This window comes from Pinus tabuliformis, chromosome 7 (genome assembly GCF_031772625.1).
Source record: "Pinus tabuliformis cultivar Carrire ecotype Pingquan chromosome 7, CPIR1, whole genome shotgun sequence".
Classification (NCBI taxonomy): domain Eukaryota; kingdom Viridiplantae; phylum Streptophyta; class Pinopsida; order Pinales; family Pinaceae; genus Pinus; species Pinus tabuliformis.
This window is the reverse complement of record NC_142293.1, coordinates 1,576,112,344-1,576,184,432: the sequence shown is the minus strand read 5'-3', so window position 1 is coordinate 1,576,184,432 and position 72,089 is coordinate 1,576,112,344.

Sequence of the window (72,089 nt, the reverse complement as noted above, 5' to 3'; positions counted from 1 at the left end):
TGCGTCATAATAGGCATTTTTGTGTTGTGTAAAAAACTCTTACCCTCCTGTGGTTAGCATTCATCGAAGTGAAAAGTAGAATTAGCATATAGCTTCATCAAGGTTACTAACAAGGGTCATTCAAACCATATAAGTTTCATTTTGTATCCCAACTATGTAATCAACAACCATTTAAAATCAATGTGATAATAAAATCAACTAGACTCATCCTTTTCATTTTACTGGTAGTACACCAACACTAGCTTAGGTTAGGGTCTTGGAGGTAGGTGTGAGAGTCAACTACTCTAAAACTACAAAACCAACTTAGGAGCTTGTGACAGGGAGAAAAATGCACTTGTAGAGGTGCACTCTATGAATCCCTTCTAATAAGAGGATCAAGCACGAGGTCACACTTAGGTTGGGCGAGGTGACATACCCCATTTTGCTAAGTTTCGGGTGGCGTGATATTGCAGAATTTTCATGTATTACAAATGATGTTATTAGCATTTTGTTGTAGCACTTCGGGGGAACTTGGGGGGTACTTGGGAGGAAAATCTCAAGGGGGTTTCAGTCTTATCTCTCTGGGTTAAGTGTCTTTCCCTTGCATGTGAATTTGGCCTGCGACTGTCCCCTGAGGACATGTTATTGTCAGTGGTAACAATAGTGGCCTATATTTTAGGGCTCATATGATAGGTACAGGGTTGGGATTGTACTCTTTGTACCTAGGACAGATATTATTTATACTCTCGCGGTCCTCTCAGGGGGTGCCCCACAGCTAATAAGGGTACTTGGACCGAGTTCATGGCTAAAAGGGCTAGGAAGCAAGTCGCTAGTATAACTATCCTACTTCCAGCTTATTTTTATTTTGGTTTGTGTATGACTATTTTTTAGGACATTTCTAGTGTGTTTTTTTTGTCTAAGTCAATAGTCTTGGCCTTAGGGTGTTTGCACTAACATAATTGTGTCAATTTATAATTTTTCACCCGAGCTGAATTTATTTGTCATCAGTCACGTTGTATACATGGTTTTCCTCTAGAACGAGGTGGACTTTCTACTCCTGCATGGAGAGTGCCTATCAATACTCAACACCCTAACTAACTCATAGTTGTGGAATCTATAACTGGTCCTTCTGGTAGTGATCTGATTTCCATTCAAACATTGGCAGACAATTATGTTAGTCTTGATAATCCACCTTTGATTGATCCTTTATGACCTGAAGTTTTGCTACTGAACCTTGATGGTTCTACACCTACCTATACTCACATTCATTTGTCCATTGTCTATCGTATGGAAGAGTTTGAGACCTCTTTACCTTCTCCATCAGCAGTGTTAGCTGCCATGTCATCATTATCAGCTCTTAGTGGGGCCATACCTACTCCTCTATCTACACCTCTCACATCTTCTTGGGGCATCCCACCAATTTCATCTATAGATCCCAAAAATTTCCTGAATTTTTCCGTGCCTACTCCGTCCTGAATGCCTACCATGGTTATTCATCCTAGTTAGCTGGTAGATTTAGGAGTCTTTTCACCTAGCTTTTCTCATCCAATGATTCTTGTTCATCATTTAGGTGTGGTTACTTCTAGAAATGTTTGGGGGGTCATCATTTTCCTCGTCATCATAGGGGCAACATCTCTTCTAGTAGGTCAAAATCCTAGTACATTTTTTATTTGGAGGGTGTCACCTTCCAACACTTTTTCTGGAGTGGCTATTTTACCAGGGGGCAACCTTACTGCTAGTACCATCACATCTATGAGTCATACTCCTTATGACAATGCTACCACTCAGGCCAGTCCATCCTTTCCTCTTGGCTACAACCTTATTAGCATCCATACTCTTAGGAGACCATCTCTCTCCGGTGGAACATACCTTGGGGGGGGGGATCCTTTTACCAATTATGTTGGCCCACATTCTTTATATGTTGGGATGAATCCTTACCAAGGCCAACAACCTCGACATCTGAATCCTTATATGGTGGTACCTCAAGTTTGGTCAGGTAGTTCTCCTACCTATGACATGTTTAGCCAACTTCATAATACATTTCTATCTTCTATTGATTTATCATATTTTTCTAAGCATGTGAACCATGTTTATCGCCCTCCCAAGGGTATCGTTCATAAAACAACACACAGTCCTTCTTCTTGGGCCGTTCAAAACTATAGTATTGTTGAATATCTTACCTAGGCTCCTTGTGCGATGTCTGCTCTTAAGATTTTGCAGAGTTGTCCTCAACGGCACAAGGCCTTATTGTCTGTAATTAGTGGAGTTGATCCTTATGACTCAAACCTCATCACCTTCAAAATTGAAAAGGATGTCTTTCGACTTTCCCATCATATCCTTTTCAGATTATGATGTGTATTTTCCATAAGAATATTCATCGCACTTCGGTAGATGAAGGATCTTCCACTTATTTCATGTCAGCGTCCTGCTAGAAGGATCTTAGATTTCCATTGCTCACCATTTCCAATACTACTCTTCAAGCATTTGATGGACACAACTTTGTCCCTAAGGGGGTTCTTCCTAAGTTTTTCATTGAGTTGGGGTGGGGGGGGGGGATTTTACATGTCGATGTTGATGTTGTCGATACCACTTTGGATTAAAACCTACTCCTTGGCCATAGTTAGTTTTATGTTATGAATATGTCTGTTGTATTTTAAGTTCTTTGATTTCCTCACGAAGGAAAAATTGTTGCTATCAACCATTTTGACTATTGTGTGCCATCAACCCAAATTTCCATTATGGGGAATTCAATCCCACTTGTTGTAGAATTTCCTATAGATTTACAATATCATGCAATTTACTAAAGCACAAGACAAGAATCTACTTCTACTTTTAACCAGCGGAAGCCAATAGATCAAAGAGAAAAATAGGAACAAAAAGAAGATAAATCAATGGCACATAACACAAGATGTATCTGGGAAAATCCTATGCTCAAAAACCTGCTATATGTATTGCATATATCAGAAATATGAGTGAAAATACAAAGCTTGTTCCCACTAGAATAATTCCACACAAGTATGCTCAAGTCTCTCAGCTCACAAGTTGTCTCTTGGCCAACACTTAGCCAATTTTGCAACTCTCCAAGACCCTAATCTCTTGCATAATTCTTAGGATGAATAGCTTCTATTTAAAGGGAATTCAAGCTTCGAAAACATCGCAATCCAAACATATGATCAATCTTTGATGCATGCATGATATTTACACTCCAATAAATAATACAACTGATAATACATTGTCCATGCACTCTAGTCTCAACTGGGTCTTTCTTAGAATCGACATGCATGAGTTTCTGATGAGGGAATCTTCAATTAACTAGAGTGGAACTTGTGGACGCACTACTGCATCAACTGACTATTAAATCTCTATTAGTTCCTAAAACAATTTGAAGCTAATTTAACTTAACTTAACTCAGTAAACTGAGTGATCTAATTTCCAACTCAATTTAAACTCATACTAGACCCCTAAAACTTATGGAGAGCATATACATGACTACAGAAAGACTTCCAACTCAAAATTCCTAAGCTAATTAAGTTAATTAAACTTAATTAACTATTTACAAGTTTCTATGAGAATAGAATTTGATTTTAATTCTCAGTTTAATTCAAGGACAAATTAAATTGGAATTTCTTGTTTCCATTTCTCAACACTCCCTCTCAACAAGAAAGGGATTATCAACTACCCCGATCCTGTCTCTATGAAACTTGAATTTACATCCTGACAATTCCTTTGTCAAAATGTCAGCATCTTGGGTACTCTAACAACATAATCCACCTCAATACACAATATTTGAGATGATGATATCAAATATTAATATGCTTGGACCGACCATGAAAAACTGCATTTTCAGAGAGTTTGATACAACTCTGATTATCACAGTAAATCATAGTTAGATCCATCTATTGACCAAACAAACCAACTAGGACCTTCCTCATCTAGATGGCCTCACATGTTGCCTAATGCGCAGCCATGTACTCTTCCTCTGTCGAACTAACTGCAACCGATATTTGTTTCTTGTTGTACCAAGAAACTATTGTTGACCCAATACTGAAGATCCCTCCTGATGTGATCTTCCTGTCAGATGGACTCCCTGCCTAATCTGCATCAGTGAAGCCTTGAATATTCACTCCCTCTGTCTGTTTGTACCATAATCCATACTTGGAAGTGTCCTTGAGGTATCTCAACACATGCTTTTCCACCTTCCAATACAGCTTGGTAGGCCTAACCATCGCTTCACTAAGCTGGTTAATTAAATAGCACATGTCCAGTCATGTGTTCACCAAGTACTTGAGTGAACCCACAAGCTTATTGTCTATAGTAGCTTCCACTACTTCCCCTGAAGTAGCATCCTCCTTCCTCTAGTTACCTGCTAGAGGAGTCTTTATGAGTTTGTTTCTCTCCATGCAGAATCTCTTAAGTATGTTGTTGGCATATTTTCCTTGAGATACAAACAACTCCCCATCTCCCTGCCATACCTCCATGCCAAGAAAGTAATGCATGAGCCCCATGTTGGGTTGTGTTATATTCTTTCGACGTAGTTAACAAGGGGTTTGAGGGGCACCCGTAACCCCACTTTATGGGGTCTGGGGCAACGCCCTGGAAAATTTTGGTTTTAGACCCTATGTTAGGTTAAGCGGACCGATCTATGGCTTTTCCCATGATTTTCGCACATGTTTTTTGGATGCGATGGTTTTCAGTCCATGGTATTGGATGCTTCAGCATGTATAAATATGTATTATAACATTGAAAGGAACATAATGAAAAATCAAGATAGTAGTCCCGATTTTGGGATCTAGGGGAAAATCTCTGTGTATATGTGTTTTATGTGTTTTGCTCTCGCATTATTTATTTTCTGCTTTTTTGAATTCATATGCAGGTAATTTATGTACGGGGTTAAAACCTACATTTTGTATCAGAGTAGTTTTGGCTTCAAGGGGACACCTTTGTTGATGAGGGGTTTCGCTCGAGCCTGTGGTAGACCCTGTTCAGTGGGAGATCTACGAGATCGATTCTGGTGGTGAAAGAAGATGATGAGCAGTGGAAAGATAGAGATCGAGAAATTTAATGGTCAAAGTTTTGAGTTGTGGAAACTCAAGATGGAGGATTTGTTAGTGGATAAAGATCAGTGGATCGCTGTAGATCTGGGTACTAAACCAATGGGAGTGTTCGATGAAGAATGGAAGAAGTTGGATCAGAAGGAAAAGAGCACAATACGATTATGTGTCTCAGATTTAGCATTACTGAATGTATCAGGGGAAGCCACAACAAAGGCTCTGTGGGACAAGTTAGGGACTTTGTACCAATCTAAGTCTCTGGTGAATAAACTGTTCCTACAGAAAAAGTTGTATAACCTGAGCATGAAAGATGGAGACTCGGTGACAGAGCATCTGAACGCATTTAATACTGTGGTAAGTCAGTTAGAATCTGTTGATATTAAAATTTCAGATGAAGATAAGTGCATCAGTTTGTTGTGTTCTCTACCAAATTCGTGGGATAGCTTGGTTATTGCAATAGGTAGCAATGCAACTGCCTTGCAGTTTGATGAAATAGTCTCAGCCTTGCTGACAAAGGAGACGAGAAAGAAAAATATGGAGAGCCAAAATGTTGATGCCTTGTCTGTATGAGGACGGTCCCAGAACAGAAAAAAAAAAAAATTATCGAGTGGGAGATCTAAATCTAGAGGGAGATCTAAATATCTAGGAAAACCTGTAAAGGTGGTGTGCTGGAAATGCGGAAAGGAAGGCCACTTCAAAAGGGATTGTAAATCTAAAGCTCCTGACAAAGGAAATGGATCTGATGAGGCTCCTTCTACAGAGGCAAAACCACCTCAGATGAAGGTGGGGATGTGTACTTGGATTCTTCAAGTACACATGTAGATCATGAGGCATGGTTGATTGACTCAAGTGCATCCTTTCACTTCACTCCCATAGAGAGTGGTTTTGTGAGTATGAGAGATATGATGGTGGTGATGTCTTCTTGGGGGATGACAGGAAGGCTAGAATCATTGGTCGTGGAAAAGTAAAGTTGAAGCTGCAAGGTGGAAGGGTTAGAACACTTTCGGGTGTTCTACATATTCCTGCATTAGCCAAAATCTGATTTCTGTTAGTAAGATGGATGATGCAGGTGTAAAAACAATGTTCGAGAAGGATACCTGCAAGATGGTTCAGGGAGCACTGCTATTGATGCGGGGAGTTCGGATTGGAACTTTGTACAAGCTGCAAGGTAGCATTGTTGTTGATCAGTGTAATAGTTCCATGGTTCTTGAAAGTGGAGCAGAAAATATAGTGGTCTCTGGAGAAAAGACCATGCTGTGGCATCAAATCCTTGGAAATATTGGAGAGAAAGGCCTTTGAATACTTCATGGTAAAGGTATGGTATAAGGTATGAGTAATAGCTCTCTGCATTTTGAATTCTATGAAAATTGTGTATACGGGAAGAAGAATCAGGTGAGTTTCCCCTCTAGTGGTAAGAGGGTGAAACATATATTAGATCTTGTGCAGAGTGATGTGTTTGGACCTGTGAAGGTTCCATCACTGGGTAAGTATGTGTACTATGTATCATTTATAGATGACTTCTCAAGGAATACATGGATATATTTCCTTAAGAAGAAATCTAAAGTCTTTGATAGGTTTAAAGAATTTAAGGCTCTAGATGAAAACCAAACAGAGAAGAAGATACAGGTGCTGAGGACAGATAATGGTGGAGAGTTTTGCAGTAAGGAATTTGAAGAATTCTGCAAGAAGTGTGGTATAGCACGGCAGAAGACTACTCCATATACACCTCAGAAAAATGGAGTTGAAGAAAGAATGAACAAGACGCTGATGGAAAGGGCAAGAAGCATGCTCAGTGGTGTCAGGTTAGGACACGAATTCTGGGCAGAGGTGGTGGATACTGCATGTTACCTGGTCAATAGGTCACCTTCATCAGTGTTGGAGGATAAGACTCCACAAGAGGTATGGACTAGTAAGAAACCCTCTCTTTCACATCTGAGGGTATTTGGATGTGATGCATATGTACACGTTCCAAAGGAGAAAAGAACAAAGTTGGATAGTAAATCTAAAAAGTGCATCTTTATTGGGTATAAGGATGGTTTAAAGGGTTATAAGCTTTGGAACCCAGTAACAAGGAAGGTTATGTACAACCGAGATGTGGTGTTCAGAGAGGTGAAAGATGTTATTAAACATGAATTCCAACTAAAGGAACTTGAGAAGATAGAGTTTGAGCTAAAGGAGGAAGAATTAGACTCTACAGCAGAGGAGGAATAAGAAGATGAAGAGCCACAAACTCCAGCTGTGAGAAGATCAATTCGAGAAAGAAGGCAGCTAGAAAGGTATAGTCCATCTACTTTCTGTTCAAATTTTTCTTTGTCTATTACTGATGATGATCCCATAACTGTGAAGGAAGCAATGGATTCAGAGGATGGAAAACTCTAGAAAGAGGCCATGGTTGATGAAGTGGCATCTTTTCACAAAAATGAGGCTTGGGATCTGGTGGAGTTCCCGGCTGGAAGGAAACCCATTGGTAGCAAATGGGTGTTCAAAAAGAAGACAAATGCAGAAGGAAAAGTGGAGAAATACAAAGCTCGGTTGGTAGAAAAAGGTTATTCCCAAGTGCCGGGAATTGATTTTGGTGATATTTTTTCTCCTATTGCGAAGGTAACTTCTATTAGATTACTTTTATCTGTTGCTGCTATTTTTGATTTTGAGGTAGAACAGATGGATGTGAAGACAACATTTCTTCACAGGGATCTAGAAGAGGAATTCTACATGAAGCAACCTGAAGGCTTTGCGGTGAAGGGTAAGAAAGAACTGGTATGTAAGTTAAAGAAGCCTCTATATGGGTTAAAACAGTCACCAAGGATGTGGTATTAGAAATTTGATACATTTATACGAGGACTTGGCTTCACCAGAAGAAAAGCAGATCACTGTGTGTATTTTAAACTAATTGGTGATCGTGATATTTATCTAGTCTTGTATGTCGATGATATGTTGTTGGTTGGAAATGACAAAGAAGTTATCCAGGATTTGAAGACCCAATTGTCCTCCAAATTTGACATGAAAGATCTTGGTGCTGCAAACTATATTTTGGGCATGGAAATTAAAAGAGATCAGGAAAAGAGGAAGCTCTAGTTAAACGAGAGGAAGTATGTCGAGACAATTGCAGAGGTTTAATATGCAGGATAGTAAACCGGTGAAGGTTCCTATTCCTATAAGTGTGAGGTTATCTGTTGAACAGTGTCCCAAGAGATAAGAATAGGAAGAGGACATGTCCCGTGTTCCATATGCAAGTGCAGTTGGTAGCCTAATGTATGCAATGGTCTATGCTAGACTAGACATTGCACATGCAGTGGGAGTATTGAGCAGGTTTATGTCAAAACCAGGGAAGGAGCACTGGGCAGTAGTGAAGTGGGTTTTCAGGTATTTGCGTGGCACTAGTGATTATGGTTTGTGCTACCAAGGAAGACCAGGAATGGACAGAGTGTTGGATATGCATGGCTTTATTGATGCAGACTAGGCTGGAGATTTGGATCAAAGAAGATCTACAAGTGGGTATGTGTTTAACCTATTTGGAGGTGTAGTCAATTGGATGAGTAAGAAACAATCTGTAGTGGCACTATCAACTACAGAGGCAGAATACATGGCAACCGCTCATGCAAGCAAGGAAGAAATTTGGTTATAGAGATTGTGTTCAAGTATGGGGTTAGTACATGAGGCTATAAGGATAGACTGTGACAACCAAAGTGCAATTTTCTTGGCAAAGAACCCCGCATATCATTCAAAGACAAAGCACTTTGATGTACAGTATCACTTTGTGACGGATATGATAGAAGACAAAAAGTTGTTGTTGGTAAAGGTGGACACTTTGAAGAATAATGCAGATGCATTGACAAATTCTGTGAGGTCTGATAAGTTCTCTTGGTGTAGAGAGATAATGGGAATTATAGGGTTGGAAAAATGACTAAGCTCTCATGTGGCCCCCTGTGGAAAGAAAACAACAAGTGGGAGAATGTTGGGTTTTGTTACATTCTTTCCATGTAGTTAACATGGGGTTTAAGGGGCACCCGTAACCCCACTTTATCGGGTTCGAGGTAGCGCCCCCGAAACTTTTGGTTTTGGACCCTATGTTAGGTTGGGTGGACCCACCTATGGTTTTGTGCATGATTTTCGCACATGTTTTTTGGATGCGATGGTTTTCAGTCTATGGTATTGATGGTTTTCGGTCCATGGTGTTGGATGCTTTGGCATGTATAAATATGTAATATAACAATGAAAGGAACATAATGAAAAATCAAGCTGGTAGTCTCGGTTTTGGGATCTAGGGGAAAATATTTGTGTATATGTGTTTTATGTGTTCTGCTCTCGCATTATTTATTTTCTGTGTTTTAGAATTTGTACGCAGGTAATTTCTGTACGGAGTTAAAACCTACACCCCATGTCCTTCATCTCAAACTCTCTTGCAAGGTCCTCCTTGCAAGACTTGATTAGTTGATCATCACCTGTCAGTATGAGATCTTCAACATAAATTACAATTATCAATAATTTACCTTCCACCACTACGTGGTATAGGTTCACATCCGCTTCACTCTTCGTGAATCCCAACCATGTGAAGTAGCTATCTATACTAGTGTACCAAGCACAAGGTGCTTGCTTGCCCATATAATGCTCTCTTGAGCTGACACAAATGCGACTCACGGTCAAATGTCTCAAAACCTTCAGGATGCTCTATTTACACCTCTACCTCAATCATGCCATTAAGGAAGGTTGTATTCACATCCACCTGATGTGTCTTCCAACCCATATGTGCTGATAGTGCCAATATAGATCTGATTAACAAGTACCTTGTAACAGTAGCAAAGGTTTCATCATAGTTAATCCCCTCTACCTATGAAAATCCATGGGCCACAAATCTAGCCTTATGCTTCTCCACACTACCATCTACAACTTTCTTTACCTTGTAAATCCAACGGGAGCTCACCACTGACTTGTCCTCTGGTCTTGAGACCACATCCCAAACACTATTACGAACTATGGATTCATATTCCTCCACCATGGCATCAACCCAAACTAATTTATGTGTTGCTTTCTTAAAGGAAGATGGATCTTTTACAACACATTCACCCATAAGAGAAATGTATCTAGTGTACCTCTCAGGTGACCTCCTCTACTTGAAATGAGAAGTGGGTGATCCCACATTCTCGTTTGCATCATCCAACAAGCTATCAGCCTCTTTGGTTCACTTTCTTCCCTCTCTGGAAGACTCTGTTTGAGTGGATGTCTCCACTCCTGGATCCTCTACATGTGGCTACTCCACATCAATCTTAGGCTCCTCAACCTTAGGAGCTAAAATCTCCCCATCATCATGTATCTCAATCTCCCTCTCAAGGGAAACTTGCATGGCCTTCTCCTCATCGAATCTGACACCCCTGTGAACCACTGTCATCCTACTAGTCAGCAAGTACACCCAATAGTTGTGAGGTGTATCAGTGTACCCCACAAATATTCCCAACTCTGATGTCAACTCAATCTACTTTCGTGCATCTTTGGTCACATGGAAATATACCAATGACCCAAAAATCCTGAAGTGAGCAACATCTGGCCTCTTACCGAAATAAGCCTCCTCTGGTCTCTTCATATCAAGTATCCGATGTGGGCTATGATTCTGAACATAAAACGATGTGTTGCATGCCTCAGCCCACAAGTGTAGTGGTAGGTCCTAATCATGCAACATCACCTCGCTGCCCCTACTATGCTTCTGTTCTTCCTCTCGTCAACCCCATTCTACTGAGGGTTATGGGGTGTCGTCAACTCTCGTTTAATCCCTTCCTCTACATAGAAGTTCTTAAATTCATTTGATACATACTCACCACTATTATCACTCCATAGAGCATTAACCTTCCTTCCCAACTCTTTCTCCACCAATGCTTTAAACTCACAAAACTTTGTGAAAGTTTGATCCTTTTCTACATGAAAAATATCCATCATTTACGAGAATAATCATCAACAAATATAACATAATACCTATGTTTGGTTCTGGATGCTGTCGAGAATGGTCCACACGCATTTGAATGGGATCACTCTAGAATAGCCTCTGCTCGACTGCATCTGTCATGAAAGGAAGACATGGTGTATTTTCCCAAAGTATACCCCTTGCATCTATCAACTTGCTCAAGCGTACCTTTGGCAAGATCGGTAGAGATCTGCTACAATATCTTCAAATCCCCATGATGCAAGTCACCCAATTGCATGTGCCACAACTTGCCAACATCTCAGCTCTGTGCCCTTTTTTCTTTAGTGCTCAAAGCTACACACTCCTCTACTTCCATCTTATATATATTATTCACATGAATCCATATCTTCTTTACTTGACCTATTGTTATGTGTCGAAGGAACGCCTTTCCTTCTGAGAATATCACAACATAGCCTCTATCCTCAAGCATGGAAATGGATGCCAAGTTCTTCTTCAACCCATGCACATACATAAAATTCTTCAAGGTGAGTGGATCCCCATTCTCCCTCTGAAAAGTAATCATACCCAATCCAGTAACACTATACTTCCCATCGTCACCCATGTCGATATGCATCTCGAGATATTTCTCCTCTAGGTCACTAAATAACTCTTTGTCACCATTCATGTGGAATGAATCTCCATTGTCTAAGTACCATACACTTCCCATCATTGATGATACCATGCATGCAATGAGGGAAAAGTCCAATTTGAATTTACAGGCCAAAGCGTCACCCGCCGCTCCTCCTAAGGACTTCTTCTTTGACTTTTTGAGTGAAAAATGTGTAGAAAAATGGCCCAACTCATGAAAATGAAAGCACTTAACTTTCGTCATGCTTCTTCTTACCTCCATGATAAGATTCTGATTTGGAATGTGAAGCTTTATATTTCCCCTTCTTCACCTTAATCGCTAAGGCACAATTATCCTTATCATCAGCCTTTGATGAAGAGTCATCCCTAGTGTTCCTCCTTATCTCCTCTTGCATCAAATCCATCCATAGTCGTTCCCAATCCAATAGCTTCTCCCAGCCATTGACAAAGTCCTGATAACTATGCCAACTCTTTGGGAGTCCTAGAAGAGAAAGGCACCATATCATCCTCAGCAACCGTGATTCCAACACTTCCAAGTTCATCACGACACTGAGTGAACTTGGTCAAGTATTTTGGAATCGTCTCGCCTTTCTCCATTTTAATTTTTCGAAGTTCGTCCTTCAGTGCCAATTTCCTTTAGTCACTATTGTTTTGATATAATTTCGTCGATGTATTCCACATAGCATACTAAGTTTCCTTTCCATGGAGACTCAAGACAATGTGATCTCAAACTCCCTCAAGGATTATTTGCCTTGCCTTTGCCACACACTTCTTTCATTCGGACAAATTTTGTGCATCTGATGTTGTTGTCTTAGGCATTTCTTGATCAACAAATTCCTTCAAGCCATTATCCTCTAACACAACCTCCATTTTCTCCCTCCAGGATATAAAATTCAAGCTTCCTTCCAAGGCATACTCAAGCTGCAAATTGTATAACACCATCTGCCAATCCTGAAGTATGTATTGGAAATTCAAATTTCACTTGTAACCCAAAAATCAAAACTTTGAAATCTCCTCTAGTATACTATTCTCAGCTCTAATACCATGTAAAATTTCCTATAGATTCACAAGCTCATGCAATTTACTTAAGCACATGACAAGAATCTATTTCTACTTTCAACCAGCAGAAGCCAAAATATCGATGAAAACAATACGAACAAGAAGAAGATAAATCAATGGCACATAACACATGTAGCTGGGGAAACTCACTTCTCAAAACCCTGCTATATCTATTGCATATAACAGAAATATGAGTGAAGATACAAAGCTTGTTCTCACTAGAAAAGTTTCACACAAGTATGCTCAACTCTCTCATCTCACAAGCTAGCATTTGGCCAACATTGTCCCTGCACTCTAGTCTCAACTAGGTCATTCTCATAATCGACATGCACAATTTTCTGATGAGGGGATCTTCTATTAACTAGAGTGACACTTGTGGATGCACTAGTGCACCAACCAACTGTTAACTCTCTATTAGTTCCTCAAACAATTTGGAACTAATTTAACTGAACTTGACTCAAAAAACTGAGTGATCTAATTTCCAACTCAATTTAAACTCATACTATACCCCTAAAACTTAGGGAGAACATATACATAACTACCGAAAGACTTTCAACTCAAAATTCCTAAGCTAGTTAAGTTAATTAAACTTAATTAATTATTTACAAGTTGCTATGAGAATAGAATTCAATTTTAATTCTCAGTTTAATTCAAGGAAAAATTAAACTAGAACTTCTTGTTTCCATTTCTCAACACTTTTGGGAGATCACCCTGGTTAGTATCAGAGTTTTGGCATTGGCTTGTTCAAAATTTCATCCCTTATGGGTGTTTTTTCTCAATTACCATCACTCGACATTCCTTCAGCATTTTCTAAAACTCCTCTGCATATGATCTCTTCTAACACAAGTGGGCCCCATAGCCCTTTTGATCCTTGGGTGGTGTCTCTTGATTCTATGGAAGTTGATCAAGCTAGTGAGCACCCTCTACCACCTATTATGGAAGAGATTGCCTCTCTATTATTCCTGTCAGTACCTCCCAGTGCTAGTCAGAAACTCCATCCCAATATGGAAAATGATCAGGTAAATTTTCCCACATGAGTCGTCACTCTGCCTGTTCCACATGACTCCCTCAATGAGAAACCTCCCTAGCTATTCAACTTGGAGGTCATGGATCTACCCACTTATAATCCTAGGGAGGCTATGCCTCAATTATTCCTCTTTCTACCTCTGGTCTCCTTGAAACAAATCTTGGAACGATTTATGGGGCACCTCCTCAACCCTCCTTGGAAGTGTAACCCCTGGACTGATTCAAGTCTTGACATTCTACTATTGAACTTGCCAATGAATTGTTCAACTCCTTACCACCTGTTGAAAAGTGCCTTGTACCCCCATTATGTCTTGATCCTCTCATATGTCCTCAATTTAATTTCGAGGGTGTGATAATGTTATATTGTACCTGGCATGGTCAACCTTTCCACATTAGGTAGTTTGATTTCCTTTAGCATGGCCCCACATTGGTGATCCATATGGTTCCCTTACCCTCCATGAGTTAGTGTAGAGAAACCCTTCATATGTTCCTCAGTGTGGGTTCACCTTAGCGTGACCTACCAGACTGTGTTTCTCTTGTACCTATTTTACATAGTAGTGTGATTTTTATCTCTTTTTTGGCTTGATGTGTGATGCAAGTATTGGTCATGGATTATTTATGCAAAAATCCCAAAAAAATATAAAACTCAAAAAACCAAAAATATATAGTGTTGTGTTTACCTCATCCATGTTTTATTTCTTTAACATTATGTGATTTAAACATGGATTTAGTCTTTTTGGATGGTTTTACATCATAGGGTGTCACTTTTATTGCGACATCCATTGGGCCTCAGGTATGCTTCCTCTTACTGACATATAGGGGTAGGTCATATATCACCTTCACTTATGCATTATTTACCATCAGTGTCATCATTGTGCCTTAGGTTAGACCCTGTCAAATTATGGCATTAGCCACTCTTTTCTATGCATGTCAAAGATTAGAAGTATATCTTACCTATACATAGATTCCCTAGTATAGAACCTCTTTCTCATCCTGGTGTCCATGTAATCATGTTTGATTATTACTTTCCATAATCCCTCCTTCTGACCCACCATGACCTAGAATCTAAGGCTCTTGTCCTCTTCTTCATCATATTTATGGATATACCGTAGGAGGATTCCACCATTTTATCCCTTTTGATTGCTACTTTTTATTAGTCTACTTTTGCATGAGGAGCCTTGGTTTCTTCATTCCATCGTCATCATTCGCTTGGCCTATTATCCACTTTCATGTGTTGTTTTTTCCCTTTCTTGGAGGAAAAATTGCAATGAGAGGTCCTATTAGCCAACCTCTTGTCCTCTTTATGTCATGAGAAATTCCATCATTACCAAAACCAATTGATATTCTCTATACCACTCATTCCTCTAGGAGGATTTTCCTTTATTCTCTTTTCAGACTCCTTAATTTGGAAAATATTATCGAGTGAGCTTGTCTCCTTCACGCTTATAAAAGTACTTGAAGGGGAATCTACCTAGTATCATTTTAACCCTTTTCTAGACTCGAATGGACTAGTTATGAAAAAGGAATACTCTAGTCTACTATGGCTATAAGGTTCTCCATTATATGCTTTTATCTTTGTTTCAGGCTTAGGGGACTAAACTTACAAAAAATGAACTTTTAAAAAAGATAAAGGGAAGGGAACATTCATCTTCATTATTCATCCAAATGGAAGCATTAGTTGTGTCACCCTTGAACATGACACTTGTCTTCATATTTATCTTACAGTTGGGTTTTAGCTTGCCTAGGAGTCATATCATACATATGATTTTGTGTACTCCTCAGGCTGGTTACTCTTCCAGTCATATGGAGCATGTTTCAGTGACTCTTGAATCCTCATGTGATATCAGTTGGTGCTCAATAGTCATGTTGGCAAGTCACTTTTGTGTTGTGCTGCTATGTTTTCAATGGAAGTATCAGCCTGTGTCAGCCATTTGCAGTAGCCTATTAACCTTTTTGAGTCGGCCATCTCTGCGTCAGTTGCATTTCATCTCTTTATGACTTCATCCATACATCACATCATCTTGGTTTGTTCTGTGTCAATTGACGGGGGATACATCAAGGCCCTCCTTCGACGGATCTTCTCCTATCAACTCCAACTCATTATCCAAGAGCTTGATCTAGGAACCAGTAGTACTTGGAGCTTGCAGTCCTCAGTGGCAGACTTCCTCATGATCAACAATGGGTTTGCATCATTGGCTCTCGATTGGTCAAGTTCACTGGAGTTTGATGTTAGCTCATTTATTCACACTTGGTTGAATGTACTAGGTACCTTGGGGTCCATTTTCCTCATTGGTGGATTCCCTCGCATTTGTTATTGGTTTACCTCATTGGTTGGTAATCTGGTAGTTTCTACCATGTGCGACGTCATCTCATCTATTCACATGGTGTATATTTGTACCATCGAGGTTATGTCGAAGACCTTGGGTTAGGGACATCTCACTCTTACATGGAATCCTTCTGAGGCTACGTTGGAGTTATGTATCATTTATGTACCTTGAGGGATATCAAAGACACTTCTATGTCTTTCATGTGTCCATACTCCTATTGATGTATATTGTGACATAGATCCGCATTATATTTTATGGTTGATATGCTCTATCTATTGAGTCACATGGATCCATTGTGTATGTCTTCATGGCCATGTTATAGCATTTCATGCCATGGATCCATAGTGTATTTTATGGTGGCCATGTTCATTATCTTCTTATGACCGAGCATGGGTATGCCCACCTCAGGGATGTTATCAAAAAAGTTGACACTTAAACATTTGAGCTCCTCTAATCAAGCTTTGCAGTATTGGCTCCTTCCTCCCATTCTGATCTTTGGATATTATTGTAATGCATTTAGGCCATCATTTTCTCTTTCGAACTCATGCATTAGGGGGAATTTGTTATAACCCTATTTTCCACTCCATCATAGCAAGAGAAATCCATTATCAACTTACCTAAGTTGTTTGGCTAAAATTCATCCCTTTTCACCTTTTATTTTACTTATGTGAGATTTATCCCATGATAAAAGGGTGGAATTACATGATTGAGTTATTTCTCATAATTAATTTTCCAAAATACTATAATTATGAGATAATAATTATTTCATAATTTAGATAATTGAGAAAAAAACTCATAATTGTGGTAAAGGTTTCTAGAATTTTCCATTCCCAAGTAGATCAACTTGACCCACTTGTGTATGAGTTGGCTAAGGGACCATTATTGTAGAACTTTCCTCACTTCTCAAGCTCTTAGGTGTCTAGATACATTCTCCCAAAGGATAGAATGAGCCTTTATAATCTCACCAAGAGGAAAAGGGGTTAGATGAAGTATCCACACTATAGTGCGAGAGCTTTGCTGTATTGGGAGAGGAGACTACAAGCTTGAGGAGAGGATCTCATTTGTTGAAGGTATAATTGTACCATTTGATTCATGATATATATAAGTGCATGTTCCTTCCATGAATTTACATGTTTGCAGCAGTTACATATATTGATTCTATGATGTTTTGAGTTGACGATCTTTAGACAAAGATCACTTGTCATCCTTGAGTGTTTGTGGTTGCATGCATGTGTTGAGATCGAGTGTGGATGAAAAAAATCATTCGAGTGGAGTGTTGGAATTCTGCAATGAACTCAAAACCCCTCATCGACCTGCGAGGAGGTCAGGTGCATGCTTCTTATTTATAGCATCTAGAATTATTTGTATGTTGCATGTGTGAACATTGGGTTGGGATTTGTTTATCTATCCATTAGTAATTTTTCCTTTTGTTGTCTGGTGATATTATTCGGGCACAAGATCATGGAGATATCTCCTTGCATGTAAATTCATTGCAACAAGCATGTAGAGTGCGTTGGGGCTAAAAACATGGTTTTTGAGTTGATTGAACCAGAAACTCAAACGTTTTCAAGAGGATGCTTAGGGATTTTCAAAGGGATAATGACAAAGTTTTAAAGGATGTTGATTGATCCATTTTTCATGCCTTTTGAGCATATGTGAAAAAATTTCCTGTAACACAGAGATCAATAATTCTTACGGTTGATGTGTAGATCGTACTCGGGCTTGTGGGCTACTATCAAACTATGTTGCAATAGAAGGAATAATTTTAAATGCATGAAACATAAACGTACAATCATATACACATTTTGATGGGAAATCTTGTTATCAGCATGAAGACTTATAGTGTTACCCAATTTTTGAATCCATAGGTTGCATATAGGCATGTATTAGATGTTTGAGTTATGTCGTGAGGTTGGAATTTTGTGCTCGGGATGGGGCGGCGAGGTGACATGAGTATGTCGTCTGGAGTTGTTAGTGGTATTGACAATAAATATTTGCAGGACACCGAGCAGTGAAAGTACCCCTATCCCCCTTCCTATGCATTCAAATTCTAATTAGGGTGATGAATATTAATGTTTTCATGTTCATCCTCCAAGAAAATCTATGCATATATGTGCAGGTTGTATGTTATGGCATTGAGAATGACACAATATGCATTTATTTTCTATTCAGGGTGTAACTATGGCTATGTAGGTACCAATTGTATTCAACTTAGATTGATAGACATGAATCTCTACAAGTGTATGTTACAACAATTGAGAATGTAACGATTTTCATCCAAAACATTAGTACGATGATGTAGCTAACTAATGCATTCAACTTGGTTCAATAGCCATGAATGCAACTCTATCTTTAAAGGTTGAACTATTTTTTAGGAAGGGTTCCCTGATCGTGGCATTTAGAGAAAACTAAATATCCATTGTGCTAGAGCTCATAATTGAAGGGCGAAATAACTAGATAATTACTTCTTGGAAACAGAGTGCACATGGGTAAAAATAGAGTATCGAATAAAAAAAAGAAAGAAAATTTCGATTTGCTCTTAATCAAGACTATGGTCCTCTATAAATCTAATATTATAAAATATAAAATAAAATAAAATCAATACCAATTTTGATTGTTGGTAGTGGTGACCATAGTAATGTTGTTTGGATATCTGTTTAATGAGGTCTTTTGGGCTAAATAAATATTATAATAATAATAATAAATACAAATAAATAAACCACATACTTACAACTTTGTAATGGTTATATGTAGTCCATGTATATTATTTATGTAGCCTTTTGGAAACCTTTACACAAGGTTCAAATTTAGTGTGTCATTCGACAATTTCATTTCTTTGGTGGTTGTTTTGTGCTTACTTTTAGTGCAATCATTGTCACCCTACGAGTCCAGTAGAAGTATCACTAGGGTTTGATTTGGTGCCTGACATGGATTGATGGAGTAGCAGTGACATTCCTATGTTTTTTTTCTTCTTGTGAAGATTTGGATCTTGTGCCACTGAATTAGCTTGATAGAGCCAAGGGAAATGTGAAGGATCTTTATCACCTTCTTTTCTGTATATGTACATATAGAAACCAAATGAGTGAAAGTCAAATTTAGAACAAATGTCATTAATTAGGTGTCGAATTTCAGTGATACCTTGAATTTCGTACCTTTGAATTTATTTGTGTTGTAAGAGCTTCCTCCTATGAGTTTTATAACCCCATTTTAAACAATCCCATATGCTAAGAAAATCTAGGGAATTGTAGATTGATAGAAAATATGACTTATAAGTTTCCCAACTCAAGCACGGAGGGAAGACTGCTACAAGTTTATGCTAATATCTAAATGAAGAGTGTGATCATTTTCTAAATAACAGTTAGGTCGTATTAACATGTTTAGATATCAGAGCCATTCATTATTTTACCCAATAAAATCTCGAGAACTTGGGATTGTGACAAATGTGTGAGAATGAATGTTCTAAAACCATATATCATGTGAATAGATAAAAATGGGGTTCCTATATCATAGTCATTCAATATCTTATCCAGTAAATTGTTGTGAACTAGGGGTTGTATCAAATGCCTGAGAATTGAATGCTCTAGAATGTCAGATCATGTAACAGACAGAAATGGGTTTTTAGATATGGAAAACTTACAAGGTCATGTGTGGAATTAATGAAATGTGATACATGCAATGGGAGGTTTAATATTTAATCATATTATAATGAGAAAATGTCATACTTGTATATGAGACTCTTGAAGTTCTGCAAAGACAATTATATTTTTTAATAAAATTCCAGAATTGTAAAGATGTTCATGCACTGAGTTTTAATTTTTTTATGGAGCATAAAACACCTTATGTTTGCCTAATAAAATAATGCATTAATTATTCAAATAATGGTTGATTTATATATACTATCATTAGATGGTTTGTATTTTCTATCGCTTAAATGTTATGCATGTTTTTTAAAAACCTAATTTTATAGGATTTTTAAAAACATGTTATTTTGACAAAAAGGTTGGCATGGCTCCACTAAAAAAATAGAATTATTAACCAATTATGACACACATTCATTGGCCTCTATTCTAAATTAACTTCAATATTTAACATCGAGATGTGAGGATAAGAATAATTAAACATGCATAGGTAACATTTCTTTTCTTCTAATTCTATTCCTTTCTTTCAAACAACTATGTGTTGGTTGCATCATTATGCAAAGCCTTTGCCTCCACAATTTGTATCGAGAAAGTTAATGTGTGTGTGGGGAATCATTATTCAACACTTTTTTGTGTAAAATAATTATTATTATGATAGAAGCCAAGACAAGGAAAGTTTGTTGGTAATCTTTGCTTAAAATTTTGGTTATTTATGTGTGCCTATATAACTAATTAATTATTTTTTAATTTTATTGTAAAGACATTTGGTTATATATAGTTATAAAATCAAACAATTGTTTCTAAATTTTATTGTGGAATCAATTAAGTGAATGTACTTATAAAATCATTTTTTTGTTACTTTATTATAACATCAATTAATTGGATTTAAGTATTAATTTTAACTATAATTCTAGTTATTTTTTCAAACACGTTAGGAATAGTATTTATAATTAAAATTCATGTTTCACTGAATTAGATTGTTTATGATTAATGCATCAGAATTAATACATTATGCTCATATATTATTGCTTATAATTTAATTGCATTGTTAATTAAGTAATTTCCTTTGATAATATTACGAAAGGTTATTAAAAAAGTAGAAGAAACATTTTTCCTAGTACAAAATAGATTTAGAATTAGGATTTTTGACATTGTTATTATTTATTTTTCATGTGTTAGAGGTTTTTGTTTATAGCCTAATGTTTCATTAATATTGATTAGATAGTTGGCTTAAGAAATCGAGGTTATGCATGGATGGGAAAAACATTTGTTTTCAACAAATATCCCTTTAACACAATTGCAATTTTATAGATGGTTTAAATGTTGTATATACAATTTGAGTCACTGTTTTTTTCTTCCACTTGATTTTTTTTTTTTATGTTTTGTGTTTTATACAAATAATAATCATGTGCAAAATGCCCACGGGTGAATGGGTGCGATGTTAAGGCACTCCTTGTGATAGGTCACCGGTTCAAATCCCCATGGGTACGTAGGTTAGTCTTAACAAGCAAAAAAAAAATCATGTGCAAAATTTCTAGTGGCATCTTATTGTTTTTCTCCCAACACAGATACAACTACTTTTTCCTTCTCTCTGAGGAAGGGGAGGAGCATTATCACATTCCAAATAGTCAATTGTATTGGTGTTTAAATCCTGTTTCTATTGTGTTCGCCTCTTTTCAAAAGACATAATTCATAACCTTATTTTAATAGAACAAAATTTGCAAGAAAATAACTTACTGTTGTAATATAATAGAATCTAGGATATGGAAACAAAAAATACATTTACATATTAAGAGAGCCAAATATGCAACAAGTTGATTTGGTTCTTTCTACTTTCAATCTATTTCGGTTGAAACATTTCCACTACTATCCAGGAGATTGTCTATTTGATTCATTTGTTGTTATTTTACATTTTTTATATAGCCTGGCAAAAATACAAGAAGGCATAGTCAATCACTGACTATATTGCTTGAGCTATGAAGATGATTCGACTATTCTTCAATCCAAAGTGAAGTAGTTCCCAACTATTTGCCAAGCCTTCACAATGTTGATAATTTTGAAGCATATTTGCAAGGATTGCCTACTCCTTCCATTGCACAACATTCATCTATAATTAGCTTATGGGAAGATGTGGTTTCCTTAAAATGGCTCTCCGGTTGTTGTCAGTCCCTTTGAATGTTTGGTTATACACAACTATAAAATAAAACCTTTGTTTTAATGATGGCATTCCTGGTCATGTATATAATATTATTTTCTACAAAAATCCCGCATGTGGTCACTTTGAATAATTTTTATCATATCAATCATTAAGGATTGCACCAATGATTCCTAGGTCAATTGATATCTACCATTGTCCATATCATTGTTTACTAGGGACTTTGACATGTTTTATATTCAACGGTCATTGTTTGAACAAGGACTTTTAGTTAATAGCACGATTATCAATGATTTCCATCATTCATTGTTTGAATCCATTTGCAAATTTGAAACATGGTTTGACATGTGTTTTATGAGAAAGACAATTTCATAGACTTTTTACAATTTCCATGTTGCCAATCACAATAGAGAAAAAATATATTTGAAAATGTATATAAATATTGAATTCATTCAATAATAAATGGCATTGTCAATTGGAAATTTTACATTATTAATTTAGCAATGCCTTACAAAATTGGGCACATACAAGGAAAAGATTTTTCAATCCAATGTTTGTCTGAAATGCTCAAAATCAATATATTCATTTGGCCTATTGAAACAAAGAACGTATCTATAATATTCCATCCATTAAGTTCTATAAACAATGTGTTATACCTGATGTGTTTTCCCATATCTTCATCACATGGGAATTACCAATTGCTTTCACAAATTGGCAATATGAACAACAACAGATGTTTCCATTCTATTCTTGCAATTGTTTCATGTATACAAGACACAAAAAACTTCAATAAAGGTCATGTTTCTTACAATCACAAGATAATTGAGAATGATCCTGATCTTGTTACAAATTACTTTGTTCCGTGTATCTAGCTATGAAAAAGCAAAAAAAGTGAAAAAAGAATATTTGAAATATAGAAAATATATCCATTGTTGAACCAAAATGTAGAAACTTATTCCTTGACAAAATTGAAAGAAAAACCATTATCAACTACTTCTTGCAACAATGATATCAAATCTTACATTCACTTGCGGTGATTAAAAAAAATACACATGCATGGCTCTTTGTTGTATCAATAGAAAACAAGACATGTAAACTTGATCAAAGCAACTAAATCATATTTGCAATCAATTCATGACACTCCTATATTTTCATGTTCTATTTGTGAGATATTTCTCTTTGAAAAAGATATATGAGTCATATGCAATAGCGCATTTCCCACTTTTCAATCCCATGTACCTTACGCAAGCTCAAAGGAAGTCAACATTAATGATCCAATTTTTCTATCATATAACAATGTTATTACTCATGAAAAAATACATGTTTTTGCGTCACCTTTGCAAATTCGTCAAAACCAAAGAATTGAATATGTGGCATTACTCACACCTCTAGAAGAAAGGCTAGTTACACCAAGAATGGATTTTGCACAAATACGATAGCTTGGTTATAAAATATCCAAATAGGACCAATTGGAACAATTATAAATGTGCCTATTAACTTAGAAAAAATTCAAGAAGCATTACCTAGAGATATAAATGATACACTGACTATTGCAATCATGACAAAAAGGAAAATGGTATAAAATAATACTTAGCTTTCAGGTAACATAAAACCAAATCATGTCATGTTTTCTTTAAGTGACTTGTGCAATATATCACTCTACCAAAGTGAAGGCGTAGTCATTGATAAAAAATAGGAAGATCATTTCAACCAACAAGAAAAAGAGTGCATGGAAACCAACTAACAAATATATAGTCAATTAATTCAATTGATGATGGCAATGATGTTGAACCAATACTTGAGACTCTTATGCATGGATACTCAGAACCACAATTGATCAATGACCTTCAAACTAAAGTATTGTAAATTGCACCTGCTGAAGTATTTCATCCGCTTGGCATTTTCCAGGAAATTGTTTTTGAAGAACTAAACTTCCCCACATTGTTTTATGCATTTTCTAAACCAAATGACATTATCAAAAACTTTTCTTATCAAAATATAGCACAATGTGAACTTTTTCATAGTTATAAATACTTCTTTACACATATTACGAACATTTTTTTTCAAAGCAATACATGTACTAATAAACCAAGTTTTGAATTCTGTGTGGATTTCTATTTGCAAAGGTGAACTAAAGGGGAGAAACCACTTTCTAGAGACGTGAAGAATAGACATAATCTTAAAAATATCTTCCAATCATAAATTGCATATCGCTATCTAAATTTAGTGTGTACATTGTGAAAATTCCAAAACTAAAATCCTATTGCAGCAACTAGAAAATATTCTTCTAATTTTTAATTAATTTTAACAATTTATTTGCTACATCAAATACTAAATAAATCACACAACAACCCTTGCAAATAAAACATTGCAGAAATAGTAATGCTGGAAACTAAGAAAATTATAACACACACACACACATAAAAATTACATCATTCTTTTTGGACAAATGTCCTCGGAAAAACCTAACTTGGGAAAACTAGTGCAGCATTGAGGGTTTATATTATTATGCAATAGTGAGAAATTTTGAGTACAATAATCTAGATGTCGAAAACTAGCCATCCTACAGAGAAAATACTAGCAAAAATATGCGAGGTAAATTTACCCTCACTCTGGGCAATTCCAGCTCTCAACTGCCGCTAAAAAGCAATTCATCCAACTGGGCCTATGCAGGCTCTGTGTGGCTTTGTGTCACTCTGAATCTACCTACTCTATGTGCTACCCAAAGTGACAGTTATTCAAGTTTTCCTACCTATTGCTGGCTAGGAAAATTCTTCTTCGACACTCTCGGACCCCTTCCCGACCTTTGAAACTGAAGATGTCTTCCCCTCTCAGCAAATCGAATTTTCTTTTGAGGCTTGTACATTAGGACTGCACAACCTCTTGGAGAAACTTCAACCTCTCTGCAAATGCACTCGCTAGATCTAGAAAACTTCCTCCAGCCCCACTGTCCCTACCCCTCACTATCTTTTAATCCTTACTAAAGCTCAAACTCTTCAGCAACTAACTACTGCTACTCTGGAAAATCAAACTCTCCAAGCGATTCAAGTGTATTCTCCATCACCACATTGATCCCTTCTTATGTCTTCTTGTTTGGACTCCAACTTCCAAGATTAAATCTTAATCGATGACTCATATCATTTATGGATTGATCCATGTGAGTTTATAGAGAATTCTCAACTTGACATAATTAATTCTAATTAATTAACCAATTTTCCTACGTTTAGACTTAAGAAGCATTAAAAAAATGGTTAATAATATAATAAAATCATCTGTAGGTTGAATTTCTAGAAACAATTTCTAGGTTTTGGAGATCTCATGTATTCTAGCCTCTCCACAAAATTTCATGTCTATAATACATTCGATGATACATAAAATAACACTTCCTCTTATCGAGGATTTTGTTCTTTTTAGTGTCTTGTATCTTGCCACAACACCTTGCCTATGTATCACCTTTTATCATGAGGTTGATGTTTGGTTTCTACTACCCAACAACTACTACGAAACTCTGATGTTGCATCTATGTTGCTACTAACATTGCCATACTATTTCCAACACTGCATTTGCACTGCAATTCCCTCTCATTTTTTATTTCTATAATTGCAACTACTACAACTGAGAAGCATCCAAAATATTGAATCATATGTGTTTAGCATGATGCATATGTCTCCAAAGTCTCTAACTTCCAATAGCCTTTGCACTATCACTGAAGAATCTACATTGTTGATAACTCTACATTGAGCCACCTGCTCTGTTTTTAACACCGCATTGTGCTCCTCAACATCTGACTACTACTAGTCTACAACTATCACTCTTGTAGTGACTGCATCAACTACCACTGACCCAACCTACTACTAAATATTGTGGGCCCCCCCAGTGAGGTATTGATCCATGAGGTGGGGTCTTCAAGGGAACTGCCCAATCTTTGCAGCTCTCTGGGGCTACAACTCCAATTCACCCCATCTCACTCCTAGAGGTATGGTTTCCATCATTGTAAAGTATTCCTCCAACCTAGAGGAAAACCTATCTATATTCAAATGTGCTTCTACCTGGTCCTACTTCCACTGCTTGTCATTATTTCTGAGAGGACATTGTGTACTTTAGTGGCCAAAATTGCCACACCTAAATCACTTAACCTTAGGTCATTCTTCTTCTTCTATTGCTCCCTCTGCCCCTAATTGGGAACCTTTGATGTGAGGGCCACATTCTCCTCCTCCTTCAAATCCTTTGATATGTTGCTATTGCTTCCACTAATGGAACTCTTTAGAAGACCTTGCCTCAACTCCTCCTGCTACAAGTCATCCCACATTTTGTCCCATCCTGGTAGTGTGTCTCTGCCTAATATACTTTGGGAGAAGACTTATCAATCCTCTACATTATTTAGTAACAACCACACTAGCTCTAAAGGTTGAGGTGCTTCCCCAACAGCTGCAAGCTGATCTTAGACCTCCCAAATCCTTGTGAGGAAGGGATCTATGCCTTCCCCCTTCTACATCCTAATGCATCTCAAATTTTCTTCCAGGAACATCTTTCATTGCTCAAAAGGACCTTGGTCTAGCATGGAGGGAGCATCCCACATCTCTCTATTCATTCCCTTGGCCACTATATGTGATACTATATGATCCCGAAATCCATCTAGGATCAACCTCTTCACCTTCATCGTTTCCTTCATGTATTCTTAAGTTGTTATGCATCTTGGAGAACTTCCATAACATTATCTATGTAGGCTTTCAGGCCATATTCATCTAGAAGGAAGGACATCCTAACCTTCCAGATGACATAGTTGGAAGCTCCATCCAACCTATCCTGATCTCTAAGCCTTGTTGTGGCAATCTCTGATCAAGTCAAAAACTCCATCTTTTCCTCTGCTTGGTTTTTTCTCTTCTACTCACACTCTGTTGTAGTGGCTATAACCACCCTCCGAAATTTTTCCTTAGCTTTGTTTTGGAGCCTCCCTACCAACCATCCTTAGCAGCATGTCTTGCACTATCAAGTACATAGATTTAAGTTAATTTTGAGTGGCTTGCCAACCTGTGCATGTCAGTTTACTTCACTCCATTCATAGGCTTCCTTTCCAAACTTAGACTATTTACTGGATGAGAAGCTCCCCTAGAAAATTGTGCAATTTTGCAGGGGAACTAGTCTTCCCTCCAGAAATTACGCAAAATTGTTGGGCAGCCTGTTGGGCTCCAGAATTGTGCAAAACAGTCAAACAAGCTTCCCACAAAAAACTACACAATCTGACCGAGCAGTGGGCCTTAGCCCAGAAATTGTGCAATTCTAGGAGATAGTCACCTGCTGACCCTAGAAATTGTGCAATCCCTCAGGGATAACTAGCTCAGAAACTGCACAAATTTTCCTTCCATGCTTGTAGGTTGTTGCATGTGCCTTCAAGTTGATAGGTTCCCTTCGGGACCCAGCAAATCTGGTTTGCATGCATGGGATGCTTTTCCTCAAATAGAAAAAATAAGCATGCAAAAAAATACCTAGATTTTAGGGATCTGTTTTTAGCAGTTGGAGATTACATGCAAAGACCATCGTAGAAACTGCCCTCCAAGTGTCGCTTTTTCATAGGATCTGTGGCATGCGTTTCATGAGTCTCAAACTTATTTATTTGATGATATAGAGCTTATTCTTCACATTGATCTTGGAACTCTGACTTCCCACATCACAATCTAGGAGTCGTCGACACATTTAGCTCAGCTATTTCAGGGTAAGTCCGATTTACATGTATTTTTCAACATTTCTATCGCTTTTTGTGTTTTGGCTTATGCGAGTGTTTTCTGGTTGATTTATATGAATGCTTGTTGTTGTTTGCATGCATGTCATCCTATACAATCATCGTTTCAGTTTTCATTTTCATCTCATTGTTGTTGCATGCATGACACTATTTTTCATCGACGATCACCGATGTGGCAACCCATTTCACACACATGCATTTTTTCTCGTTTTTTGAATCTTGTATTCATTGTTTGCATGCATTATCATTCACTCTTGCTTACACTCCGATTCACCATGCATTCGTAGCTTCATATGTTTTCATTTGTCCGTCAGCGGCTCTAGGAAACCTTAGACCAGTTCTTGCCTTACCTAGACAACGTTGTACATTTCTAAGAGGGAAGGCTTTGCCTTCCTCCCAGAAAATGTGAAAAACTAGCTAGGCACTATCCTCCAAGCTTTCTTTGTGCAATTCTGAGAGGCACTACTATGCTAGCCCAGAAAATTGCGCAATACGGTCCCTAGGCTTGCATGCCTTGCTGACTGAAATTGAGCATTATGCAATCTCAACCCCAGCAAGTCAGCCTGGATTGCGCATTATGCAACTTGAGAAGTCAACCAGCCTCATGATAGTCCGAAATTTGTTTTGCACAATTGCGATAGTCAATCTCCCAGCCTTCTGGTGAAAAATGTGCAACCCTTGCCATCATTCTCCAGGGTATGTTGCATATCAATCCTCAAGTTTTCTTTGGTTTTCAATTGACAGATTGTTTGCCATGAATGTCGCCATGTCTCTAGGTATATCAAGAGTTCATTCATCTCTCATCAGTTTAGGTTCAATGGCCTCCAAGAGAGCAGGGTCAAAGGACACCAATGGAAGCACAACTAGAGATGCAGTTGAGAAAGTGTCTATGAGTTTGCCGATTTAAGAAGAGACCAAGTTTCTCGTAGACAAAGACATCAATTTAAAATGGTAGGATATCAATGATACATTCTTAGGCACATTTGGGGAAGATTTGGAAGACCACAAGGTCTATGTGAATATTCACAAGTCTACCCTGTACCGGATTGCATGCAGCTATCTCGTGTTTCCATGCGCAGACATGATACATTGGATCGTCTTGCACATTGATCCTGAGACGATGCTATTAAGTAGTGTTAATGGGACAGAGATTGCTAGCTTCAGTGAAAAGGACTACCAACAGATGTACCACGTGTTGCAGCCAATGATCATAATGGAAATGCCCTTCAGTAGACCTAGCAACAGTTCAAACTCCAGGAAAATCTTGAAGAGATGGGTGAAGGAGCCAACAAGTTTAGGATGACACCCAACCATCTTTACATAATGAATATACTGTGAAAGGCATATAAATACTTGGTCATAATTTTATACCACTTGTACAGACAAGAGAGCATAGAGACCTTCCCACAGAGTCGGCTGATCACGTTAGACCAACATTCCGTTGAAGGCAAACCATGCGACTGGTCTGACATGTTGGCTCACAGGTTCAAGGAACAGGTGACAGGAGCCCGGCAGCCACCCAAAGCTCAGCAAGCAGATATACACATGTTTTCATACATTTTGGATGCAATCTATACCCGTCAGCAGTTCCCAAGATTGGGTTGGGAATAGACATCAGCGAAAAGCTTTGTACACACTTACTATAGACTATTTTTTGAATGCAGCTTCCATGGATTCATCACACAGTTGTCAGAGCATTTTTTCACGCTAGTTTACAAGATGATATTTGAGCAGGATCCACCTTGCATGTCGTAGGGATAAATGGAGGCATTAATCGTCATAGCAGATTGGTATGCCTCACCTCTTGGCACCTTCATACGAATGAACAATGCGGAAAAACCTCTGCATGTTTTACTGAAGTTTTCTATGGACAAGCTCATCATGCAAGAAGTGTCATACCACATCTTGATAGGACTTTCAGTTAGACTGCATCAGAAAAAGAAGGCACCCTGGCTCACTCTTCCATTTCGAATCGAGTTGTATCAAATACGGAATCTCAAGCATGCTGATTCTAAGACAGAAGAGTTCAAAAGATTTACTTTAGGCACCATAAGCTTCAATCCTTACAACCCACATTGCTTTGTAAAGGACCACTGTGTGAGAGTGAAATTTCCTTGGATCCATGGGGCATGTCATTGGGCTGAGGAAGACCCATGGAGATATTGTCATAGCTTCTCCAGGCTCAATGAACCGGTCAGCATAGCTTGTGGAATGGTTAGCAAAGCAGCACGAAGAGCATCTAGGAGAGCATCATCATCAGCAACAACAAGGGGTAACATACCCGCTTGTAACTAAGGCAAAAGAAAGATTGCTGACAGCGTAGAGGCAAAAAGAAGCTACAAGTTCAAAGCAGACCCAATTGTGGAGAAGGCAGCTTTGGAGATAGAGGCGAAGAGGTGACAGCGCGACACGAGGAACGCACAAGGGTAGAGAGATAAATAGAAGATGGAGGAAACAGTGGAGGAGTTGCAAGAGTTGAAGCAGCAACTTCGGTAAGAACAAGAGTTGTGCAGACAGGAGAAGGAAGTGTAGCAAGTATAGACATAGCAGGAGGCACAACATGCAGAGATTGAGGAAACTACACCCATACAGGTTGTAGACTCATCCAAGCAGGTGGATATAGAAATGGAGCAGCTAGGGTCAGAATAGGATATTGACCTCATGCCTTACAACCAAGAGGTCGACCCACCAACTTCACCAAATCTTGAAGCAGAGCAAGTCCTGAGCGGTCAAGGAGATACTGAGATCCTTGAAGACAATTTAGAAGCAAATATGCACAACATATCATTCAAAGAGTCACTCTTGGGTCCTTATAATACTAGTTATTACCCCATTACTATTGTAGTTGTACCCCGTATTAATATTTTTGTGCCCCTATTTTCCCCATATTGTTATTACTGTGCCCCATAGAATCCCTCTATTGTTATTTTTGTGGCTTTATATTATTATTGTTAGGTCCGTTGGGTTATATTGTGACTCCTTAGATTCCTATATATAGAAAGGAGGTTTTGTCATTTGAATCATCCAAGAATTGTTCATTTATGTAATGTAAAGGAGGTTTCCCCCTCGAAGAGGCTGAATTCTAAGGCTTTGATCTATCTTTTCTATCTTTTCTTGAGCTAGTTTCATAACATTTGGTATCAGAGCTTTGGATTCTAGGGTTTCGCTGCTCCAAACAGGTCATCGTGGCATTTTCGATATAACTTTTTTTTTGCGATGTTTCAGAAGCTAAAAAAAAACCATTTGAGAATAAATCAAGCTAAACCTTGGGTCCGAATTTTAGAGCTTTTTGCGCTATATTTGCGGAGATATGATCTGAGGAAGTTAGTCTTTTTGCAGACTCCTGAATTACATTCCAAGCAGGTGACCTGGGGAAAATCATCATAAATTTCTCTCTGAGCATCAGATTGAAATTTTGTAAGAAGGTACAGAAATAGGATGGACTATATCTTCTTGTATATATTTTTCAGAGCCAAAGGTCAAAACAGTGACTCGTGGAATGTCATAAAAGTTCGCTCTACTGAATTAGTCTATAATCAGGTCACTGTGAGAGATTTGGAATAAATCTTCATTGGAGAATCCAATTGGGGTCAGACTGGTGGCATTGGAAAGAGGACACAGAGGGCTACCGTAGGTCATAATTTCAGAACTGGATGATCTGAAATTACAGAGATACATCAAAGGGAATATCGAGCTCCTAAAAAGTGAAAAAAGTTGTGTAGATTTTTTAAATTTTTGCTTAAGCTTGGTTTGAAAAATTATTTTGAAGGAATTCAAAGGGCATAGTAGAGCATTAGTATCAGTAACTAATGCCCTGAGGAAAGAAAATTCAAACACCTAGCAAGCAATCTGAAAGCTCTAGCATGACTCATGAAGAAGAGGAATAAATGCTACATGATATATCAAAATTACAAGACCAAGTGCAACAAATTTCACTCTCACAAAAGCTAACAGAAGCCAAGATAAATGGCGTGGAATCTAAGATAAAGGGCATGGAAGCCATGATTGACAACTTGAAGATAGATTTGAAGGTAGATTTGACAAATTTTCTACAAGAAATACTTACTAATGGTGAAAGGGGAGTAAAGGAAACTCATGATGCAAACAAAGGAAATGTTAATCATGATTTCATAGACTCTAATGTTGGATCAAAGACACACCATATTCCAAAAATCGATATGCAACATGGATATTACAGATGGAGCAATTTTTCGATCTCAATAATGTGTAAAACACACAAAAGGTACGTATTGCAACTTTATATTTGGAACCAAATCAGTTTGTATGGTATCAATGGCTTTGCTCTCGTAAACAATTTATCACTTGGGCAATTTTTACAGAAGAATTGATAGCACATTATGAGGATACAAAAAGCAACACTTTTTTTAGCCAATTTATAAGTCTCAAACAAATGGGTTCAATAATGGAGCACATTGAGGAGTTCTAAAAATTGAACATAAGCGTAAAAAATATTCCAGAGGAGCATAGGATTGATGTGTTCATAGGGTCTTTAAAGGATAATATCGAACATGATGTTCGCCTTTGGGAACCTGATTCATTAGAGAAGGCATTCAGGTTAGCAAGAAAAATGGAAAGCAAAATTTTGGCAACCAGGAAGCATACCACTCACAACTATAAGGACAGAAGTGTTGTGGCCGCTAGTCTTTGACAACCTATAAAGTTGACACCACAACAATTGGAAGAAAAAAGAGAAAAAGGGCTTTGTTACAGTTGTGATAGCAAATACACTAAAGGTCATAAGCGTGCTGAGAAGAAATTATTCTACATAGATTGTGAAGAGGAAGAAGAAAAGGAGCAAGAAAGGTCAAAAGAAGAGGATATACTCCAGGAACAAAGCCTAGATGAAGAACAAATGAACCCAACCATATCTTCTAATGCATTGGCAAAAATTACCACTCCTCAAACCATCAAGATAGAAGTACAAATCAAGAAGAAAAAGGTAATAGTTTTGATTGATTTAGGAAGTACCCACAATTTTATTCGTTGTAAGGTAGCAAAAGAATTGAATTGCTTCTTATATCCAACACTAGAGTGTCAAGTGATGGTTGAAAATGGAGCAACAACAAATTGCTCTGGAAAGGGCCATAATATCAAGTTATCCATGGGAGAATATGTATTTACTAGCCTAATGATTTCCATTCCAATGGGAGGTGCTGATGTTGTATTAAGAGTCCAATGGCTACAATCCTTGGGTACAATACCTTTTAATTTTCAAGAACTGTTCATGAAATTTTCTGTGGAAGGAAAGGAAGTTGAATTAAGGGGTATTGTAGGGAAACCAGGAAAGCTAATCAACTCTAACGATATGACAAAGCTTCTAAAAAAGGAACGAAAGGTGTAATTGCACAATTATGTTCGCTAGATGTTTCCACATTGGAATCATTGATTTCTCCAGATCTCCAAAAAGTAACAGAGGCCTTCGAACATCTTAAAGATGCAATGTGCCAAGCACCTGTCTTAGCTACACCGGGCTTCACAAAAGCCTTTATTGTGGAATGCGATGCTTCAGGAAATGGAATTGGTGTTGTTTTAATGCAAGATGAAAGACCCATTGCTTTCGAAAGTCGTCCAATCAAGGGAAAGTTTTTTACAAAGCAATTTATGAGAAGGAAATGTTGGCAATACTCCATGCACTTAAGAAATGGCGACCCTACCTAATGGGAAGACACTTCAAGGTAAAAACGGATCATGATAGCCTTAAATACTTTTAGAACAAAGATTATCCTCTGAAGAGCAACAAAAGTGGGTCAGAAAGATGTTGGGTTATGACTTTGAAATCATCTACAAAAAAGGGAAGCAAAATGTGGTGGCAGATGCACTCTCAAGAAAGGATGAGGATGTGGAAGCATTGTTGTGCGCCATTTCTATTATCCAACCAGATTGGATAAACGAAGCAAGGGAGGAATGGAAGAATGAAGAAGAAGTATGGGCAATTATTCAAAAGTTACAACAAGATTCTAGTATGTCGGATACATTAGCTGGCAAAATCATTCATTATGGTACAAATATCACTTATACCTTTGTAAGAATTCCCAGCTAAAACAAAAGATTCTTATGGAATTGCACACTTCTCCCTTAGGAGGGCACTCAGGATTTTTAAAAACTTACCACAGGGTTAAGAAGGAAATTTTTTGGGATGGCCTTAAATCAGATATTCAAAAGTTTGTGGCAGAATGTTTAGTTTGCCAACAAAATAAAGTTGAAATAATTAAGACACCGGGTCTATTACAACCTTTATCCATTCCAAGCCAACGTTGGGAGGAGGTTTCAATGGATTTTAACACAGGTTTACCCAAGTCTGAGCAAAAGAGTGTCATCATGGTGGTAGTTGACAAACTTACCAAGTATGCACACTTTTGTTCATTATCACATCCATTTAAAGCCAATACAGTTTCTACTGCATTTATGGAAACAATTCAAAAGCTACATGGAAACCCAAAGATTATTGTAAGTGACAGAGATCCCATTTTCACTGGAAATTTTTGGACAGAATTATTTTCTTGTCTTGGTACTCAGTTAGCTCATAGCTCATCTTATCATCCTCAATCTGATGGGCAAACTGAGATAGTAAACAAATTTTTGGAAGGATATCTTCATTGCTTTGTATCTGATAAACAGACACAATGGGTCAAATGGTTGCCTCTGGCTGAATGGTGGTATAACACTTCCTTCCATACAACAACAAAAATGACCCCATTTATGGCACTTTATGGGTATCATCCACCATCCATCACATCATATTTAAAATAAAATTCTAAGGTTCAAGCAATGGAACATCACATCGAACATCAACAACAATTCCTCCAACTCTTAAAGGATAACCTCGTCTTGGCACAGAATAGAATGAAACAACAAGTAGATCAACATCGCAATGAAAGAAGTTTTGATTTAGGTGATTGGGTATTCCTACGGCTACAACCATATAAGCAAATGTCCCTCAAGCAAGCTAAGAAGGATAATAAATTATCACCAAAGTATTATGGTTTGTACAAGGTGTTGCAAAAGATTGGTACTATGGCATACAAATTGGAGCTTCCTGCAGCTTCTCGATTGCACCTAGTTTTCCATGTTTCATGTTTAAAGAAGGTTATAGGCGATAAGCTCCCAGTTCAAACAATATTGCCAGAACTTGACAAGGAAGGAAAAATTATATTGGAACCAGAAGCAGTCACAAAAACAAGAACTTGACATCTACGAAATCGATCAATTTCAGAGCATCTTATCAAGTGGAAGAACTTATCTGCTGAAGATTCCACATGGGAGGATGAGAATTTTATATAGAAGCATACAAAACTACTCAAGTGTTGAGGACAACACTTTTTTGAAGGAGAGGGGCATGTTGGGTCGCTATAATACTAGTTATTACCCCATTACTATTGTAGTTGTACCCCGTATTAATATTGTTGTGCCCCTATTTTCCCCATATTATTATTACTGTGCCCCATAGAATCCCTCTATTGTTATTTTTGTGGCTTTATATTATTATTGTTAGGTCGGCTGGGTTATATTGTGACTCCTTAGATTCCTATATATAGAAAGGAGGTTTTGTCATTTGAATCATCCAGGAATTGTTCATTTATGTAATGTAAAGGAGGTTGCCCCCTCAAAGAGGCTGAATTCTAAGGCGTTGATCTATCTTTTCTATATTTTCTTGAGATGGTCTCATAACAGTCACAGCATAGAGTTGTGCAATTGTGAAGAGTGACTACTACAGATGTACACGCATATCCCATGAAGTTTGAGGAATGAGTGATCATATCTGACATGCACAAGCATCCAGCAGCATTGGTCGATGCTACTAGAGCATATGTCAAATCCACCAAGTCAAGTGTTAACTTCTTGATAGCAGAGAACGAGCGACTGGCTAGGTAGTTACAAATGGATAAGTAGGAAGGAGAAAAGGTTACAGCATCCGCTAGAGCAGAGTTGAAGAAAGTGATACAGGATGAAGTATCTTCCCTTGAGACAGTCATGCGGATGTTGTATTCCAGATTTGGTACGTGCATAAGGTAGTCATCCATCTCAATGGTTGGTAGCAACGTTGTATTAGGATAACACACATCTTTTCAAATATGCATATGGTTTTCGACTGCATACAAACATGGAAAACGAGATACAAGGGAGCCTCATTACACTTGCCTAAGTTAATGAAGCCCAAGGCGGTGGAGTTGAACGCACACATCCAGAGTCAGATCTAGAACTATGAGGAACTCCCGCATCTCATCACCATTTTTCAAGCTTCACATGCATGGGTGTTCAGAAGCATGGATGTTTTTGTGTGTGCACATGCGATCCCATCCCTTGCGACACTCAACAAGAAAAAGACAAAGAATCAAGTCCAACTAGCAATGGACATGTGCTTTGACAATTTAATGCACATAGCCACAAACATAGACTTGGTGATTAGCGTAGACACTATGCATCAGTATGTCATTGGTCTAGCCGCACTCAAGACAAATATGCACATGTTATCAGATGAGTTGGACAGAGAAGCCAAATTAGTGTACCTCGATGCAACAGAGGGAATAGTTCATTTCAGAAAGATGTCACCACAAAGTACACAGACACCATCACGGATTATCGTGCTTAGCATCAGTTTTCCACCATTGACCATCACAAGCATGTCGAAGATATGGTTTTCCCACAGTCGTTTGAGTATTACTGATGTCTTGCATGGCTTGCTCAAGCCTATTTTGTCTCACATGGGTACATGTACAGATTGTATGTAACATATTGTAAAGTGAAAGTCCAAGTGTCGATAGTTGAATGCAACAGTCATAGAGTATTTGAAGAGTCATGAGGGTAGGTGAACAATCACAAATGTGATGTCAAGGGTCGCCCTCTCCTTTGCTATTTATAGAACCTCATAACACATTATACAGGATTTCGAGCTCCCAAGCTTCCGATAGGAGTATCTTAGAGAAAGCTTGGTGTGTATTGTAAGGAGCCTTGACTTCTCTATAGAGTAGAGCTAGTATATCTCTTTGGAGGAGTAGGTAGCAGTGACTATAGAGTTCTGTTACCAGGACTAGCGGTTGGTCATGGTTGTACCATATGATTGGAACTTTTGCTTCTTAATATAACAGAGCCAGCACATTTCATGCATATGTTGTTATTGTATTTCAGTTATCTTGGTTACTCTAATAGTATATGTAGTTATTTTCATACGCATGTATGTATAGACTGTATCTGTGTATGTATGTATGAATCTTACTGAGATGTGTTGTTGGCTTAACCATCACTCTGAGTTGTTGGTTTACCTACCTTCCATTTCATGATGCATCTTTGCTTGTGTGTTCCCTTCCAAGTCACATGTTTCCACATGTCTCCAAGGGGTACACTCACCCCACCTTCCTTGTGAGAGAACCATTCATGCACCTTCCTTGACTTTCCGTGCGGTCAAGGCAATACCGTGCGACCCACTGTTGGGACTCCTACACCAAACTGTTTGAGGTCTAGTTGGGACATTTTACTGGGCAAATCCCTTGACATGTTTGCAGGTCCATAACCGTCAACATTTATGGCACTAGAATTAGCGCAAGATGAAAGGTTGTGTCTTCTCATCCTATTTTGAATCTTTGCATATCCATCATGGATACTGTCAAACTCCTCCCACCATGATTTTTTTTGTCAAACTCATCCCTCCGTGATCTCTTATCTAAATTCATGTATGATGGTGAAGGAAAATTTTCCTGGTCTACATACTTACAAGACTTCTATACATTTCGCGATGATGCAGATGGCTTCTCTTATGAAGAGGCCAGTATGTTGCTTGCACACACTCTCCATGAATCCCCACAACAATGGTGCTGCATTCTGCCACCCGGAAGCTAGAACTCACTTGAGCAGTTTTGTTATCTCATTGAGTCTACTTTCTATCATTTTCATCTATAACCTCTTGACAAAAACCTGTTGAAAAAATAGAAGGATCCGCAAGAATCGCCTGCGGATTTTTGGGACTACTTTCGTGTGTTGTAGTTTGAAGCTCTGAAAAGTCAAATGAAATTCCAGTATCTCCTAGAAAAATTTGAATATTTTCTAACCAAATTTGTCAATCCCAAGAAGAAGTTGAAGTTCAAACCCCGCTCAGCATACTTCGATGATGGAGTTGTGCTATCACAGATGGACACAGTCGATGTCACGAGTGATTATTCATCATCCTCTCATCAAGCATCTCCACCACCGCAGAGTGATGTCGAAAATTGAGAGAAGTGATGTTGGGAGGATGTGATAGTTGAATGAAAATGCAAACATGTTCATTCAACTATCACATCCTCCCAACATCACTTCTCTCAATTTTCGCGTAGATTTGGTTGCCAAGCCCATGGGTTGTCACATGTGTGTCTTACCTCAACCTTCGTCTTCGTGTTCTGTTGATCCTCCGGATTGCACTGTCTTGTGTTCTTCCATTCCAAACTCTACATCTGTTGTGAACGGGGATCAAGTTATCGGCACAGTTGGTGTTGCACAACCAACCTGCATGATCATTCATGAAGAATATGACTAGAAGCCTAAACATCAACTTGTAGCGAAGGATGATTCCCTTTTGTCCGCACCTCCTTCGTTTTTCCCTGACATCTTTGGTGATTCTGCCATCCCTGATTTTGCGTGTGTATCTCTGTCTATGGATGCACCCATTGTTGATCATCTGCAGAAAACACCGAATGTCTGTCCATCATCCAACAACAAGGAGGACAAATCATTCTTTGAAAATCCACTTGATTTTTCATCTTCCTTTTCTAAAAACGTAGAGGGAGAATTTTTCTGCTTCTCATCTACCCCTCTGTCTAATTCATCAGATCATGAGGATGTCGATGAAATCATTGATTTGTTGATCATAGCTATCATGATCTATTTAACCCCATATTTGATCATGATGATGATTATATCGCAATTGATTTTTCAAAGCCACCTATTTATGATGATCTATTTGTCGACGAAGTCGAAACCCTGCAGACTGTTGAGGCACTTAAGTGCAAGTTGATGGTTATGCCAGGCCCTCACTATCCTGAGGTTGGTTTCACTTCCGATCAGGAAATTGTTGAAACACCTGAGGCTCCTCATCACTCATTTGTATGCATTTAAGATCAATCTCACACACAGATTATGCTTCCTCCACTCAAACTACACAATCCCATTGCTCATGCATTGGAGGAATCTTACACAACAAGTACATGCATGTGATGCAAGTTGTCTTTTTTTATTTCATTCGCTTGCATGCCACAGTCAAGATTATGCATATTCTTAACATATGCATGTAGTTTCGCACAACACCATGGTAAGTCCATGGATTGCATGTCATTCACTTGCACTCACTTATGTTCTCTAGACACATTTAAACTAGAAGTGTGTTTGTCTTCATTGTTATATATTTCTTGTTTGTTGGTTCGCATAGTTGTGTTTTTTGCGAACCATGTCTTCACCAACATGGGTCGACCAATGCACTGGTGGCTGCATTTGAAGTATCACTTCATGTGAGTAGAACCATGCACCATTAGCTTAGGAGTAGGAGTATTGTTTTCTTTTGGTTTGTTTGATTGCATGCATATTTGCTTCTTACCTTGTACATTTGCTTTCTTGCATGTTTGTTTTCTGACTCGCTTTTCTTACGCATTTACTTCTTCTTTTGCTTTGTTTTGTTGTTTGTTTGCTTGTTTACGTCCGTATGTTTGTTTCGCATGTCACCATCTGCAACTCTTAAAACAAGTTGGGTAAAGTACAAGAGGACTTCTGTAGTTATCAATACTTGGTTATCTATCATCCTGCCTCTGTATGAAGAACTTGTTGACTTCAGTCCATGATACACCAGTGGAAAATACATGTTATTCGTAGTGAATCTTGGTGAAAACACAATGTTTGCGCACTAACTAGTATCACCTACTCTAGTCGGTTTTTTTGGGTTAATCCTTGTCAGCTCAGTCAAGTAGAGTAAGGTGAAGGGGGAAAACCTTAACAAACATGTCAGAGGTACATACAAACTACTTCTATGAAGGAACAACCTCTTCTTCTCTCAATAAGTTGGGATCCCTCTTCTGCCTTTGAAACGAATAGTGTTATGCACAACCATGAAAAAAAAACTGAAAATGTGAAATTTTTTGAAAAATGAAAATAAATAAGGTGAAAGAAGAGAAAGGCTTCCTTCGTAGAGAGGTGATGCAAGTAAATTTGTTGGGGTACTGACCAGGCTTGCTGGCAGCAGAGTGATGCTTTTGTTCCTATGTGACTCTGCCGGGGTACTATCCACGCCTAGTGACAACAGAGCAACACTAGAGATGAAATTTAAACTCTAATGACAATAAGGCTTGTGCACCAATATACCCCTCATCCCCAATCAAAACAACTATGTTGGCTTGGATTGGAATGTGTGTCGATTTTTCAAGAGCATGGCAGATGCTACAACTTACAATCAAGCATGTATGGAAACTAAGACGAATTGAGAACTGAACATCACTTCCAGAGGTGTTGGACTTTCTTTTCACAAACAAAGTCCATTCAGAGAGCTAGAGTTCTACTAGTGTGTCGCCAAGTGTTGTAGCAGCTACAACCACCCTCCAAAATTTTTCCTTAGCTTCGTTTTGGGACCTCCCTACCAACCATTGTTAGTAGCATGTCTTGCATTGTCAAGTACATAGGCTTACGCTAATTTACATTGGATTTCCAACATGTGCATGTCAGTTTGCTTCACTCCCTTCACAGGCAGCCTTTCCAGACTTCACAGATTATTTATTAGTTGAGTAGCTCCCCCAGAAAATGTGCAAGTCTGGAGGGGAACTAGCCTTCCCTCCAGAAATTGTGAAAATTTGCTAGGAATCCTGTTGGGCTTGAGAATTGCGTAGAACAGTCAAACAAGCTTCCCACAAAAAACTGTGCAATTTGACCCAGCACTAGGCCTTAGCCCAAAAATTGTGCAATTTTGGGAGACATTCACCTGTTGACCCTAGAAATTGCACAATCCCTCAAGGACATCCAGCCCATCTCAGCCCAGAAACTGCACAAATTTTCTTTCCAGGCTTGTAGGTTGTTGCATGTGCCTTCAGGTTGACTAGTTCCCTCTGAGACCCAACAAACTTGATTTCTATGCATGGGTTGTTTTCCTGAAATAGCAAAAAGTAGCATGCAAAAGCATCCCTAGATTTTAGGGATCTATTTTGCCAACTTGAGGTTACATGCAAATATCGTTTTAGAAACTGCCCTCCAAGTGTTGTTTTTTCCTATATTTGTGGCATGCGCATCATGAGCCTCAAACTTATTTATTTGGTGCTACAGATCTCATTATTCACATCAACCTTGGAGCTCTAACATCCCACATCACATCTAGGATTCGTCGGCACATTCAACTTAGCGATTTCCGAGTAAGTCCGCTTTACATGTCTTCTTCAGCATTTATATCACTTTTTTTGTTTTGGATTGTATGAGTGTTGTCTTCTCGATTTCTATAAACTATTGTTGTCATTTTCATGCATGTTGGCCTGTACAAGCACCGTTTCAGTTTTCATTTGCATCTCACTGTTGTCGCATGCATGGCATTGTTTTGCACTGACGGTCGCCGATGCAGTGACCCGTTTCACATGCATGCATGTTCTCCCATTTTCTGAATCTTGCATTATCTGTTTGCATGCATGATCATCCACTCTTGCTTACACTCATTTTCACCATGCATTCTAAGCTTCATATAATTTTAGTCACCCGTCGGCGGGTGTGGGCAACCTTAGCCCGGGCCTTGCTTTGCCGAGACAACATTGCACATTTCTAAGAGGGAAGGATTTATCTTCCTCTCAAAAAATGTGAAAAATTGGCTAGACATTGTCCTCTAGGCTTGATCTACATAATTCTGAGAGGAAGTGCTTTGCTAGCCCAGAAAATTGCGTAATGCACTCCCTAGGCTTGCATGCCTTTTTGACTGAAATTGCACATTTTGTAATCTCAGCCCCAGTAGGTCAGCCTAGATTGCACATTGTATAATTCCAGTGGTCAACTAGCCTCCCGAAATTTCGAACTGTGTTTTGTAGAGTTCTGGCAATCAGTCTCCTGGCCTCCTAGTGAAAATTGTGCAATCCTTTCCATCAGTCTCCCGGGTATGTTGCAGGTCAATCCTCAAGTTTTCTTTGGTTTTCAACTGACAGATTTATTTACATGAATGTATAGTAGGTGTTCTTCCATCACCAGGTATAGCAGGTGTGCATATTTCTCTCAGTTTTTCAGGTTCAATGACCTCCAAGAGATCAAGGTCAAAGGACACCGATGGAAGCACAACTGGAGATGCAGTTGATCAAGTGTCTATGAGTTTGCCGATTTACGAAGACAACAAGATGCTCGTAGAAAAGGACATCAAGTTAAAATGGCAAGATATCAATGATATGTTCTCAGACACATTTAGGGAATATCTGGAAGACCAAAGTGTCTATGTGAATATTCACAAGTCTGGCATGTACCAAATTGCATGCAGGTATCTCGTATTTCCATTCACGGACATGATACATTGGATCACCTCTCACATTGATCCTGCGATGATGGTGTTAAGAAGTGTTAGTGGGACAAATATTGCTACCTTCAGGGTGAAGGAATATTAGCAGATGTACCACTTTTCACAGCCAATTATCATAATGGAGACACCCTTCAGCAGACCCAGCAGTAGTTCAAACTCCAGGGATATCTTGAAGAGTTGGGTGAAAGAGCCAGCTAAGTTTAGGATGACACCCAACTAAGTTTGCAAGACGAAGATACTACGGAATGCATATCAGTACTTGGTTACCATTGCATGTCACTTGTATGACCAAGAGAGCACAGAGACCTTCCCATAGAGTTGGGTGATCACGTTGGACCAACTTGCCAAGAAGGAAAACCATGCAATTAGTCTGACATGTTGGCTCACATGCTAAAGGAATAGGTGACAAGAGCTCGGCAGCTACCCAAAGTTTAGCAAGTAGAGATACACTTGTTTGCATACATTCTGAATGCAATTTGCACCCATCAACAGTTACTAGGCTTGGTTTGGGCATGGACATTGACAGAAACCTTTGTACACACTTACTGCAGACTGTTTTCCAAATGCAGCTTCCACAGAGTCATCACACAGTTTCCAGACCATTTTTTCACCCTAGTGTACAACATGATATTTGATTAGGATCCACCTTGCATGTCACAGGTAGAAATGGAGGCATTGATCGACATAGTGGATTTGTATCCCTCACCTCTTAGCACCTTCATATGGATGTACAACGGGGAAAAACCTCCACATTTTTTACCTAAGTTTGTCGTGGACAAGCTCGTCATGCAAGAAGTGTCACACCACATGTCGACAGGACAACCAGCTAGACTGCATCGAAAGAAGAAGGCACCCTAGACCGCTCTTCCTTTATAGATCGAGTTGTATGAGATAAGGAATCTTAAGCATGCTGATGCCAAGACAGAAGAGTTCAAAATATTTACTTTTGGCACCAGAAGCTTTAATTTGTACGACCTGTGTTGCTTTGTAAAGGACCACTATGCGAGAGTAAAATTTCCTTGGATCCATGAGGCTTGTCATTGGGCTGAGGAACACCCATGGAGATATTGTCATAGCTTCTTCAGACTCAATGAACCGGTCGGCATAGCTATGGAATGGTTAGCAAAGTAGCACAATGCAGCATATAGGAGAGAACCATCATCAGTAACATCAGGAGGTAACATACCTATGTGTGACAAAGTAAAGAGAAAGATTGTTGACAGAGCAGAGGCAGTGCAAAGCTACAAGTTCAAGGCAAAACCACTTGTGGAGAAATCATCTTTGGAGATAGAGGTGAAGAGGCAACAGCGTGATAAGAGGAACTCGCAAAGGCAGAGAGATAAATAGAGGATGGAGGAAACAGTGAATGAGTTGCAAGAGTTGAAGTAGTAACTCCTGGAAGAACAAGAGCTGCACAAACAGGAGAATGAAGCGTAGTAGGGACAGACACGATAGTAGGCACATCATGCATAGATTAATGAAACTGCACCCATACAAATTTTAGACTCATTCGAGAAGTTGGCACAAAACAGACAAGGTGAATAGTCACAAGAGAAGGACTTCACTCAAGAGATTGAATAGATATTTGAGCAAATGGATACAGAGATGGAGCAGCCAGAGTCCGAACAGGATATTGACCTCATGCCTTACAACCATGAGGTCAACCCATCGGTTTCACCATATCCGGAAGTAGATCAAGTCTTAAGTGATCAAGGAGATACTGAGATCCTTCAAGACAATCCGGAAGTAGAGATGCAGAACATATCATTCGACGAGTCACAGCATATAGTTGTGAAATCACGCAAAATGACTACTTTCGATGTCCGCACATCTCCCATGCAATTTGAAGAATGAGTGATCGTATCCAACATGCACAAACATCCAGTAGCATTGGTTGATGCTACCAGAGCATATGTTGAAGCCACCAACTCAAGTGTTCACTTCTTGATAGCAGAGAACAAGCGAATGGCTAAGGAGTTACATACGACCAAGCAGGAAGGAGAACACGTTACAACATCTTCCAGAGTAGATTGAATAGAGCAATATAGAATTAGGTATTGTCTCTCGAGATAGTCATGTGAATGTTGTATTCCAGATTTGGTACCGTGCATAAGTCAGTTGTCCATCTCAATGGTTGGTAGCAGCGATGTGCTAGGAGAGCACGCATCTTGTCATATTTTCACACTGTTGTTAGCCACATGCAGACATGGACAATGAGATACAAGGGAACCCCATTACACTTTCCTAAGTTGATGAAGCCCAAGGTGGTAGAGTTGAAGGCATGCATCTGGAGTTAGATTTAGAACTATGAGGAACTCCCATAGCTCATCACCAGTTTGTAGGATTCACATGCACAGGTATTAAAAAGCATGGATGTTGTTGTGCGTGCGCATGTGATCCCATCCATTGGGATAGTCACTAAGGCAAATACAAAGAATCAAGTCTGAATTGAGCTAGGCATGTACTTTGACGAGTTGGTGTGCATAGCCACCAATGCAAACTTGGTGATCAGCACAAACACTATGCATCAGTATGTCGTTGGTCCGATCACACTCAACACAATGATGCACATGTTATCAGATGAGTTGGAAAAAGGAGCCAAATCATTGTACCTAGATGAAAATGAGGCAAGAGTTCATTTCTAGAAAGATGTCACCACAGAGTACACAGAGACCGTCATGGACTACCAAGCTTGGCATCAGTTTGCCATTGTCGACCATGGCAAGGATGTTGAAAAGTTGATCTTCCCAAAGTTTTCTGAGTCTTAGTGATGTCTTGCATGGCTTCTTCAAGCCTATTTTATCTCACATGGGTACATGTGCAAATTATATGTAAAATCTTTCAAAGTGAAATTCCAAGTGTCGATAATTGAATCTAATAGTCATAGAGTAGTTGAAGAGTCATGAGGGTAGGTGAACACTTACAAAGGGGAATGTCAAGGGTCACCCCACCCTTTGCTATTTTTAGAACCTCATAACTTAGTGTAGGGGATTTTGGGCATCCAAGCTTCTGATAGGAGTATCTTAGACAAATCTTGGAGAGTATTGTAATGAGCCTTGACTTCTCCATAGTGCAGAGCTAGTACATCTCTTTGGAGGAGGAGGCGGCAGTGACTGTAATGTTCCGTTATCGAGACTAGTGGTTGGTCATGGTTGTACTCTATGTTTGGAAATTTCACTTCTTAATATAACAGAGCCAACACGTTTCATGCATATTTTCTTATTTTATTTCAGTCATCTTGGTTACTCTAATGATATATGTATATGTTTGTTTATGCATGTATGTATAAACTCTTTTTGTATATGTATGTATGAATCTTACTGAAATATGTTGTTGGTTTAACCATCACTTTGGATTGCTGGTTCACCTTCCTTTTAATTTGTGATGCATCTTTGCTTGTGTGTTCCCTTCCAAGATAGTGTTTCCATAGGTTTCCAAGGGGTGCACTCACCCCACTTTCCATGTGTTAGAACCATTCATACACCTTCCTTGGCTTTTTGTACATGTGACACCCTTGCTACCAACAAGGACATATTACTTACCTCTGTGTGCAACCACAGTCAAGGCGATATGGTATGACCCACTACTTAGACTCCTACACCAAACAGTCTAAGGTCTAGTTGGGACTTCTTAGTGGGGAAATCCCCTGACATGTTAGCGAGTCCAACACCATCAACATTTCTAAGTGTTGTAGCGGCTACAACCACCCTCCAAATTTTTTCCTTAGCTTTGTTTTGGAGCCTCCTTACCATCCATCCTTAGTAGCATGTCTTGCACTGTTAAGTACATAAGCTTTAGTTGATTTTCAATGACTCGCCAACCTGTGCATGTTAGTTTACTTCACTCCTTAATAGGCTACCATCCTAGAATTAGGTTATTTGTTGGCTAAGAAGCTCCCCCAGAAAATTGTGCAATTCTGGAGGGGAACTATCCTTCCTTGTAGAAATTGCGAAAATCTATTGGGCAACCTACTGGGCTCCAAAATTGCATAGAGCAATCAGACAGGCTTCCCACAGAAAACTACACAATTTGGACCAACACTGGGCCTCAGCCTAGAAATTGCGCAATTCTAGGAGACAGTCACATGTTGACCCAAGAAATTGCATAATCCCGCAAGGATAGCTCCCCCATCTTAGCCCAGAAACTGCACAAATTTTCATCCCAGGCTCGCAGACCGATGCATGTGCCTTCAGGTTTACCAGTTCCCTCCTAGATCGACCAAAATTGATTTGCATGCATGGGTTGTTTTTCCTGAAATAGCAAAACGCAACACATAAAAATAATCCCTAAATTTTATGGATTTGTTTTTAGCAGCTGGAGGTTACATGCAAAGATCATTTTAGAAACTCCCTTCAAGTGTCGCTTTTTCCTAGATTTGTGTCATGTGCATCATGAGCCTCAAACTTATTTATTCGATCCTGCAGAGCTAATTCTTCACATCGATCTTGGAGCTCTAACATCCCACAACACATCTAGGAGTCTTCGGCACATTCAGCTCAACAATTTCCAGGTAAGTCTGCTTGACATGTCTTTTGTAGCATTTCTATTGCATTTTGTGTTTTAACTTGTGTGAGTGTTGTCTGCTTGATTCCTATGAATGCTCACTGTCATTTTCATGCATGTTAGCATGTACAAGCACCATTTCAATTTTCATTTGCATCTCACTGTTGTCACATGCATGACACTATTTTTTCATTGATGGTCACCGATTTGGCGACCCATTTCACAAGCATGCATGTTTTCCCGTTTTCTGAATATTGCATTTGTTGTTTGCATGCATGATCATTCACTCTTACTTACACTCAATTTTTCCATGCATTCGAAGCTTCACTTGCTTTCAGTAACCTTTCTATGGGCCCAGGAAACCTTGGCTCAGGCCTTGCCTTGCCCTGACAGCATTACACATTTCTGAGAGGTAAGGCTTTTCCTTCCTCCTACAAAATGCAGAAAACTAGCTAGACACTATCCTCTAGGCTTGATCTGCACAATTCTGAGAGGAATTGCTCTACTGGCCCAGAAAATTGACAATGCATTCCCTAGGCTTGCATGTATTGCTGACTGAAATTGCACATTGCACAATCTAAGCCCCCAGCAGGTCAACCTGGATTGTGAATTGTACAATTCTAGCAACCAACCAACATCCTAACAGTCAGAACTATATTTTGCATTGTTTCGATAGTCAGTCTCTCGGCCTCGCGGTTAAAATTGTGCAATCCTTTCCATCAGTCTCCTGAGTATGTTGCATGTCAGTCCTTAAGTTTGTTTTAGTTTTCAACTAACAAATTATTTTCCATGAGTGTCGCCATGTCTCGAGGTATAGCATGTGTTCTTCCATCTCTCAGTAGTTCAGGTTCAATGGCCTCCAAGAGAACAGGGTCAAAGGACACCGACAAAAGCACAACTAGAGAAGCAGTTGAGAAAATGTCTATGAGTTTGCCAATTTACCAAGACACCAAACCGCTCGTAGACAAAGACATCAAGTTAAAATGAAAAGATATCAATGATACATTCTCAGGCACATTTGAGGAAGATCTGGAAGACCGCAGGGTCTATGTGAATATTCTCAATTCTGACCTGTACCAGATTGCATGTAGGTGTCTCGCGTTTCCATGGATGGACATGATAGATTGGAACATGTTACACACTGATCCTAAGACGATGGTATTCAGCAGTGTTAGCGGCACTGAGATTTATACCTTCAGGGCACAAGACTATTAGCAGATGTAACACTTGCTGCAGTCAGTGAGCATAATGGAGACACCCTTCAACAGATCCAAAAGCATTGAAAACTCCAGGGAGATCTTTAAGAGCTGGGTGAAGGAGCCATCCAAGATCATGATGACACCCAACCAGGTTTACAAGCTGAATATATAGGTTGTAGAATCATCCGAGCAACTGGCACCAAGCAAACAAGTTGAGCAGTCACAGGAGAAAGACTTCAATCAAAAGATTGACTAGATACTTGAGCAGATGGATATGAGGATGGAGCAGCCAGAGTCAGAACACGAAATTGACCTCATGCCTTACACCCAAGAGGTCGAACCACCAACTTCACCAGATTCGTAAGAATATAAAGTCATGAGTGATCAAGGAGATAATGAGATCCTTGAAGACAATATGGAAGCACAGATGCACAACATATCATTCGACAAGTCGCAGCATAGAATTGTACAATCATGCAGACTAAATACTCTGGTTGTCTAGCATCTCCCATGTAGTTTGAAGAACGAGTGATCATCTCCAACATGTGCAAACATCCAGCAACATTGGTCGATGCTATGAGAACATATGCCGAAGATACCAACTTGAGTGTTCGCTTCTTGGTAGTAGAGAATGAGTGAATGGATAAGGAGTTACAAATGGCCAAGCAAGGAAGAGAACAAGTTACAACATCTGCAAGAGCATAGTTGAAGAGAGAAATACTAAATGAGGTATTACCTCTTGAGACAATCATGCGAATGTTTAATTCCAAATTTGGCACTGTGCATAAGTTAGTTTTCCATCTCAACGGTTGGTAGCCGCACTATGCTAGGAGAGCACGTATCTTGTAATATTTTCATAGTGTCATCAACCGCATGTAGACATGGAAAATGAGATACAAGGGAGCCCCATTACACTTTCCCAAGTTTATGAAGCCCAAGGCAGTAGAGTTGAAGGCATGCATCTAGATTCAGATCCAGAACTATGAGGAACTCCTATAGCTCATCACCAGTTTGCAGGCTTCACATGCACAGGTGTTTAGAAGTATGGACAAAGAATCAAGTCCGAATGGAGCTAGACATGTACTTTGACGAGTTGATGCACATAGCCACTAGCACAAACTTGGCGATCAGCGTAGACAATATGCATCAATATGTCATTGGTTCGGCCGCACTCAATAAAATGATGCACATGTTATCTGACGAGTTGGACACAGGAGCCAAATCAGTGTACTCGGATGCAACAGAGGCAAGAGTTTTCATCTAGAAAGATGTCACCACAAAGTACACGTACACCATCATGGACTACCAATCTTGGCATCACTTCGCCACCGTCGACCATGGGGAGGATGTTGAAGTGTTGATCTTCCCACAGTTTTCTGAGTCTTAGTGATGTCTTGCATGGCTTGTTCAACCCTATTTTGTCTCACATGGGTACATGTGAAGATTGTATGTAACATCTTGTAAAGTGAAATTCCAAGTGTCGATAGTTGAATGTAACAGTCATATAGTAGTTGAAGAGTCATGAGCATAGGTGAACAGTCACAAAGGGGAATGTGAAGGGTCACCCGACCCTCTGCTATTTATAGAACCTCATAACTCATTGTAAGGGATTTTGGGCAGCCAAGATTCTGATAGGAGTATCTTAGAGAAAGCTTGGAGAGTATTGTAACAAGCCTTGACTTCTCCATAGTGCAGAGCTAGTACATCTCTTTAGAGGAGTAGGTGGCAGTGACTGTAATGTTTCGTTATCGAGACTAGTGGTTGGTCATGGTTGTACTGTATGTTTGGACCTTTCACTTCTTAATATAACAGAGCCAGCACATTTCATGCATATTTTTTTATTGTATTTCATTTTTCTCAGTTAATCTAATGATATATGTGTATTTTTCCTTACACATGTATGTATAGACTCTTTCTGTATATGCATGTATGAATCTTACTAAGATGTGTTGATTGTTTAACCATCACTTTGGATTGGTGATTCACCTACCCTTCAGTTTGTGATGCATCTTTGCTTGTGTGTTCCCTTCCAAGCCACGTCTTTCCATAGGTTTCCAAGGGGCACACTCACCCCACTTTCTATGTGTTAGAACCATTCATACATCTCCCTTGTCTTATTACGCATGTCAAACCCTTGCTACCAACAAGGACATATTACTTACCTCTGCACACAAGTGCAGTCAAGGTGATAGCGTATGACCCACTACCGGGACTCCTACACCAAACGGTCATAGGTCTAGTTGGGACTTCTTACTCGGCAGATCCCCTAACATCTTGGCAAGTCTAGCACTGTCAACATTTTTGGCACTATAAGGAGGGCCAGATGACAAGTTGTGTCCTCTCATCCTGTTTTGAATCTTTGCACATCCATCACAGATACTATCAGGTTCGTCCCTCCGCGATGTTTTTCACATGCCAAACCTCTCGATGTCATGAGGGAGTGTTTTAATGTCTTATCAGAATTCACGTATGATGGTGAAGGCGAAGTGGCCTAGATGTTTACTTATAAGACTTCTATGCATTTCATGATGATACAGATGACTTCTCTCGTGAAGAGGCTAGTTGTTGCTTGCACACACACTTCACGAATCCCCACAACGATGGTGTTGCAGTTTGCCACCCAACAATGTGCACTTACTTGAGAAGTTTTGTTATCTCATTGAATCTACTTTCTATCATTTTGATCCAGAACCTCTTGAAAAAAAATGATTAAAACAACAATAGACTCTGCAAGAATTACCTACGGATTTTTTGGACCGCTTCCATGTGTTACAGTTTGAATCTCCAATAAGACAGATGAAATTCCAGTATCTCATGGACAGATTTGAATATTTGCTTACCAAATCTGTCAATCCCAAGAAGAAGTTCAATTTAAAACCCCGCTCAGCATACTTCGGTGATGGATTTGTGCAATCATACTTTGGTGATGGAGTTGTGCATGCTCTCACTTGAGTATTTCTATTATCTCATTGAATCTACTTTCCATCATTTTGAGCCAAAACCTCTTGACAAAAAATTGTTAAAACAATGGAAGACTCCATAAGAACCGCCTATGGATTTTTAGGACCACTTCCATGTGTTGCAGTTTGAAGCTCTGAAAAGTCAGATGAAATTCCAATATCTCATGGCAAGGTTTTAATATTGTCTTACAAAATTTGTCAATCCCAAGAAGAAGTTGAAGTTCAAACCATGCTCAGCATACTTCAGTGATGGAGCTGTGCAATCAAAGACGGACACGGTCATTGTCACAAGTGACTGTCTGTCATCCTCTCATCAAATAGCTCCACCACTGTAGAGTGGTGTGGGAGAACATGGACACACGTCTATTGAATTGTCAAATCCTCCCAACATCACTTCTCTCATTTTTCTTGAAGATTTGGTTGCAAAGCCTATGGGTCGTCACATGCATGTCTTACCTCAACCTTCGTCTTTGTGTTATGTTGATCCTCCATATTGCACTATCTTGTGTTCTTCCATTCGGGACTCTACACCTATTTTGAACAAGGATCAAGCTATTGATGGAGTTGGTGTCACACAACCAATCTGTGTTGCCATTCATGAAGAGTATGATTGGGATCCTGAACATCAACCCGTGGTGAAGGATAATTCCCTTTTGTCTGCACCTCCTCCAATTTTCCTTGTCATCTTTGGTGATTCTGCCATCCCTAATTTTGCGTCTATCGCTGTCTATGGATGCACATATTGTTGATCATTCACATAAAACACAAGATGTCAATCCATCATCCAACAATGGAGAGGATAAATCATTCTTTGAAAATCCACTTGATTTTTCATCTACCTTTTCTGGGAACGTAGAGGGTGAATTTTTCCACATCTCATCTACCCCTCTGTTTGATTCATTAGATCATGAGGATGTTGATGAAATCATTGATTTTGTTGATCGTAACTGTCGTGATCTATTTACCCTCATATTCGATCACGATGATTATTTTGTTGCTGTTGATTTTTCAAAGTCAGTTGTTTATGATGATCTATCTGTTGATAAAGTCGAAACCCAAGAGAATATCGAGGTACTTTAGCCTAAGCTAATGGTTATGTTAGATCCTCACAGTCCTGAGGTTGGTTTCACTTCTGATCAAGAAATTGTTGAAATACCCAAGGCTCCTAATCACTCATCTGTATGCATTGAAGGTCAATCTCACACACAGATTATGCTTCCTTCAATCGAACTACATGATGCCATCGCTCATGCATTGGAGGAATCTTACATAGCAAGTATACGTGTGCCACACAAGTTGTCTTGGTTTCTTTCATTTTCTTGCATTTCACAGTCAAAAGTATGTGTATTATTAACATCTACACGTAGTGTCACACAACACCATGTTAAGTCCACAGATTGCATGTCAAGCACTTACACTCACTTATGTCTTATGGGCACATTTAAACTCTTAGTTTGTTTGTCTTCATTGGTATATCTTTCATGTTTGCTAGTTCACATAGCTATGTTCTTCGCGAACCATGCCCTTACCAACATGGGTTGACCAATGCACCAGTGGCTGCATTGGAAATATCACTTTACGTGAGCAGACCCATGCACTATTAGCTTAGGAGTAGGGGTATTGTTTTATTTTCGTTTGTTTGCTTGCATGCATGTTTGCTTCTTACTTTATATGTTTTCTTTCTTGTTGTTTGTTTTATTACTCACTCTGCATATGCATTTACTTCTACTTTTTCTTTTCTTTTTTATTTGTTTTCTTATTTATATCTGTAGGTTAATTTCACATGAAACCATGTGTGACACTTGAAACAAGATGGGTAAAGTACAAAAGGACTTGTGCAGTTATCATTACTTTGTTATTTGTCATCCTACCTCTGTATGAATAACTTGCTGTCTTCATTCCATGACACAACAAGGGAAAATACATGTTTTTCACACTGAAGCTTGGTGAAAACACAACGCTTGCGTGCTAACTAATGTCACCTACTCAAGTCGGTTGTTTTGGTTTAATCCTTTTCAGCTCAGTCATGCAAAGTAAGGTGAAGGGGAAACATAAACAAGCATGTCAGAGGTATATAAAAAATACTTCTCTGAAGGAACTACCTCTTCTACTCTCAATAAGTCAATATCCCTCTTCCACCTCTGAAATGAATAAATGTTATTCATAGTTACGAAAAATTAAAATAAAAAGAAAATGAATAAGGCAAAAGAAGAGAAAGGCATCCTACACAGAGAGGTAATGCAAGTAACTCCACTGGGGTATTGACCAGGCTCACTGGTAGTGGAGCGATGCTTGTGTTCCTGCATGACTCCATTGGGGTACTGTCTAGGCCTGCTGGCAACAGAGCAACACCAAAGATGAAACTTAAACTCTGATGACCATAAGGCTTGTGCACCAATATACCCCTCATCCCCAATTGAAACAATTGTATTGGATTGGCTTGGAATGGGTGTCAACCGGTCAAGAGAATGGCAGATGCTACATCTTACAATCAAGCAAGTGTGTAAACCAAGATGAATAGATAACTAAACAATACTACCAGAGGTGTTAAAATTTCTTTCCACGACTAAAGTCCATTCATAGAGTTAGAGTTCTACCAGTGTGTCACCAAGTGTTGTAGCAGTTACAACCACCCTCAAAAACATTTCCTTAGCTTCATTTTGGAGCCTCCCTACCATCCTTCCTTAGCAGCATGTCTTGCACTATTAAGTACATAGGCTTCATCTGATGTTTAGTGACTCGCTAGCCAGTGCTTGTTAGTTTGCTTCACTCCCTTCACAGGTTGCCATCTTAGACTTAGGTTATTTTCTGGCTGAACAGCTCCCTCAAAAAATTACGTAATTCTAGAGGGGAACCAACCTTCCCTTTAGGAATTGCGTAAATCTATTAGGCAGCATGTTGGGCTCCAAAATTGTATAGAAAAATCAGACAAGCCTCCCACAGAAGACTATGCAATCTAGCCCAACACTAGGCCTCAGCCCAGAAATTGCACAATTCTTGGAAACAGTCACCTACTAACCACAAAAATTACCCAATCCCTCAGGGACAACTAGCCCAGAAACTTCGCAAATTTTCATCCTAGGCTCGTAGACTAATGCATGTGCCTTTAGGTTAACTGGTTCCCTCCAAGACCGAGCAACACTGATTTGCATGCATGGGCTGCTTTTCCCCAAATAGCAAAAAGCAACATGCAAAAGGAATCCCTAGATTTTAGGGATCTATTTTTATCAACTAGAGGTTACATGAAAAGATTGTTTTAGAAACTACCCTCCAAGTGTCGTTTTTTCATAGATTTGTGGCATGCCCATCATGAGCCTCAAACTTATTTATTCGATGCTATAGAGCTCAATCTTCACATTGATCTTGGAGCTCTAACATCCCTTAGCAAATCTAGGAGTCTTCAGCACATTCAGCTAACCTATTTTCGGGTAAGTCCGCTTTACATGTCTTTTGCAGCATTTCTGTCGCTTTTTGTGTTTTGGCTTGTGTGAGTGTTGTTTGCTTGATTTCTATGAATGCTTGTTGTTGTTTGTTTGCTTGTTAGCCTATAAAACCACCATTTCAGTTTTTGTTTGCATCACATTGTTGCACATGCATGACATTGTTTTTGCACCAACAGTCGCCGATTCGGCGACCCATTTCACACACATGCATGTTTTCCCATTTTCTAAATCTTGCATTAGTTGTTTGCATGAATGATCATTCACTCTTGCTTACACTCAGTTTCGCCATGCATTCTAAGTTCACATGTTTTCAGTTTCCCTTCAGCAGGTCCGGGCAACCTTGGCCCCGGCCTTGCCTTGCCTGGATAGCATTGCGCATTTTTTAGAGGGAAGGCTTTGCCTTCCTCCCAGAAAATGAAAAAAACTAGCCAGAAACTATCCTCCAAGATTGCTTTGTGCAATTCTGAGAGGTAGTGCTCTGCTAGCCCAGAAAATTGTGCAATGCAGTCCCTGGGCTTGCATGCCTTGTTGACTAAAGTTTGACATTGTGCAATCTCATCCCCTAGTAGATCATCCTGGATTACGCATTGCCCAATTTGAGTAGTCAACCAACCTCCTAACAGTCTGGACTGTGTTTTGCACAATTCCGGTAGTTAGTCTCCCGACCTCCCGGTGAAAATTGTGCAATCGTTGCCATCAGTCTCCCGAGTATGTTGCAGTTCAGTCCTCATTTTTTCTTTGGTTTTCAATTGACAAATTTCTTTCCATGAATGTCACCATGTCTCCAGGTATAGTAGGTGTTCATCTATCTCTAAGTAGTTTAGGTTCAATGGCCTCCAAGAGAGAAGGGTCAAAGGAAATCGATGGAAGAGCAACTGGAGATGCAGTTGAGAAAGTGTCTATGAGTTTTTCGATTTACAAAGACACCAAGCTACTCGTAGACAAAGACATCAAACTGAAATGGTAGGATATCAATGATACATTCTCGGGCACATTTGGGGAATATCTAGAAGATTGCAGGTCTATGTGTATATTCACAAGTCTGGCCTTTATTGGATTTCATGCAAATATCTTACGTTTCCATGCGCAGACATGATACATTGGATTGTCTCACACACTGATCCCAAGATGATGGTGTTAGGCGGTGTCAACGGGATGACACCCAACTAGGTTTACATGATGAAGATACTACAGAAGGAATATCAATACTTGGTCATATTTGCATGCCACCTGTATGTTGTAGCTCTGATACCACTTGTTATAGCTCTGATACCACTTGTTATAGATCTGATCTAAAAATATAAGAGAACACAATATACCCAGAAATAAGATAGAAATAGATAGAAATTATTCTCTTTATTGATATCAAACCCTTATGGTAGGGCAACACCATAAATTCACTCCTTAAGGAAGGAGAACACTCCACAAGCCATATGCCTGTTCATACAATAATCCTTCACTATATCTCCATGTGGAGTCTCTAGCCTCTATATAGGCCTCATACATACAATACCATGGGTCATTACCATGGTTCCCTCATACCATCAACTAATACCATGGGCCCATTACATTATTATTAACTACTTGTGGTCCCTTACATGATATGGGTTAACCACCTTATTTATTACTATGGCCCATCCCATTATTACATTATTACCTTGGGTACCTCCCTTGGTACCCCATATTATCCCCCCTAGGTATATAACATTCCACCCCCCTAAGCATGTTTCGTCCCCAAAACATGGGAAGAACACAAATAATAAGATCTACTCAAAAGAGTAGTCCACTGGTACCATGCACGTGCATCTAGCCATCCAAGAGAAAGGTGAACCCTCGATCTCGCTGGTGCCTCGCTCGCTTGAGATGGAAGTTGATCGTGGTAGCTCTTCTGTGTTGATGAGTAGTAGGTGGATCGTCGCTCCTCGCTATCCGTCATATGGGGGTTGTTGTCCTTATGACTAATTGGTTGCCATCTTGTTGGTTGTTTTCTTGCGGGGTGATGATATGTTGAAGTTTTAACCCACGGTGCCTTTTTCTTTAATTCACCCTACTGTGGTGCCTGTTGTGGTGTCTTCGTTTCCAATATGACTTCAACCACTAAATCCTCATCAGATGTGTCAGCACCTATTACCTTTTCAGCTTCAGCCTCTGTTTGTGTTTGATTGTCGACCATCATATGCTCATCATCTGATATGTCAGTCCCTGGAACATCTTCTGCGTCAACCTCCATGGAATCTACCTGTTTATTGATGGAAATATCCTGTAATGTAATTTTCTTCTTTTTATACCAGAGCTTCAGGAATTTCTTTTGCACATTAATATTCATCGTACCCACAGATTCCATCCAAGGATATCCCAAAACAACATCCATGTTATCCATCTCTGAAGTATAAAAATCACCATGCAACACATACTTATTCATAGAAATCTTCAAATCCTTATACACTTGAACATCCTCATCATCCACCTGTGTGTTTTCAATGTGTTTTGCAGGAACTTGTTATAGCTCTAATACCACTTGTTGTAAATCTAACCCAGAAATATTATCGATCTGATACCACTTGTTATAGCTCTGATACCAGTTGTTGTAGCTCCGATACCACTTGTTATAGCTCTGATACCACTTGTTGTAGATCTGATCTAAAAATATAAGAGAACACAATATACCCAGAAATAAGATAGAAATAGATAAAAATGATTATCTTTATTGATATCAAACCCTTATGGTAGGGCAGCACCATACATTCACTCCTTAAGGAAGGAGAACACTCCACAACCCATATGCATGTTCATACAATACTCCTTCACTATATCTCCATGTCGAGTCTCTAGCCTCTATATAGGCCTCATACATAGAATACCATGGGTCATGTCATGCGGAAAGAGTTGTTAGTGCGGACACAACCGACCTCCCTAGAAGCAAAAGATTTCTAGTGACAAATAAGACAAATAAAGCTACCTTTCTCTAAACATGCATTGCAAATACAAGTAATCAGGGGATCTTTAACATACCTTTAGTCCAACGCTTTGTAGTAGTCCAGCCTCGCCGATCCGGATGAGCTCCTCCTTCTCTTCGAAACCTGCATTCACTAACAAGCAAAAAGATTAAATAGCACATGATAAACTCATAAAACAATACATATCTATCATATAGACCAAGGAGTATATGAAACAAACCATGAATAACAATCTGTTGAGAAAAATAAGTCCATTTGCATTAAAAGGTAACAAAAGGAACCCTTACAACCCGAGCCTTGGTGTTGTGCAAGTCCCTCCTAGGTGTCACACGGAATCGGTCAAGGGTGCGGACACAGCTGACCTTCCTAGAAGTCTAAGACATTCTAATGACAAACAAAACAAACTGGAACTATCCTTCTCTAAACATACATTATGATATGAGAAATCAAGTGTTTCGTTCTTACCTCTGTCCAAACGCTGTTGTAGAAGTTCAAGCTTTGTTGATCCGGATGAGCTCCTCCCGTTCTCCAAAACCTGCAATCACCAACAGTCAAACAATTAAATAGCACCTGATTATAACATAAAACAAAGCATATTCAACATATAGACCAAGGAGTACATGAAATAACCCATTAACAACAGGCTATTGAGAAGAATGGACCAATTTGCATTAAAGGTAATCAAAAGGAACCATTACAACCTGAGCCTTGGTGTTGTGCAAGCTCCTTCCAGGGTCCACAAGAGTCTTCCTCTACTTTGACAAAGCTCACCCACTTCCAAATAGAACAAGTAAGGGTGACAATCTCTCCTCACAAACTTCTAAATGGGAGTCCTAATTCCTGCAGCATTTACCCTTAGAAATCTATAGCTTTCAACCTCTCCTACTTCTGGCCCAAGGTCTTTATTTATAGTGCTGTAAAGAGGTTATTCAGGTCCACCATCAATGGGATAATCCCCCTCTTTGGATGGGATAGCTCCCTTATTGATGGGATAAGTTCCTCCTTAATAGGGATACATGAACCAACTGGAGGCGCATCCATTTCATCAAACCGACCTCTAGAAAGTTCTAGAAGTAACCACAAGTAACTTTTTTAAGATGAAACTTGCGCATTTTGCCTTTTACAGAAGGACGCACCTGTCCCTTGACATACAGAGCGTCCAAAGACGCAGACTTTGTGAACATTGTGAGCGTCCCCGCAGGTAAGGCTTGAGAGAACCTGCGACCCCAGAGATAAACACATTTTTTACAAGACTTTCTCTCTTCTTTGAGTTTGAGATGGATAGCAGAGGCATAAGACTTGCCTAAGAGGGTAGCATGACTGTTGATTTGAGCCATACTAACTGTAAGTAGTCATGGTGACATTTTTTAGTGTAACACTAGGGTCCAGCAAGAGTTTTCCTTTACTTTGATCAGCTCACCCACTCTCAAATAAGGCTAGGAAAGGATGGGAATCTCTCCTCTCAAGCTTTACAAGGGAGTCCTAATTCCAGCAGCATCTACCCTTAGGAATGTTCAGCTTTCAACCTCCCCTCCCTCTAGCCCAATGCATGTATTTATAGTGCTCTAGAGGAAGTTATTCAGGTCCACCATCAATGGGATAAGCCCCTCTTTGGATGGGATAGCTCCCCTCTTGATGGGATAAGTTCCTCTTTGGTAGGGATACATGAACCATCTGGAGGCGCTTCATACACGTCAAACAAGCTTCTAGAATGCTCTAGAAATGACCACAAGTAACTTTTTTGGAGTGAAACTTGCGCCTTTTGACCTTTACAAGAGTACGCACTCATTGCTTTACATACAGAGCGTACAAGTACGCAGGTATTATGAACTTGGAGTGCGTACACGCAGGTAAGGCTAAGATAAACTGCGTACCCAGAGATATATAGATTTTTAATGACTTTCTCTCTTTCTTGGAGTTTGACATGGAGAGCAGAGGTATGAGGCTTGCCAAGGAGGATAGTATGACAGTTGATGGAGCCATACTAACTGCAAATAGTCATGGTGACAAATTTTAGTGTAACAGATTGCCCCCTAAAGTGCGAAGCCTGTAGTAGATAAGGATTTCATATCATCTAGGAAGGGTGAAGTACTTTATCATTTCAAGGATTATCTTGTGGAGAGCCCAGTCGGAACCTGCAAGTATTCAACACAAAATACATATATATGATCATATCATTGCTGAGGTAGGCATTCCCATACTCAGATTGAAAACTTTAACTAATTGACTATCTACTGCTCTGATACAGGAATGATTCTGTAGTACATCATAATCATAGACTTTTGTAGACACAGTATGGACGCAGCGATCTGTTTATAGTTAGCCTACTGTATAATGAATACAAAAATCCTCGCAGCCTGGATGGTGGAAACTAGATCCAGGGTCTTCATTTCTACTTCCCGAACAGGTAGGATTCTATCCATGTGAATAAATGAGTTGATGTCGAACATGGTAGAAACCACTTGATTACCAGTCAATGATGTAAACTGTTAACAAGTGTGAGAGAGACCACCAGTGATGTCAATGGTTCTCAAAGTACCCAGTACAATCCATGAGATGTGAATGAATGAGTTTATGTCGAACATTTCACGGAATCCTTCGATCGAAATTCAATGATGTAAACTGTCGTCAAAGGCAAGAAACTTGCCATTGATGCATGCAGACTTCAAGGTACTGACGATTCCTAGGTCATCTTTCTAGATAATGTGCTGATGTCGATAGAAAGCGACCTGATGCAGGCAAGCCCACAACACGAAATCATAGATCAAGTTGAAGAAATGTAGCTGTAAGGACTGACTCAGGGATGGTCGAGATGGATGACGGGTATTTTGCAGATGAATGTTTATTGCAGAGACCTCTTGAACACATAACGACACGACAGATGGCTTGGTGGCATTTGACCCAAAGTTAATACCCGGCTAAAGACTTTCAATGTGGTTTGATCAACTGTGAGGCAAAGGATTTCCCCACCCAGGTGAATGCAAAGTGTCGTGTTCAAGAGTGGTAATAAGGCTTCTTCTGAGACAAAGGATAACAAATGGGCTCATTTTTCTCTCTTTACCCCCACAATTTATGGCAAGTACCTCTTTATTTTTTACAAGCTTGAGGAGGATAACATATGCTTGATTATAAGCTCATCCTTCGGATGAGTCCAACTTAGTTTTGATTCGAACTCTAAGAAGGAGTGGTCCGTTCCTGTTTGTAATCGAACTGGTCCTTTACTGTGAAATTTTAACGAGTCCAGTATAGGAGAAACTCGGCGTTTTTCATTTTTAGAGAGTCTGAAAAAACTTAATAAGACTCTAGGTTGAACTTTTTCGTAAAGTTGTGTCTCCCAAGCCCGAAAAAGTATAAAATAATACTTGAGAGAACCGCTTAGTCTTGCGACCAAGGAGTACTTTTATGATTAGTGCCTCTGACCTGAAAAGTAAAAAGCGATCAAGGACACGTCGTTTTATTTCCAGTATCGAGTTTGAAACGACAAAAACTCGGCAACCTTTTCCTGTTTTTACGGTCAGAAAAGAGCTATAAGGGGACCGCCTTTTAATTCTATTTTAACGAGTGTAAAAGAAACGCTCGACAATCTTTTCATGTTTTAGGAGTCAGAAAAGAGCTTAAAAGATGACTCTGAGGTTTCACTTTTTCGTAAGTTTTAATGAGTTTGAAAAAATGATAAAAATGTACTCATATGGCCCACTTTCAATTTAATTTACGAGCAGGAAAAGACGGAAAGAACTCGGCATTTTCATTTGTTTTATGAGAATGAAAAATAGCAAAATAATCTCAGGATTTTCATGAGTTTAACGAGTCTTGAAAATAACTGAAATTGACTCGAGATAGGTTTCATTTTTACAAAAGCTTGAAACAGAGAAAAACTATGCTTCAAAGTAGTTTCATTTTTACCCAAGCTTGAAACAGAGAGAAAACTGTGCTTGATGCCCCCTAAGAGTAACTGCTAGAGTGCATGCCCCCCCAGCTTCATTTCATTCAACCAGATGGATCAAATGAAGGTTCAGTTACGAGATCATTGGAAAGACTCGACCTAAAACTGTAAGAAAATTATGCAAAAAACTGAAAAAACTAACCTAAATATACAACTTAACCTTTGTGAGATCTAGTCAAACTCTCGACTCAATTAGAGGAGGATTTGTTTCATTTTTTAACGAGCTTGACACAGGAAAAGAACTATGCTCGGATTCGATTTCATGTTTACGCAAGCTTGAAACGAAAAACTATGCTTGTTATAAGTTCACATGCCACCAACATAATGATGCAAAACAAGGTACATGCCCCCCAAGCTTCATTGCATTCAATAAGGTGGATGGAATGAAGCTTTACTTTCAAGATCTTGGAAAGACTTGTGGGAGTTGTTTCATTTTTTAGTGAGGTTGACACATGAAAAGAACTATCCTCAAAACCCTTGTTTCATTTTTTAAACGAGCTTGACACAATATAAGGAACTATGCTCGTAACTACTCTCTACAATCTACCTAACAAAAAACTCTACTCTAAAAACCTTGATTCATTTTTTAACGAGCTTGACACAAGACAAGGAACTATGCTCTAAAATCCTTGATTCATTTTTTAACGAGCTTGACACAAGACAAGGAACTATGCTCATAACTACTCTACAATCTACCTACTTAACCTACCCTTGTTTCATTTTTTAACGAGCTTGACACAAGACAAGGAACTATGCTCATAACTACTCTACAATCTACCTACATATCCTAAAATCTACCTGATTCATTTTTTAACGAGGTTGACTCAGTAACATGAACTATCCTCTAACATCTTGTTTCATTTTTTAATGAGGTTGAGACAGGAACAAAACTATCCTCGTACTTACTGATTCATTTTTTAACGAGGTTGACACAGGAAAAGAACTGTCCTCATACTCACTGATTCATTTTTTAACGAGGTCGACAGAATAAGAAGAACTTTCCTCGTAATAGCCTATTTCATTTTTTAACGAGGTTGATAAAGGAAAAAACTCTCCTCATAACTGCCTGTTTCATTTTTTAACAAGGTTGATACAGGAAAAAACTATCCTCGTGCTAGCCTGTTTCATTTTTTAACGAGGTTGATACAGGAAAAAACTATCCTCGTACACACTGATTCATTTTTTAACGAGGTTGACACAGTGAAAGGAACTTTCCTCACCAGCCTGTTTCATTTTTTAACGAGGTTGGCATAGGAAAGGAACTATCCTCGCAACATTGATCATGGCTTCCAACTGGAAGAAAGACATGTCAATGGACACACCTTGATCATGGCTTCCAAAAGGTCTTCAACAGAAGGAAGAATACTTCTCTGGAAGGAACACATGTCAAGGGACTCCAAAGGGATAAAAAAATCGTGTTCAAGTAATCCCATAGAGTTTTCCATGTCAATTACCAGATCTAAATCAAAGGAAGATGAGCAAACAGTGAGAGGCTCACTTACATCGGTAACTGAAAACATGGGACCAGTTTCCACATAATTAACCCGTGGCAGGGTAGATACCACTTTAGAATCAGGAACATTTAGGGGTGTCATATTATTGGTTGTTGAGACAAGACTAGGGAACGAAAGCTGGTCTACAGTCACAATATTTCCATTGTGAGGGAAAGACATCACGCGAAAGAGTGTCGATACAACAGCTTTCATTGCATAAACATAGTCTCGCCCAAGGAGTAAATTGAAATCCAAGAGACCTCGAACTACCATAAGATCAATACAGACAGTTTTACCTTCCAAGGTAATAGAAAACCTAGGAAGGATCCCTAAAGGTTCACTAATGGTTCTGTTAAAAGCTGTCAAATTCTGCGTAATAGGTGCAAGCTGAGGGGAACCCAAAGCTTTCCAAACAGTTGAGGATAAAATACTAACAGAAGCACCTTCATATACCTGTGTACGATGAATGTCCCTACCACCAGCCTTGACAATGATTCGGAAAGGGATGGAGGAAGGAAGACGAGGTTCTGTCAGTCTATTCCAATCAAAGGAAAAGACCTCAGCACTTGGAGGGGGTTCTGTAGAAACAGGTGAAATGCCCCCCCGGCATAGAATAATTTGATGTAACAAGAAGAACCTGAGCAATATGAAGTTCACTCTCTAAAGGGAAAGTGGGATCGACCGAATGTGAAATTGAATCGACCACTTGATCAACTAATGGATCATCAACCTGAGTGACATGAGTTTCACTCTCCAATGGAAGAGTGTGATCGACTGTACTTGAAATTAGATCAATCACTCCGTCAGTTGACGGTAGGTTGGGAGAAAGTTTACGGTAACCAGTTGGAAATTCTTGTTGTGGAACAGTAAGGTTTTCCAACAGTTTCGAGGCTTCATCCATGTGAGGGAAAATGTGAGTTTGATGACTCCCTTTGCATAACTTACAAGGAAACCTAACTTTACCCTTTTTCCCAGGAACCTGACTATCACTGGTTGATGGATCAATTGAAAGTTGATGAGATTTTTCTGACCATACTTCCAAGACCCTTGGAATACCAGGACAATTAACAAGGAAGTGGTCACCCTTACATAGCCTGCAAGGGTATTTGGGTTTACGATGCATGTCGGAGTTTTCCTCAACACAACTAACACTTACAGTCGTGGTTGGTTGGTTGACTTCTTTCTTATCTTGCTTCTTCTTCTTCTTCTTCTTCTTCCCTTTCTTCTTCTTCTTAGCCTCCTGGTTACTAGCATCAAGGCTTTTACCAAGCGAAGAGGAAGAAATGGAGGAAGAAAAATTAGGTGAAGAAGGTAAAGGGTCAACAGAAGGTTGGTGATGTTGAGATGGTGAACTCTGTTGAGGTGAAGCATCTGGTTGAGATGGAACAATTGGACTATTTTGGGCCAACGAAGTTGAAAATAACCATATCGGTAAACCTATTGTAAATCCAGGTAATGACAAAGTAGCCATATAAGGAGGACCAACATTTCCAAAGTAAGGAAAAGTACTAGGATTCTCGTTAGGAGGGGTTCCTAGGTTGGTAAATTCCGGAACATTTTCCATTATATTCAACTTCAGTGAATTTTATTAACAATTTAAAACTAAAATTAACAATTCACAATTCACACCTAACAATTAAAATTCACAATTCACACCTGTGCTATCTAAAAGTAAAAACAAACAAATTAACACGCGCTATCAAATCTAGGAGTCAAACCATACACAAACAGTAACCTTCCGGACCGAAAACACTAGTTGAGGATGAAATCCAACATCGCAGAATTCAGTACAGAAGTGGCAGGTAGAACAATTACCCCGACAACCTACTTAATGAATAGACTGGACCAAGTTCCTCCACTTTAACCGTCTCGAGTGAAGTGAACCCCCCAGAAAATCCAAGTGAGTCTAGCCGACATCTGCTCCAGGTACAGTGGGATCTTCCCTCCACCGTCACCTTGGGTAGAACCCTAAAGATAATGGTCACTAAGGTCAGCAACAACAACAAATAAACCTGGGGGAACAGTTTACGACCCGATAGCATGCAAGGGCAGAGTAACAAGCTCAATCCCCTTGCCGGCTCCTTGACAATAATCCAAGGTTTACCGACAAGTGACCCCAGGCTCCTGGACAATAATCTGAGGTTTACCGTTTGTAGTACGTGCGTATCTGGTGTCTTTCCCAATGAAGGAGGATTGATCCCCTCACTGGTTCGCACACGGTCTCGTGCTTCTCCTTGAAGAGGAGCTTTCCCAGAGCATAAATGTAACTATTGGATTTATCCTACCACAAGATGAGCTACTTGTTTGGTTTTACTGTCTTGGAGAGTTGATTACTCTCCTACTCCAAGACACTAGCCTAATCTATGTTGGTGTATCAAAGCCCTAGAAATGTAAAAATTACTAGATGAATTTTAATTAAGCGTTGTGTTATTAAGGATGTTTTTACTCAAATGGGTAAATTGATACGAAACCAATGGTGTTATGACCCGACTCAACTGAATGCAATCGAATAATTCGATGAATCCTATCTAAAGTAAGGAGAGAGTTTCCATTCACTTCCGACAATGCAAAAATTGATCACTAAGAGAAAATATAACAAATTCTCTAATGCACTAATTTTATCAAGAAAAACTAATGCAAATCAATTCCAAACCATTTTTTTATTTTTGTGTAAGTTCAAATCAAAGAAAGATGATCTAAATCTACGATTGATTTTTCAGAATGTAAACTATGCAATTGTAATCTATGCACAATTCACTTGAAAAGTATGCAAATGTAATCTATGCACATTTTTCATTCATATACTGAACCTGAGAATTCTAATTATGCAAATGTGATCTATGCAAGAGAATTCTCAAACACAAGATGATTCTAATGTAATCTAAGAACCAATCAAGTGCAAGTCGATAAAATTGGGTGAGAGTTCCAAAGATCAAAAAATAAAACACTCAAAGGCGATTAAGACAAACCTCCAAGTAATGACCAATGGAAATCAAATTAAGAATTTCTCAAAAAAGAGACTCAAAACACCCAATTGATGAAAGCTTAAAGCAGGAATGCCAATGAAATTAGCCAAGATGAAAGCTTATGACAGGTGAACAGTGGATCTGGGCAGCAAAAACAAGCTATAAACAAAATCTAAAAGATAAAAAAGAAGAAAATGAAATTTTCTAGGCTTTTGATAGGGGTACGCAGGCAGCCTGTTTGCACAGGTGCATGTACGCTCTGTGCACAAAGCTGCAGTGCGTACAGGTACGCACTGTGCTCAACGCAGAGGCTGCGTACTTCTAGCAAAACCAAGAAAAACTAAAATCTAATTTAACCCTAAGCTATCCCACCCAAAAACACAGTCAGACATCCAAAAACCAGAAAACAAACGACTCTTCTCAGATCAAAATTTCATACAAAGGAAAAAACATTCACATTAATGGATTCCCAGTGGAGTCGCCATTTTGTCATGCGGAAAGAGTCGTTAGTGCAGACACAACCGAACTCCCTAGAAGCAAAAGCTTTCAAGTGACAAACAAGACAAATAAAGCTACCTTTCTCTAAACATGCATTGCAAATACAAGTAATCAGGGGATCTTTAACATACCTTTAGTCTAAGGCTTTGTAGTAGTCCAGCCTCGCCGATCCAGATGAGCTCCTCCTTCTCTTCGAAACCTGCATTCACTAACAAGCCAAAAGATTAAATAGCACCTGATAGACTCATAAAACAATACATATCTATCATATAGACCAAGGAGTATATGAAAAAAACCATGAATAACAATCTGTTGAGAAAAATAAGTTAATTTGCATTAAAAGGTAACAAAAGGAACCATTACAACCTGAGCCTTGGTGTTGTGCAAGTCCCTCCTAGGGTCCAGCAAGAGTTTTCCTTTACTTTGATCAGCTCACCCACTCTCAAATAAGGCTAGGAAAGGATGGGAATCTCTCCTCTCAAGCTTTACAAGGGAGTCCTAATTCCAAAAGCATCTACCCTTAGGAATGTTCAGCTTTCAACCTCCCCTCCCTCTGGCCCAATGCCTATATTTATAGTGCTCTAGAGGAAGTTATTCAGGTCCACCATCAATGGGATAAGCCCCTCTTTGGATGGGATAGCTCCCCTCTTGATGGGATAAGTTCCTCTTTGGTAGGGATACATGAACCATCTGGAGGCGCTTCATACACGTCAAACAAGCTTCTAGAATGCTCTAGAAATGACCATAAGTAACTTTTTTGGAGTGAAACTTGCACCTTTTGACCTTTACAAGAGTACGCAACCATTGCTTTACATACAGAGTGTACAAGTACGCAGGTATTGTGAACTTGGAGTGCGTACACGCAGGTAAGGCTAAGAGAAACTGCGTACCCAGAGATATATAGATTTTTAATGACTTTCTCTCTTTCTTGGAGTTTGACATGGAGTGCAGAGGTATGAGGCTTGCCAAGGAGGATAGTATGACAGTTGATGGAGCCATAATAACTGCAAATAGTCATGGTGACAAGTTTTAGTGTAACAGGTCATTACCATGGTTCCCTCATACCATCAACTAATACCATGGGCCCATTACATTATTATTAACTATTTGTGGTCCCTTACATGATATGGGTTAACCACCTTATTTATTACTATGGCCCATCCCATTATTACATTATTACCTTGGGTACCTCCCTTGGTACCCCATATTATCCCCCCTAGGTATATAACACTGTATGACCAAGAGAGCACGAAGACCTTCCCATAGAGTTGGGTGATCGTGTTGGACCAACTAGCTAGTGAAGGAAATCCATGCAACTAGTCCAACATATTGGCTCACAGGCTGAAGGAACGGGTGATAAGAGCATGGCAGCCACTCCAAGGTCAGCAAGTAGAGATATACATGTTCACATACATTCTAGATGCAATTTGTGCCTATCAACAGTTACTAGGCTTGGATTGGGCATGGACATCGGCAGAAACCTTTGTACACACTTACTGCAGACTGTTTTCTGAATGCATCTTTCATGCAGTCATCACACAGTTGTCAGACCATTTTGTCACCCTGGTGTACAAGATTATATTTGAGTAGGATCCACCTTACATGTTGTAGGCAGCAATGGAGGCATTAATTTACATAGCGGATTGGTATGCCTCACCTCTTGGCACCTTCATATGGATGTATAGCATGGAAAAAAATATGCATGTTTTACCAAAGTTTTCCATGGACAATCTCGTCATGCAGGAAGTTTCATACCACATATGGATAGGACTGTCATTGAGATTGCATCGGAAGAAGAAGGCACCCTAGACCGCTCTTCCTTTGCAGATCGGGTTGTACAATATACAAAAACTTAAGCATGTTGATTCCAAGATAGAAGAGTTCAAAACTTTTACTTTCGACACCAGAAGCTTTAATTTGTTCAACCCGCATTACTTTGTAAAGGACCACTGTGTGAGAGTGAAATTTATTTGGATCCACGGGGAGTGTCATTAGGTTGAGGAAGACCCATGGTGATATTGTCACAACTTCTCCAGGATCAACGAACTGGTCAGCATAGCTTTGGAATGGTTAGAATAACAGTGTGAAGCAACACCTAGGAGAGCACCATCATTAGCAGCAACAAGGGGTAACATACCTACTTGTGACAAAGGTAAGAGAAATATTGTTGACATCGCAGAGGCAGTACAAAGCTACAAGTTAAAAGTAGACCCATATGTGGAGAAAATAGCTTTGGAGATAGAGGCAAAGAGGCGACAACGCGATAGGAGGAATGCGCAAAGGCAAAGAGATAAACAAAGGATGGAGGAAACAATGAAGGAGTTGCAAGAGTTGAAGCAGAAAATCTGGGAAGAACAAGAGTTGCAGAGATAGGAGAAGGAAGTGCAGCAGGGACAGACACAACAGGAGGTGCAACATGCACAGATTGATGAAATTGTGCCCACACAAGTTGTAGACTTATCCAAGTAGCTGGCACATAGCAGACAAGGTGATCAGTCGAAGGAGCTAGACTTTCCTCAATAGATTGAATAGATACTTGAGCATATGGATACAGAGATGGAGAAGCTAGAGTCTAAACAAGACATTGACCTCATGCCTTACAACCAAGAGGTTGACCCACTGGCTTCACCAAATTTGGATGCAAAGAAAGTCCTAATCGATCAAGGAGATACTGAGATCCTTGAAGAAAATCCAAAAGCAAAGATGCACAACATATCATTCGATGAGTCGCACCATAGAGTTGTGAAATCGTGCAGAGTGGATACTTCAAATTTCCATGCATCTCCTGTGAAATTTGAATAATGAGTGAGCATATCTGATGTACGCAAGAATCTAGCAACATTGGCCGATGCTACCAGAGCATATGCCAAATCCACCAGCTCGAGTGTTCGCTTCTTAATGGCAGAGAACAAGTGGATGGCTAAGGAGTTACATATGGCCAAGTAGGGCGGAGAACAGGTTACCGCATCTGCCAAAGTAGAGTTGAAGAAAGTGATATTGGATGAAGTATCATCCCTTGAGACATTCATGCGAATGTTGTGTTCCAGATTCAGTATCGTGCATAAGGGATTTTTCCATCTCAATGGTTGGCAACAACGCTGTGCTAGGAGAGCACATATCTTATCAAATCTGCATACTACTGTCAGGCACATGAAAACATGGACAATGACATACAAGGGAGCCCTGTTACACTTGCCTATGTTGATGAAGCCCAAGGCGGTGGAGTTGAACGCATACATCCGGAGTCAGATCCAGAACTATGAGGAACTCCTGCAGCTCATCACCAGTTTGCAGGGTTCACATGAAAAGTTTTTCATAAGCATGGATGTTGTTGTTGGCATGCATGTGATCCCATCCATTGGGACACTCACAAAGGAAAAGACAAAGAATCAAGTTCGACTAGAGCTAGACACATACTTTGATGAGTTGATGCGGAAAGCCACCATCGTAAACTTGGCAATTAGCGCAAACACTATGCATTAGTATGTCATTGGTTCAGCCACACTCAAGACAATGGTGTTCATGTTATTAGACGAGTTGGACAGAGGAACCAAACCAGTGCACCTGGATGCAATAGAGGCAAGAGTTCATTTCCATAAACATGTCACCATAGTGTACATAGACACCATCACAAACTACCAAGCTTGAAATTAGTTCACCACCATCGACCATGGTGAGGATGTCAAAGATTTGATCTTCCCATGGTTGTCTGAATCTTAGTCATCTCTTACAAGGCTTGCTCAAGCCAATTTTTTCTCACAGGGGTACATGTGCAGATTGTATCTAACATTGTGTAAAGTAAAAGTGCAATTGTCGATAGTTGAATGTAACAGTCATAGAGTAGTTGAAGAGTCATGCGGGTAGGTGAATGGTCACAAACGGGAATTTCAAGGGTCACCACGCCGTTTTCTATTTATAGAACCTCATAACTCATTGTACAGGCTTTTGCACAACCAAGGTTTCAATAGGAGTATCTTAGAGAAAGCTTGGAGAGTATTGTAACGAGCCTTGACTTCTCCATAGTGCAGAGCTAGTACATCTCTTTGGAGGAGCAGGCGGAAGTGAATATAACGTTTCATTATTGGGACTAGTGGTTGGTCATTGTTGTACTATATGTTTGGAACTTTCACTTCTTAATATAATAGAGCCAGCACGTTTCATGCATAATTTTTTATTGTATTTTAGTTATCTGGGTTACTCTAACGATATATGCATATGTTTTCTTACGAATGTATGTATAGACTCTTTCTGTATATGTATGTATGAATCTTACTAAGATGTGTTGTTGGTTCAACCATCACTTTGGATTGCTGGTTCACCTACCTTTTAGTTTTTGTTGCATCTTTGCTTGTGTGTTCCCTTCCAAGCCACATGTTTATGCAGGTTTCCAAGGGGCACACTCACCCCACTTTCCATGTGTTAGAACCATTCATGCACCTTCCTTGGCTTGTTGCACATGTCACACCCTTGCTACCAACAAGGAAATATTACTTACCTCTGTGCACAACTACTATCAAGGCGATATCGTACGACCCACTACTAGGACTCCTACACCAAATGGTCTGAGGTCTAGTTGGGACTTATTACCGGGGAGATCCCTTGACATGTTGGTGGGTCTGGCATCGTTAACATTTCTAGCACTAGAAGGAGGGCTAGATGACAAGCTGTGTCCTCTCATCCTATTTTGAATCTTCGCATATCTGTCATGGATACTGTTAGACTCATATCTCCGCAATGTTTTTCGCATGCCGAACCTCTCAACATCAAGAGGGATTTTTTATCTCTTGTCAGAATTTATGTATGATGGTGAACGCGAAGTGGTCTGGCTTCGTACTTACTAGACTTATATTTATTTCACGATGATACAAATGACTTCTCTCATGAAGAGGCCGACCTATTGCTTGCACACACACTTTGCGAATCCCTACAACAATGGTGTTGTAGTCTGCCACTCGGCAGCGTGCACTCACTTGAGCAGTTTTGTTTTCTCATTGAATCTACTTTCCATCATTTTGATACACAATCTCTTGACAAACAATTGTTAAAACAAACGAAAACTCTGCAAGAATTGCCTACAGATTTTTGGGACCACTTCTGTGTGTTATAGTTTGAAGCTTCGAGAAGTCAAATGAAATTCTAGTACCTCATGGACAGATTTGAATATTGCCTTACCAAATCTGTCAAACCCAAGAAGAAGTTCAATTTCAAACCCTGCTCAGCATACTTCGGTGATGGAGTTGCGCAATCATAGACAGACATGGTCACTGTCACGAGTGACTATCCACCGTCCTCTCATCAAACAACTCCACCACCACCGAGTGATGTGGGAGAACATGCACACGCATCTGTTCAAATGTCACATCCTCCCACCATCACTTCTCTCAATTTTCATGTAGATTTGGTTGCGAATCCCATGGGTTGTCACATGCATGTCTTACCTCAACCTTCGTCTTCATGTTTTTCTCATGCTCCAGATTGCACTGTCTTGCGTTCTTCCATTCCGAACTCTACATATGTTGTGAACGAGGAGCAAGACAACTATGGAGTTGGTGTTGCACAACCAGCTTGCATTGTCATTCATGAAGAGTATGACTGGGAGTCTGAACATCATCCCGTGGTGAAGGATGATTCCCTTTTGTCCGCACCTCCTTCATTTTTCCCTAACATCTTTGGTGATTCTACCATCCCTGATTTCGTGTGTGTGTCTTTGTCTATGGATGCACCCATTGTTGATCATTCACAGAACACACTGGATGTGAGTCCATCATCCGACAACGGAGAGGATAAATCATTCTTTGAAAATCCACTTGATTTGTCATCTACATCTTCTGGAAATGCAGAGGGTGAATTCTTTCAATCCTCATCTACCCCTCTGTTTGGTTCATTAAATCATGAGGATGACGATGAAATCATTGATTTTACTGATCATAGTTGTCGTGATCTATGTACCCTCATATTAAATCGCGATGATGATTCTATTGCTGTTGATTTTTCAAAGCCACTTGTTTATGATGATCTATCTGTCGACGAAGTCGGAAACCCGCAAACTGTTGAGGCACTTCAACCCGAGCTAACGGTTATGTCAGGCCCTCGCTGTCCTGAGGT